This window comes from Parasteatoda tepidariorum, chromosome 4, assembly GCF_043381705.1.
Source record: "Parasteatoda tepidariorum isolate YZ-2023 chromosome 4, CAS_Ptep_4.0, whole genome shotgun sequence".
NCBI classification, from domain to species: domain Eukaryota; kingdom Metazoa; phylum Arthropoda; class Arachnida; order Araneae; family Theridiidae; genus Parasteatoda; species Parasteatoda tepidariorum.
Window position 1 is genome coordinate 69,816,798 of NC_092207.1, and position 72,089 is coordinate 69,888,886.

A 72,089-nucleotide genomic window follows, 5' to 3' on the forward strand; every position below is an offset into this window, starting at 1 on the left:
TTTCAATGAAATTCAATTGATATTTTAATTCCTTAATAATAGCAGGGCAAAACGAATAAACTGATCCTAAATTTACTAATTGAAAATATAAATGAATAAAAGTGATTTGTAGAAGTTTTTTAATTCTCTTTCGAAACAAGTATCAAGAGTCCAACAGAATTAAACAAACTGTAATTAATTACAAGCAATCGTAATTACCGATTACAATTTGAATCGTGAAGCATATAATATAATTTTAAAACAATTGATTACAAACAATCACAATTACCTATTTCAATTTAAATCGTGAAGCATGTAATACAATTTTAAAGAACAATTGATTACAAGCAATCATAATTACCGATTACAATTCGAATCGTGAAGCATATAATACAATTTCAAAGAAGAATTGATTACCATCAGCAATCATAATTACCTATTACAATTTGAATCGTGAAGCAAATAATACAATTTTAAAGAACAATTGATTACAAGTAATCACAATTACCGATTACTATTTAAATCGTTAAGCATGTAATATAATTTTAAAGAACAATTGATTACAAGCAATCGTAATTACCGATTACAATTTGAATCGTGAAGCTCGTAATATAATTTTAAAGGACAGCCACAGTTACGTATTTACAACTAATGTTGAAATACTTCATTAAAAGATAATAATTACAAGTACTTAAAATTAATCTAATCTTGATTAAAATTGTTAATTTTGGTTACAAGTAGTTATGATTACACGTAATCTTGTTTATTGAAATCAATACAATTTTTACCTCACTCCATGTAACAACTCCCGGTTTGCACTTACTATTGGGTTAAAACAAGACATCCATAATGTTATACATATTATAAAATAGAGTCACACTGTCCACAGGCTACGGGAGATATTTTCATAGTTTTCTACTCTATGTAACGTAAGTGTGAGAAAGAAATCTCGGAAGGCTAGTTTGTCCCCATAATTCTCCTATCATTTGAAATGCCTATAAACGAATAACATTAATTAGTAGTTTCTGAACGGTAATTGAGTTATTGTGATTAAAAAAATGGCTATTTGTTGGATGTTTTGTATAAAAGCGACAACTGTGTCACAGCTTTCATGCGTATATAGAAATACATTAGCATCATAAAACAAATATTGTTTATCTTTTTTTAAAAATTATTATAGAGTAGTATTGTTTACTTACTTATAGGAGATTGTCTTTTCCTTTATTGTTTACATTTAAGTAATATTAAACTTCTATTTTCAGGTTCAGAATCGACAACACAGATCACATCATTGATGTGAACAAGAACAATGGACCGTTCGAATATGATCAAGTGAACATCATTTGTCCTGTTTATTCACGTTCAAATCCGGGTACTTCAACGAGTACAGAAGGCAATGAAGATGAAGAGCAGTATATCATTTATAATGTAAGTATTTTACAAAATTCTAGCAACAGTTAAATCTAGAACTGAGATTCATGCAGGAGCAATCCAAATTACTATTGAGTAAAATAAAAAGCAGTATTTTCATCTCGATCCTCCTATTATTAAACATTTTTGAAAAGTTTTTATAGCAAGATAAAAATCTTTTTTTTTTTTCGGCTCTTAAACTTAGTCTCTTAGGAGAAAGGTTCCTAACGTGAAGCACTCTTAAAAATAAAGATTACAACATTACAGTTATAACGATTACAGTGGGAAACAAATTTGTTTTCTGTTGCATGAAATTTTTTAACGGATCTTAGAAATTTTGATTTCAAATCTACAATTTTTTTCGCTCTCCAAGTTATAGATTTAAAAAAAAAAAACACTTTTAGTTTACTTTTTGTCTAAAGGTACAAAAGCGTTTTATGTATCTGGGAGTCACATTAATATAGCAACAAACTTCTAGGAGCGTTGGGTCACACCAACAGGATTAAAATTGCGTAAGAACTCATGCCCAAAAATCACCTCATACGCCTCTAGGGGCACTTTCATGTTCTGAACTATTTCTTAGTGTACTTCTGAATAGGTCGTATTAGAGAAGTACCCCTAGCAGCGCACGACGATATTTCTGGGCATGCAATTTTAATCCTATAATGTTCTCTAACTCTCCTAGAAGTTATGTCGCTACATTAATGGGACCTCTTTTATATATAACGTTTTTAAACTTGTATAATTCATCAGAAAAGTAGACTAAAAATGTTATTCCAGATAGAAAAAAAAACTGTAGCTTTAGGAGCAAAACTAATATAAAATTTGAAATCCCCACACCCGAATTAGGCAACATCAAGTATTTGTACAAATGCGACAAAATAAAAATATTCCCCAGTATTATCTACTATTATATTTCATTTATTACATCTGTTGTAAATTTAACCGATATAAATCATTAAGTTTGAGCTGTGTGTAAATCATCATAAATATTTCTAAACTTAAAATTTTTTACTTTATTCCATGTTTCAAGTTTGCTGTGTGATGTTTAAATCATTTTAATAATTCTCAACAAAAAAAAACTTTAAAACCATATCCTATTTTGACATGTACTGAAATGTATTTTAATAATTAAGTATTAAAAACAGGTATTTTGCATTCTATATTTATCAAAGACGATCATTAGAATATATTTAAAATTATTGTTGTCGCGTTACTTACAAAATATCGATATTTCTATTTCGCCAGTTCTAGTAAATACTATTAGTAGGTGATTATGTATACTAAATGTTGTGTTTTCTGTCCTTAGGTATCGAAAGAAGAATATGATTCTTGCAGAATAACGAATCCTAATCCGCGTATCATAGCGGTCTGTGATAAACCTAATCAGCTTATGTACTTCACTATCACTTTCAGATCATTCACACCTCAACCTGGAGGTTTAGAATTTCTCCCTGGACATGACTACTACTTCGTCTGTAAGTCTAGTTTCTGTTCCTTTTGTCTCATTTACGAGTATTAAGGCGACAACTGCTATACAGTGAAACCTCTCGGGAACGACCACTCTCCGTTCCATAGTAAAATGGTCGTTCTTGGAGGTTACCTCCATTGACTTCATATTTGTTATCAAAGGTACATCATTTTTCGCGCACGATTTTATTTTTAGTCAGTGTCATCTTCTCAGTGCGGAAATGCCACTTATGTTGGCGTCTTGAAAAAACGGGTCTATGAATAAAATTTAGCGTCATTAAAGATGATGCCAACTGAAATAATTATGTGTAAAAACAAATTCGCCAGTTACAAATGATAAAGCTATTTTAAATAAATAAACAATTATGTTTTTTGTTCAAGTTTGCAGCTAATCAGGGGTCTGTTTAGAAGAAATTAGGGTCCGTCAACGGACCCTTCACAAAATATCTTTTCATAAAAACGGACCCTTCACTAAATATTTTAACTTAAAAATGGACCCTTCACGAAATGATTTTTCTTTTAATCGGACCCTTCACAAATTTGTTTATCTTCATTATTGTTTTGTTAATTGAATAAACCCTTGCCGGGGCAGAAAACAAGAAACATGGTTGTAAACGAATTAAGTTTTGTCTTCGGCAGACGATTCTTCCATTATTCGTCTGAAATGAATATTCTGCGTTCAGCAGTATAGGCTAAATACCAAATATTTGTATCTCTAATTTAGAAACAGCAATTGCTGTTTATTTTTGAAAATTTAATTTTTTTTATTACAATTTTACAGTGCTGAGCATAATCTTGTATCTATTTACAATTGAATGACTTATTGAAAAAGTTTTTTGCAATAACTGGACCCTATTTGCACAAGTTCATAAAAGCAGGACCGCTGTTGAAAGAATGGGAGTAATTTTTTCACAATTTCACAAAAAACCGGACCTTTCACAAAATGTCTGGACAGATCCCTGATTTAATTTTATATCATGAAAATTAGTTAGCTTTAAACGATGAAAAGAGGTTTGTTTGAGATACTTGTTTTTTACTAAAAGAACTTTTTTTTCTTCTAATTTAACTTCCAACTCTAAAAGTAAATCGTTAATAACATCGTCTTTAGTTCACTCTGATTGCAACATGAGGTGATTGCAATATTTTTCAGTGTTTCCTTATTTGACTTTTTCCGCTTTTGGTGCAAATGTTTGCCCGGTCTGTGGGAGAGGTTTTAATGGTCTCTCCTAAAGGTTTTCTTTAACACAAATTCCGTGCCTCCCAAAAATGATCGTAAATAGAAGTGGTCGCTACATAGAGATGGTTTTTCCTGGAGGTTTCACTGTACTTGATATATTGCCTAAAATTAAGAATGAGAAAGCAGAATAATTTTTTTTTAAAAATGTGCTCAATTTTTTTTAAAATTTAAGGTAGTATATTTGAGGTAACTATGTATTTTGTTAATAAGTCTGTTCTGTTTGATATAATTAACCGAAGTAAACTTAAGATTAGTGCATAACTGTTAGACATCACTTAAATTTCTAGAGAAAAAAAATGCTATTGAATGAATTATCCTAAGAAACTGAAGCGAAAAGATGACTGTAATAAAAAAATTAACTCATAATATAATTTAATAACTTATTGATAAGAACTGACTCAGAACATTAAAATACTTCCTTTGATTTAAAAACTTATAAAGATGGTACCTAAGTTTTAAAAATCAAACGAAGTTTACCCGTCATCACAATGCTTTTAGTTCTATTAGCTTTTAATTTATTAATAAATGACGTCTTCGTATTCACATGCATAAGATATATCTTAATTTTAGAGCTGTAATTTTTATTGTCTTCTTTATTTTTAATAAGTTTAAATTCTCTTACAGCGACATCTACTGGTGAGCCAGAAGGTCTTCATCAAAGAGTAGGAGGTCGTTGTGCTACCCACAATATGAAAGTAATCTTCAAAGTTTGCTGCGGTCCTTCAAAAGGTATGTTAAATTGTGTAATTGTTTCCATAGTTTAAAAACTCATATTTGTGAAAAACTATGAACTTTAAAAACATTTAAAAAAAGTGTTCAACTATAACAATCAACACTGTTAAAAGTACAAACTTCTAGCTGTTGAAAACCTAATGTCATGTAAATCTGAGTGTAAAAATTAACCGATGTAATAGTTTTGATTTAGACTTAGAACTCTTAATTATGTGATTAAACTTAACCATTATATAGCTAGGGCCGGGATAGCCTAGTTGGCAAGGCGTTGGACTCATATGTTCGTGAAAAGGGGCGTTTGAATCCAGCCAACCGAAGTAAATGGTGAATGGTGCACGTTAAATATGTCGGACCACAAAGTCCCCCATGTTCTCTTAACAAATTATACCTCTGGGGGTACTGAAATGGAGATAGATCGTTCTCTGGTTCAGGTCTAAATTACGATCGGTGGATAAATGTATGACTGGATGTAAGAATGAGTTCACTCTATAAACGGGCATGGCAGAAGCTGAATTCTCGGCCATAGATGGCGCCACTTGAAAACAAGAACAATCGCACCCCTTTCCCTAATGGCATAGGACAACAACATATAGGCTGAGATGAAGTGACCGACTTCGTATGTTTATATTTATCACCAAATGATGACCCTAAAAACTTTACCTTGTAGTTTTGTAGCAGCACTAGCCGATGGCTCTAAGAACAAAACCTAAACTTTATGACATTATAAAAACACGAACTGTCTTTTCTAAGGTAAAAGATCCTATATTCATACATAATCATAAGAAGTTCTAAAATAAATTGTATTCACTAATGATGATATTCTTCAGCTTCTTTTAAACGAAAGAGTAAATTATTTATTTCCAAATTTAGTACATTATTATAACGCTCATGGCGTAACTACGACTACAAAAATTAAATACCAATTCTCTAGTTTGTAAGACGTGTAAACTTAATTCTATAGATGTACCTTTTGATAGATGAAGTTTGATATAGTCTCTATTATGCTTCTCATAGGCTCATTGATTAAAACTGTTATTTTATTGTACAGGTGATGCTGCCACAGGAGGCTCTTCCAGCCACCAAACTTCTAAAGTGAATGTTTCGGTGCCGGTATCTGTTGCCCCGAATGTTCACAACACTTCATCTCGACCAATGGAAAACAATCCTTTCGATACAAACCAAATTTTCTATCCAGCCATTGTACCTTCATCTACTTACTCCACAGCAGTTCCAAGAGGAATACGCCCTGTACCAACTTCTAGGAGACCACGGCCACCATACTACCAGAGACCCTACGAAATACCCATTGAAGATGAGATGGACAGGTCGCCATCCTCTGACAAAAGTAAAGGTTTGTATACCTTACAGTGGTTAAAACAATTTTCACACCTAGGCATAATTTTTGACATTAGCATAGACTTGAGTCAATTATCTTCTCACAAATTTTTGCCTTGTTTATTACATTCGGGTCACAGCAAATGATGAGAGATAAAACACTGACATTACCAGAGATAACCCAGCCTCAAAAGACAAGGTTGCTATATGAAGCGTCTTCAAAAATTTTTTTTAAGTATTAGGTAACAACTTCGGTTGGGAACTAGTTTAGTTATATTACCGTGAATGACCGAAATCAAAAGAATGTCGACATTCACCGGTGAATGTCAGCAATCACCTAGTTGCTTTGGTAAATGTCAACAATCACCTAGTCGCTTTGGTGAGTGTCAACAATCACCTAATCGCTTTGGTGAATGTCAACAATCACCTAGTCGCTTTGGTGAATGTCAACAATCGCATAGTCTCTTTGGTGAATGTGCGAAATATTTGTTATATCCGACTTGATATTAATCTATTCGGTTGATATTATTATATTTATTCGATATTTTAATATCTGATGAGGATAAATTAGGAGAAACATCCGTACTCGGAGTACCGGTTAAATGCATACTTGGTAGTGGCACTTGACCTTAAAAAAACTTTAATTACTGATTTAAATAACTTGCTTAATAAATACTGGTCGGAAATACTTTGGCGATTCGTTATGCATTATTTTTTAGATATCAGTTATAAACTTATACAACTGATTATTGCTTCCAAGCAACCGGCCCTTTTTGTATCAGATACCTATCAATCTTAATTATTATATTAGTAGCTGACCGGCCTGTGTAGAGTTCAGGGAACTGGTCTTGAATCAGATATGTTCTGGATTCGAATCCCGGGCAAGGCATGGATGTTCTTTCATTCTCTGTACCATCTGTCCTTACTGTGGGAGCAACGTTGGCCCACCTGATTTGGTGCCCCTGAAAGAGTAGCTAACAAATCTGCCCTTCAGATGCGTGTATGATTTAGGTCATTCCCAGGTGGGCATTGGAAACAAATATTAATTAATAGAAGAGATGAAAAAGTATAAAAGCAATTAAATAAAACTTCCATTGTTTATAGATATTAGATCTAGTTTTGATGATGTTTTATGCGATTGAAATGCAGTTATGAGAATTTTAATCTTAAAATCAAACGGTTGGTAGTTTAAATCAATCACAAAACTACAAATATTCTACTTGCAATGAAATAATAAATATATTATTATTCAACGGAAAGAAAAGTTTTAGCATTGAATAGTTGATTAAGACCAACTCACATAGCAATTAATTGAATAGTACGTATCAATTAATTCGAGCCGTAGTTAAAACCACCGATTCAATTTTCCAATACTTTTTGAATTTTTTTTCTTTTTTTTTTTAAAGCCAAATATTGAATATTAATATCTAAAAAATTGTTCTCTTACAGAAGAGGTTGAAAAACCGAAAAGGGAACAAGCAAAGAATGAAGAGCTAGTGAATTCAGCCCCTGCTACTCTAAGGTGGCTCAGTCCCCTAGGAGCTTATTACTGTTTTGTTGCCTGCTTAATTTGTCAACTTTTAGTTGGACTACAGTATAGGTGAATGTACTCACGTGGACCATCCGCGATTCGTGGACCAGTCACTACTACATCCCCAGTCGCACTTTGTGGATCCAAATTTTCATGCAAGGAGACCTCGCGGAGATCTAGTTACTTGTGGACAATGAATGTGTTACTTGTGCGTGTGTCTTCTTGGCGATGCCATTCGTCGCTACATCCGGTGTGTTTACAAAAAAGGAAAACAAAAATAAAAAAGAGACTAATTTTATTTTGTGTCCTCGATGTGCATGGTTCAAGAGCTGAAAAATAAGTCTCTTTTTGAGTCTTTTTATTCTTGTAAAGAAAGACTATTCAACAATATTCGCGGACACCTTTGGACTATCCATCAAGATCCGCGAACATCTGTGTTTATTGTTTGTGTGTGTGTGTTGTGTAAAAAGTGCCATCGGGTGATGACTGCCTTCAACAAAGCTCGGATACTTAATTTGTTGTTATATGTTTCGTTTTTTGTTTTAATTTTTATCTGACCAGACCGCGGCCAGCCGAATTGATTAAGTTCCAAATGTACTTGCCGAGCTTCTCCTTGAACAACAACCTGATGTCATCTCGCATCACGATGGTATTAATTTGCTGAGCTTAAAAAAAATACCTTTAGGACTTTGACAGCACGCCTAGCGGAGTAGTTCCATTTGATTTCGTTTGTCTAGAATTCTCTCGTACTAGCTCGCACACATTTATTATTTATTAAAGCTTTTACCGTGATTAAAGTTCTAAATCTGAAAAGATAATTATTCTGAATTATTTTGGGAGCTTTTATGCTTAGTTGTTTAAATAAGATAATGCATTTTATAAAATTAATTATTCGGAAAATAAGTTTTTTTATGCTATCTTGAGCCCATTTGGAAAGTACTAATCAATGACTTAAGTTCACTTAAGTAATGTTAAGTAATGACTTCAGTTCATGATAGCAAATTAAAACAGAGAACTCAGTGCCGGACCTCTTATGATCAGGACCTCCCTGTGCATAACACAAAAAATCATAATAGCTGTTCTCGCTTATTTCCATTCTGGGTGTGATTCTCTGAGTTTCGTGAACGCCCGGTACACGTCCTTTTTTTATGGTGTGTTGTTTAGGAGAACTCCTCAGGACATCAGTCTCGCGTCGTGGCGGCTACTATGGTTACGAGGAAAAGCCACTTCAAATAGATGTTTGTGGTGAATAATTTTGTCTTAATCTTGGCATAGATCGGTGAGAGTAAACCTATCGACACCTTCATTCCTCCATTGCATCCCCATTAGAAATGTGCTCTCGCTTGTTACTATAGCAGCAGACAGTCCTAGACTTTTAGTCTGGGGGAGTTCTCCTTAAAGCCGCACAGTACAGCTTACTTGAGTGATACTTCTTCTGTTACTTGAGATTCTAGAAGAGTACCTAAATCCTTATTTTAAGGAAGCCAGGCAAAATTGCTCTGATTGAGAAAGGAGTTTATGTCCACGGCTCGTTTATACAAATTGCTCTATAATTACTGATCTTAATATTTATATTTTGAGTCCTCATCAAAAATACGGTTGGGAAAATGTGCACATTATGAGTCTCAAGTTAATATTCAAACCACAAAAAAATGTTGTTGAAGCATTTTAATAATCTTTCACTTTATTGATAATGATTCGTTACGTTTTGTTTTTTATCACTTAAATATTCATTTGTGATCCTTAATTTACATTACAAAGAGTTTTTACTTTATTTTTTACAAGAATATTAAAAATATATGTTAGAAATGGTGATTACGAAACGAATTGGTATTTATTTCAAATTTCAACAGTTAAAAAACTCACATTTTTTGATCAGTTAACAATTTTTTGATCCAGATTGAAAAAGGTATTCATTGAAGTGCCTAATGGAGAAATATGATTTAGGAACGAATTATAATAACGTTTATGAAACAATTATTCTGTCATATTTTAAATAAGGCATTTTTCGATGGGGAAAAAAATCTGATGTTTATAAACATTCTAACTTTTCAAAAGTCTCTTTAGTTTTTTATTGAAGAAATTACCTTCGTAAAACTTATCAAAATTAGTTCAAATTTTCTGCCATTGATATTAAAATATAAAAAATGAGCTAGCTAACGATGAATAGCCAACTGCATATGAGATATTGAATTCTTTTTTAATAGCAACAACTACGTCAAATGGATTATATTTACTAACTGCTCAAGATAGTGTCGGTTCTCGAATAGTATTTTTTTTCTTTATAATTATTTTTTTTTTGTCCAACGTACAGGATGTTTTATCATAAATATTAAAATATAATTTGGTGCAACTACAAGAGTTCACACTCTAATAGTGTCGTAGTTATTTTTGAATTTTAAGCTACATAAAATTCTTCGGTTATGACGCCATTTATCCAAGATAAGATATAAATTCCGCATAAACCTAATAAGATATCAATTCCTCATAAACCTAATAAGGTATCAATTCCACATAAACCTAATGAAATATACTAAATTTCACATAAACCTAATAAGATATAAATTCCACATAAACCTAATAAGATATCAATGCCACATAAAGATTGCCAATTTCCGATTTAAAAAAATCTAGGACTGATTTTCTTCATAACTAAAAGCAAAACTTTATTGTTATTTGACGCCAATAATACTAATTGTAAATTAGAAGATTGCATTATTTCCCTAGTTGTCAACTCAAGTCTTTATATATCCTATCAAACTCTAAAATTATTCACTACAAAATTACTAAAATTACTTTTGTTTGTTTGGTATAAAACGTTAGTTCTATAACACACTAAATCAGTTAGTTTTATAACATATTGCATTGATAACCAGTGTGTTCCATAATCACTGCCCTTAATACTAAAATCCCGACCTTAGAATCCTTATCAAAAAGATAGTAAAAAAATACATATGTTAGGATTCGCAAATTAATATTCAAACCCACAAAAAAATAAACCCGATTAAAATTTGACGAGTCATTTACAAGGAAGACGAGATTATAAGCGTCAAGACCTGTTTGATTGTCTGATAAACTATAAGGAGGAAGAAAAACGTATTATTTGAAAACACCATCAGGTTTCATTCAAAAATCAGACTGCTTTTGATGTTTTTAATCCTGATTTCCTCAATAGTTATTCGTTAAGTTTTTATTCCGTTTTTACAATTTACTAAGTTAAGTAATACAATGTGCATATTTATTTACTTCATTTTTGAGAAGGATTTTTAAAATATATGTTAAAGTCTGTGATTACAAGACACTTTGTATTAATGAGTGCTTAGAAAAGAAAAACGTTGATTGATATAAGAAAAAAAATAAGGAAGCCTAGGTTTACTACAGAAAATTCTTAAAGCTTTTGAGTTATATAATTTGCGGAACATCCTGTGTTATTAATCGTTTATTTATAATCAAGCTATACAGATTCTTGAAGACTATTCACTAACTTAATCAGATTCATGAGATTCGTATATCTTGTAGAAATTTTTTTGTGCGAGGCTGGCTACGGTTTTCCCAAAAACCTGTTTTGTGGAAATTTATTAGCTGTAATATTTGTGTCAATGCGATTCGGAATTAATTCGCATCTAAACAGTGAGATCTGCTGTATGATATTTGATGTTCTAAGTTTTTTTTCTTTTGTACAGTGTGCTATATATAAATAAATAAATAAATATATATATATATATAAGAAAAACTTTCTACGTAATTTATAACTTTTAAAAGATGTATGTTTTATTAGGAACATGAAGTGGCTTAAAAGCGCTAATAAAACTAAAGAATTTGTTTTCGGGAAAAACTATGTTTTTTTTTCCCAGAAAGACTTGCTAAACTATTTCCAACAGTGCCATGAACTACCAAGGGTTAAAAGGAATAAAATGGATAAAAGGCCTGATATTTATTTTATAAAAATGATACTGGATTGTATAATTTTTTTTTTATCTGATGAAATGTTGTGAAACAAGATTAGATGTTTAATGTGTCAATGTTTATAAGGTCTGTTTCAATCCATGCTTCACATAAATCAGTGAAAATGCCATTATTTATTTGTTTTGTGTTATTGCATCGCTTCATTATTTTGCTTAATTAATGGGAAAACAAATCACCTGAAGTTTTTGTATCCAACAGCTAACAACATGCTTATGACATCGCTGCATTTTTCACCTAATTATGTGGAGAGAAAAATCATTTGGAATTTTATATGCAATAACATCTTTATGACTTTGCAACGTTTATTAAAATATGTGAAAACAAATCTTCTACAGTTTTTATATGTAATGACATACAATAATTCTTATAATGCTGTGTATTATCTAAAAACAAATCATTTGAAGTTTTATATGCTGTAGCTTCTTTATGACACTGTAGCATTATTTTGTATCCACTGTAGCATTATTTTATATCCTTTAATATCCAGGACAGGTATTAAATACAAGTTTTTATTTGCTTAAAATTAAAATCCTGTTAAAAACTCTCTTCTTTTCTTCAAAAAAAGTTCCTTAAATATTTTGTAAAATAAATTTAATTATTATTTATTTTGCCTAAACAATATTTGCTGATTCATGTAAACGCTCTTTTTTATTTATAACGTTAGTCTTTTGAAACATTATATTTATTTCACTGTAATCAACAGGGTAAAATTATGATACTAGTTTTAAAACAGGGAACTAAAACACAAAAATAATTTTGAAGTGACTCTTTTAAAAAAATACTAATACACCTACTTTATTCCTAAATTTAAAATATAATAAAATTTGATTTTAAACCTATCATTTTATTTTATGAAATCAATTGTAATATTTTTTGAGACAAATTGTAAGTTTTAATCTTGATTATCATAAGTTAAGTTATGATTTATAAGTTAGATAAGTTATGATTTAATCAACATATAAATTTAACAAATTTTTAGTCAATTCCACTGCAATTTAATAGATATAACAAATTTAAATTCTTAATTTTTTTATTTGAACACATTATATTAATTTACCTAATTTTTAATTAATGTTAGCAATATAAATTAATTTTTGAATAATGCTAATAAGAAAACTTTTAAATTAAATTTAATTTATTAGTCTTTAAAAAAACGTTCTTTGTTAAAATCAGGTAAAATACTATTTTCTGTATCTATCAAAATTAAAGTATATATATTTTTCGTCAAATTTCGAGTCGTTGAAATTCATCGTGTAAATAAAAGAAAAATTATTCATGTATGTTTTTCTCTATAATTGATCAATTTAACCCTTTATGTGCACAAAACCCCGATATAAAAATCACAAAACACAAAAAAGTATTAGAAAAATCATTTGGAGAGCTTGGATCAATATAATGATAAGCCACATTTTGAGGCGTTTTAAAATGGCATGATATTTACTTATCATATGCTTTGATTTATTGCGGTGTTATCTTATAAAAATTCTATAAAATTGTAACATCTCATCTGGAATCAATACCCAAAAAAAGTTAGTGAGGAAAAAAAGTACATTTTTGAAAAAAGTGCAATTTAGCATTATATTGCCCTGAGATCTTCCTTTCTTTTTGTAACTTTATTATTGAAAAATTAATGTCACAAAAACCAATGTAAAAGCCGCGTTTTTGATATCCTTTTCCTGTTGTTTTTCTTAACCAGAGGAATAGCTAATGGAAGAAACTTTAAAACATATTCATAAATATGTTTTAACTTTTTCACAAATATATCAATGCAATGAAATAAATTTGATGCAAAAAAAGCATTAATGCAAAATCCCACAAGCTTTAATAAAGATGTTTTCAACAATTATCGTACAAAGTGTTTTAATTTACTGAACTTGGAGAAATTAGTATGAAATGCAGTTTATTAACATATTTTTCATTTTGTGCGATGTAAAATTCATACTGAAAGTTTGTTCTCATTATGAAAATTTTAGTTAGGCATTGTTAGCTAACCGAGCGCTCATCAAATTAAACAAAAACACCTGTGATTGCATATTATTATTTTCTTCATCATTTTCTGTTGTTGATTGCAAAGCTCTCGTTTCTATCATCTCTTATGTCATTAAAATTAATAAGTGAACTATTCAAAATACAGAGGTGTCTCCAAGTTTGACCCCTAAAAACTCATAACTAAGTTCTAATGCTTTAATGCCTTGACGATAAATTAAAAATTTTGTGGAATAAGAAACCTTCTTATTCTATTTGCTTGAAACCTTTGAAGTTAGTAATTTTGACATTACTTTTAGTTGACGTTTGGTGAATTTGCTTGCAGTTCTCATTTGTTGGACTGTTCTTGGATATAATTGAACAACAAATAACATAATATAATAACATAAACGCAAATCACACGAGAACTGCTTTAAATCGTTTGCTACGAAGACATATACAAGCAACAGAACTTAGCTATTTTATTAACTTTATGTACCACAGATCAAAAAATTGCTTTTAATCATCCTGTATTATCTATTGGAATTTTTTTTAATCATTTGGAAAAGCATTTATACTTTTCTTTTTATTAGTTCGTAAAAAATGGTGCACATGAAATGTCAATCTTCTTAAAAAGAGGAATCTGAAGTAAAACTAATAGTTTTCATTTAAACAATACAAACTTTTAAATCATTTTTCTAAAAAATAAAATTTCAAATGAAATGCACTAATTTAGGATCCAAAAAATTCTATTTTATTTAAAAATAAAAGTTAACACTCAATATTAAAAGAAGATTCCTAAAATACTTATTCGTCTGTTCGCAAAATTGCAAATCTGTTATTAAATTTTTTTAAAAATAAATAATAATAAAAATGTGCATCACATTTTTTGGGGATAATAAGTAATTTCTACAAAAATATTTTAAGGTATGTAAAGTTATTTTTATAAAAAAAACTTAAATTAATAATCTGAAAAATTTGAAAAATAGTTTTAACAATTGGGAATCTTCTATTACATAAATATGATAATTATTTGCTTTATGACGTAAAATCAAAATTATTAAATAATTTTCAGGCTATTGTTTAATTCCAATCTCATTACTTGTGGTTATTTTTCTGTTAAATAGAAAATAAATTTGCTAAATAAATGTTGCATCCCAATAATAGGAACTAGAACGCTTAGGTATAAGGTATGTACAGAAGTTCACCTTAAACAAGAACACCATATACAAAAGTTCTTATATCCGATAGAAAATTTCTATTAATTGTAATAAGATTAATTTGCATAAAAATAATTAGATTATTTTTTGAAGTTTAATGACTTAAGGCAATGAATTCCTCTTTATTTGAAAAGGTAATTCATTCATGGGTCTGATCGAGAGCTTTGCAATAGTGTTTTGTGAATTACTTTCATTGTGATGATATTGCGTCACTCGTGAATATTTATGTTTGTAATTTTTGTGTATACTAAAAACTTAAATTTCATTTGATGTACAGAAATAAGAAGGTACTAATTGCTTTGTGAGATTTGCTGCAGCATTGCTTTGATACATGCGGTGCTCGCAATGACATAAAAAGAATGAAAAAAACCATTCTATACATTTTTGTATCATCTCTTGCCATTGTAATTAAAAATTGTGTACAGTAATTTGCATCTGTTTTTATTTAACGGTATTCAATTTTATTCCATAATTTTTCTTCTTCATGCTAACGCTCAATCAGTGGTTGAAGGAAAAACTACATTATTTGTGTAGTTTACTAAAACTACTTTGGTACAAATATAGTTGACTACAACTACTTTTTTTAAATGCAGTGACTACAAACTATTTTGAAATTTATTAACTACTTTTCTTGGCCATAGATGTCGCCACAATGGCCAAGAAAGGTAGTTTTCTTGGACATAGATGACTACAAACTATTTTGAAATTTATTAACTACTTTTCTTGGCCATAGATGGCGCCACTGGAAAACAAGAACAATCGCACCCCCTCCGCCTAAACAGGCATACGTCAACAACAGCAGTAACTACTTTAAGGAGACGAACTTTACTGAAGAACGCTTATGTCCAAATTTCTTTTGAAAAAGAAATTCGCTTACATTAAATATAAGGGTAAAATTAAAAAACATTTATTCATGTTTACATGAGCCAGTTTGTTATTTCAAAACTTTTTTTCGAATTTGTTCATTTAACCTTCAGCTTTTTAATGTCTTTTTCAACAACAAATATTTAATTTAAGAAAGCGAAATTATCAAATACTTGCAATTTTTTAATTGTTTAATGCTCTTTTATTCATCTGAAAAATTAAGCACATCGAAAATACGTTCCTTTCCATTTAAATAACATCAATGTCTCACGAGTGTGCATTCGCATGTAAAAATGAGTCCTAAGTGATTAATTATCCATTTTTCATAATGGCTAGTTTAAATATTAGAATGGCTGTTAAATCTCAGATACAGTCACCGGGTCATTTTCATTGCATCCATTGACGGACCCGCGATGATTTGTGCCCATCAAATTTCAAAAATTAGTTGCGTTAGAACCGTGTTTCTTTTTTAAACTAACGGTAAAAGTAGTTGACAAGAATTGCTACACATTACTTTTTTATTACACTACTCACTACATTACTTTTTTAAAAGATAGCACATTACACTACAAAACCGAAAAAAGTAGCGACTACAGTAGTTTCACTACTTGTAGTGCGCTACTTCCGTCCACTGCTCTCAATTATCAGAAAAAGAAGAAAAATTAATTAGTCACTATCAATGAACAACCTATGTATGCATTTAACGTGATGCTATAATTAAATTGTCGCTGTTTCTAATAAAATTTGGACAATCCGAGCTCGTCAGCCATTGACCTTTTGCGAATAACTCAGAAAGGTGCGCCTTTCGTTTGACAAGAGAGCACCGCAAAGGTGAAAGTACGTCTTGGCGCAGAATCCCTCGAATAGATGGCAACACCATTCATTGGTGAAGCCACTTCTTCTGTTTAGACATAAATTTGAAGGAAAGTTTCTCCATATCCCTGTACCCTTGGTACTGTTCAGCGACTGACCACAGGACTTTCCATTCCACAAATTTCACGGACACGCATATCGCATGCAATCGATGGGTCTTAGCGGAGTCGAAAATGGAACCCCGACCGTTCGGGACCGGAGTTCGATTCTCTAATTACTGGGGTCCGCAGTGGACTGATCGTTAAGACCCGGTTCCAGGAGTACACCGAAGTCAAGCATAACTGGCTGTGGTCAGTGTGCAGGTGGGTGACCACTTGGATCAGTCTACGAAGGGACCGAGGGTGTGCGGTATTGATCCTCGTTAAACTTAGTCAGCCATATACGGGATTCGAACATGGAGCTTCCTGTCAAAGCAACTATACCCTGACCGAACCAAGCCTCCTACTCTAAAAGCTGCTAATCTCTTACTTCTTCCTATCAGAAATCAATAATCTTCATAATCACAAGCTTTTTGTTTTGCTTAGTGGTCAAGAGCCTTATTATTGTCCTTCTTGCCTATTGTCCCTTTATTATGTTGTAATTTTGAATTTTCTGATAAATAACAGTAATTAGTTTGGAGTTCGAGGTTTTTTTCCCATCAATTTCATTAAATCAACACATTATTTTTAATGATAAGTTGTAGCTTATTTTATTTTTGTTGCGTTTGTTAACGTTAAATCTCTTTTATATATCCAGCTGAGCTTCAAACTTAATCACTTCAAAGTAAAACTCGTTAAAATTTTCCGAATTTTTTCGAATTATTTTCTGGTATGTTCCAGATTTTATACAGAAGTCACATAAATTTTAAAAATATTTATTCCAGAAACTTAAAAATGTACAAATTTTTATTCATCATGGTACATCCTACGTATTGAAGGAAGAACGCTAATTTTAAAATTTCCGCATACAAATTAAAAAGGTTAATTATACGAAAAAAAGAACTAAATGAGTCATTTTCAAGATGCTGTTGTTGTTGTTAATTTACGTCGCACTAGAGTTGCACAATGGGCTATTGGCAACGGTCTGGGAAGCATCCCGGAGGATGATCCGAAGACATGAGACATGCCATCACAATTTTGATCCTCTGCGGAGGGGTGGCACCCCCGCTTCGGCCCGACGACCTGCACTCGAAGTCGAGCACTTTACGGTAGAACAATTTAACAAGGACCAATACCGCACACCCTCGGTCTCTACGCAGACTAATCCAAGTGGTCACCCACCCGCACACTGACCGCAGCCAGTGATGCTTGACTTCGGTGATCTGCTGAGAACCGTGTTTTTGTGATATGTCCACTGCGGGACTAAAAATAAAAATAAAATACAGAACTAGGAAAACCGCGGCAGGCGAAGACATGTTTTCTAAGGTTAGTTGCTAGATACACTTTTGACTTTCTTTAACACTTAGTATTCCTTTTCTATTGAAAAGAAGTTTGAAAGTTAAAAAAACGAAATGGATCAATATTATGACATTTTTCTACAAGAAATCTCAAGCCTTTATCCAATAAATTCTTCAATTCAGCTACCGTGTCTTATCAGTCCAGTGTATCAGTTTAGATAAATACACTGGAGTCCAAAATTGGCGATCGAAATGGGCGACAAGTGGCGTAGAGCAGAACTCTCTATCTATGGCAACACTTCGCATGCTTTCACCTTTAGCGTGTGGAGAGTCATAGAAGAAGGAAGTACGTTAGTTTTTGTCTTGATTTTTAAATAGATTAAAATCTTTCAAGTTAGGAAACTATATGGAACTGAAAACTACATTAAACATAGTTCTGAAAGAAAGCGTCATGGAAATTTAAAAAAATATTTTTAACAGTTTAATACAAAAAATATTAAGAAAAGGAAAATATCGTTACATTCCTATGGATGGTGTTTTCTACACTAGGGAACGCTGCAAGATCGGTACCGCCTAAATTTCCGGGTTACTGTTTCCGTTGTATTTTAAAGCCATTTGGCATCGTTGTGTTTTGAGATTCTTGCAAACAATGTATTTGATTACTTATTACTTGTGTTTACAATGCTAACAATACTTGTGTTTACAATACTAAAAGTGTTAACACTAACGTAAGATGGTGCACAGCTTGCAACACGAACAAACAGTAATAAACAAATGGAAAGAGGCCAAATCAAGACTGCCAAAAAAGCGAGTTATTCAAAATCTAGCAACCATGTCACCTTTTTTAATAATAAATAACAAAATAACTAAAACAAATTTTCACTCCAAACTCCCCAGAATTACGTAATAACAAATACAGCAGATTTGAGCTCCGAAATTATCTAATTTATTTCTTTTATTGAAAACAAAATTATCCGGTTGAAAACATCGCCTATCGGAATAACGTGTAATAAGCAGCTGCAAACTTTTTAACCGGAACTAGAGTAGGTGCCGAGCTCGAGATTATTATTGTTTACATTTCTACTGAAAACACCATCCATACAACTAAAAAGAGGAGGAGAGGGAAGTGGGAAGGGTCAAAGGCATGGAACTGGTCTTCTCCCTAGATGGAGTATTCGAGTGTTGCGATCGCCTATTAAAGTCACATGCATAAAATAGTTCAACAGAGTTGATGAACTGCTGTGAATAGCTCTTCCACAGCGAGGTGTAAAACTGGAATGCATTACAATGAGAGTAAGAATATAAAAAATAAGAATTAGAAAAAATATCTTAGTTGTGAATTAACTGACAGGTTGTATCGAAAAGTATTAAATCTTGAATTAGAGATAAAGACACATCTTTTGAAAATTCTGTCTAATATGGAATGTTACCATCTTGCACAACTATGCAACCTTACACCAATCTTTCATACTGTTAATTGAGGATGTCGAAAAAATTCTAGGGGCAACAAATCCCATTCTTCCTAGAGTGCAACTTATAACTTATGGAGATTCCTAGGAGGGGGTTATGTTGTGTATCGACTCTTCCTAAATTATCCCAAACATGTTAAATAGGATTGAGATCCGGGGACATCAGAGATTAATACGGCGAATATCCTCTTCTTTAAGAAAAGCGTCAATAGCGTGAGGTCACGCATTATCATACATTAAAATAATGCTGGGCCACTTTCCCTCAGTAACAACCTCACATACATGCCCAGGGCTTGGAGGAAAGAAAAAAAAAAGTAACAACCTCACACAAACCTTTACGCACTCACAGTCTTTACGTCCGGCATAGAGTCGATGAGTCGATCTTGTGTTTTATATAAAGAAGATAATTATTAAATGGAAACCTTGGAGCTTACAAATTTTGAGAAGAAAAAAAACTACATGTAAAATAAATGTGATGAAGTTAATAACTTTTATGAATAAGTTTTTGATATTAAATTCCATTTTTTCTTTTAAGTGGCTAAAAAATACTAGTTTCTAAGCTAAAAAGGAAGCTTTTTTTATCCTTAGCTTAAGCGCTATGATCATAGTTTCCCCAAATAATGTATGTAATAAGTTGTTTGATATAATTTAAATCTATTAAATATATTAATAATATAATTTTACACCATTTTTAATTTTCCCTTATAATGTGCTGATACATTAAATCATTCCTCGTGGTCGCACATATGGCATCACCAAACTGTAACTAAACACCTAACACCATATCTCAAGGTTGAGAATGTCTTTATCTTTTAACAGCCATAATAAAAATAAAACGCAACTTTGGCCTCAATCAAATGACGTGAACAGCTTCCTCTATTCACACTTCTACACGACAACCATCGAGAGGACTTTCAACTACGACAGATTTAACTTGCCTTCCTGTGTATACGTCTGAGTTATTTAAGTCAGTGTTCCCCGTTGATTGTTTATATTTTAGATTATTTTGATTTATTAACACTAGACTGCCTAATGAAGTCATTTTAATTGCTTTTAATTTCAATTAGAAAAACAATAATGTATATAATGACACAATTTCTTAGAATTTTGTGACTTTTTGTACAACATATAATTTTTTTTTATTGTTAATATTTATTAATAACTTGTTATATAACTGCAAACAATTTAAAAATTGTTAAAAATTAATTTTAAACAAATTTATTTACGCATTCACAATTCAGTCATTTTGACTGCTCTTGGGCAATATAGGCATATTCTAATTTTCAGTCTTTCTAGTGTTAACGATAAAGAGAAGACGAAGTTCTTCATTAGTTCTAATGTAAATTTCACGCCGCTCTTTCGTGTTTTATTTTTCATATTTACAGTTATGATGATTGATTTTTTTTAACTAAAACTAATTGAAAGAGAAAACAGTCGTGGTGGTTTTCTTTTTTTTATTTTACTTTTTAAGGCATTAAAACATTTATGTCACTACCTTCGGGGCCCCCTTTTTTAAATAAAAATTTAATGGAGCACAGATATTTTTAATTTGGGGTATAAACCTAGGAATTTAAATTCAGTTTCAATGAAATGGGCGACCCGATTCCATTTGATCCACGAACCGTTACCGATCCATGGACTGGGAGTTGAGGAGCACTGATTTAACTGACTGCCAAGATCGGAATCAGATACCCGGTTCTCCACCCGTGGTATAAATGATGCCTATTATATTCTCATCTTTATTTCGCAAACATCTCGTAACGTGTATTTTATTCCAAGGTGATGGGAATTACGGTTGCCCATAATGTGCCTGTTATACCATAATGGATCATTAAATAATTCAAATAAATTCCATCAATCAGGCTGTCAATCGCAACACCGAATTTTTCGCATGCAGTGCGTATCCGACTAGTTTTACGCACCAATAAAAGTGACCCTTTCTTAAAACGCAAATGCGTTGATACCAGCGCATATAACTCACACCATGCAATTCACTCATATGCGAGTGTTTCAAAACTGCAAGTAAGACACGCGAATGCACAGCCGTGAATCACATCGATTTGCGATCGCAAGTGAGAATCGAATGCAGTGAAAATGTTTCCTAGAAAAATATTCACAGACAGTGACTCTTGCAATTTTGCTGTTTCGAAACTGTTTCGAAAATGCAAACATTTATCGTAATCGAATCGAATCAAATTCAGACAGCTTTAGCGGATATTTGAAGACTGCATTGTCATCAGGAGTCAAGTAAAATTTTGTTATTAAATATTAGTTAGTATTGCTTTTGTATTCATTTAGCTCATGATATTTAACTATTTCATTTGTTGAAATGATTTTATAGTGATATATTTGTACACAGAGTTCTCATTTCTTTGAAAGATATAAAAATTAACATCGTAGGCTTAATCATTCCATAACTGTGATTTATTTATTATATCTATGATAGTATTTAATGATTAACAATTTAATTGATAAATTTCAAATATTTCATGATTAATTAATGTTTTTGTAATTTTAAATAAACCTCTTTATATATATATTTTCTATTATCTTAATTATTTATGCAATTATTTATAAATACTATTCACATTTAATTGTTTATTTTAAATCTTAATATACACACAATGTAAAGACTATCGTAATTATATATAAAGCAGTAAATATTTGCGAAAACACTAATTGTCATGATTGTTATCACTAAATATAAATTAATTCATGTTTCCCTATTAAGGCTTATAGAACTTGATTCTTAGAGGGGAAAAAATTGATTTTTCGAAAAACCTAATTCATAGGATTTCCCAGAAATTGTTCATTAAGAAAAATGCACTTTTGTGTTTTTATTTCATTAAGCTTATTATTTTATATATTAAAAAAGTAGTGAAACATTACAATTCAATTGTTATCTAAAAATAGCGTTTGAATTGGAGTTGCTTTATTTTGAGGGGTTTCATAGCTTTCTTCAAAGTTGACTTATTGCATAAGGAAACTTGTATACTGGTTTTAATTTCAGTGATTAGATTAGTTTTCAGAGAGATTTCCGTATTGTAATCTATTAAAGAATAATCGCCAAGCCTTGGCAGATTCCGTTGAGCTGCCCGTGAGATATGAAATGAAACATGATAGAAAGGGACCAACTCGAAAGGTATAACTCTTAGCCACCCTCAAGCAAACAACTAAGTTTTTTTTTTTTTTTTTTTTTTTTNTTTTTTTTTTTTTTTTTTTGTACAATTTGCAAGTTTAAAATGTATTTGGCACCTTGGCCATTGTAATTGGTGTGCCAGATTACGATCTGGAAATATTCCCAGTATTTCATCATTCAAGTTGTAAATTAGTTTAAAATTTGTAAGAATTAAAAATTTAAGGATCCTAATTCTTTATCAATATAAAAACTGGATGGTAATATTAAATTATAAGTGCATGGTCAAATTCAGCATCTGGTGCATTGCTAATTTTCAATAATATTGTGGTTCATAAACATATTTATATTTGATATTTTATAGGTATAGTTAGTCGTCATAAAGTAGTGTAGACTAAGATTTTCAACCATTTTCTGTTTTTTTATTTTTTTTAATTTCAAGTTCTAGTAGCATTCAAAATACCTAAGTACGGAAAAAGATCACATCTATGGAGATCTCACTGCTTTTTTTTAACATGAAAAATTAGTACTTTATGAAAGGTTTCTATTTCTGCAATTAATATTTAATTTGTGGTTGCAGGTTATATCTAAGTTAAATCTTTTAAATTTATTTTGTTAACCATGTATGAAAGAGTTAAAGTATATTGTAGCTTTTTTTTTAGTTTTTCATTTTAAGAAATAAAAATTCTTATCCATTTGTATTTCACGCACAAGGCATCAAATGTTGTATTATAATGTAATGACTATATGGTTACTTTTTATTTTTCAGTATAGTAATGGCAATTCAAGACGTCGATGTTGAAATGACTTCAGAAGATGCAGATAATGCAGCTGAGAAAGAAAAGGCTCCCAAAGTTGACCTCGAAGCTTTATCACTGGCTGGTAAATTCATTTTTTTCTTACGTTTTTTTAAACTGTTAATTTTGATATATCAATTTGAAAACACTTAAAGCAGTTTATTGTCAAATATTTAAAAACTTATGACATTTTGTATGTGTAACAATATTTTTTTGTATTTCTATTTGCATAATTTCATTATTACTGACAGTGTTTTGACTCTTACATGAAAATTTTCTCAGTGATTTTTTTCCCTTTCACTTCTGAGTAGGTATGAGTTTAAGCAGACAACTTTTAATATTAGGCAGGAGTCATTTAATTTATAGTGCACAGTTGCCAACTCTACTGGATTTACCAGTAGTCTACTGAATTTTGATAGTTTGCCCTGGTCTACTGGTATAGTAAAATCTCCTGGTTACTTGTACATTTTAGAAAATTTTCTAAAATTGAGTAAGTCTTCAAAAAAAGAAAAAAATATACTCATGAAATGGAAATTTTATACAATTTTTAAGTTTGCTTAAATATTTAAATGAGTATTACTAACATAGTGAAGTAATAATCATTTGCAGCTTTTTTATTTGCTTTTTTTTCTTCTTAAATTTTCAATAAATTTTTATTCTAAGAAATCTAAACTATCAATAATGAATTATTTGTTTATTATATATACTCTTGTCATATGCCACTTGTCAATACTGACAAGCCAATTTTAAGGAATGTCCAAGAATTCGACTTCTGCTATCCAGATATGTCACAACCCATTTTACAAGTAGGGCGCATTCATACACCATTCGTCCGCATATTGTAATTTTGACCTGAACCAGAGCAAGATTAATCTCTGGTGGAACTCGTGACCTTTTGGACATGGACCCAACGCCCTATCAACCAGGCTATCACAGCCTTATATACTATACGGTGATGCCATTGTAGGCATTATATATTTCTTAAATTTTAAGTTTCAATTTAACCACTTATTTAAATTTTAACACATTTTATTAAAAATGATTATAAATATTTTATTATTTTCTTAACAACCAAAGTAGTGGCTAACTTTTCAATTCAATACCAGTGTAAAACTCATTAATTCACTGTCACAACTATATTGAATATCATATTCTATTTTTAACTCTATATTCTTTAAGCTACTTTACAAATCTTTCAGTTACTGGGATTGTGATGCCACAACTGGCATTACATATTTATTTCCTATCCTTTTAAATATCTCTTATTACTTAAGCTGATTTAATAGAATTACATTTAAAATAAATCAAAGACTTAATCTTTTAAAAACAAACATGAACATATAATATTTATCCTTCTCTTATAGATCAATGCAACGGATACTTTTTATTTCATTACTAATCCAAAACAAAAATCTATTTATAACTTTTATTCTAATTTCTAACCGCAAAAATGTTTCAGTTGCATGGTTGTAATAATTCTCATAAATTTGTTGGCGACTCGTGATCGCCAAGGTATTATTTTAAACCCAATGTTGATATGCTGGTTAGCTTTGTTTTGGCTATGTTATAATTTATTAAATCGCCAATTTTGGATCTCCTACCAATGCTTCTGTGTCCGTTGGGAACAATTTACACATACTTTTTAATTTGGCTTTAGTTTAGGCAGGTCGTGGGGGAATTGTCTCCTATGGCCTGTCCTTATTAATATTGGTATGCAAAACTTATTCAACTGAAATTCCTTTGAATAATATTTATATCTTGTATCTCGAGCTCTGCAACTATATGAAATAAAAGCTTTTTATTAATTCTGATCGGGTTCAACTGTTAATTTTCACCATCTTATGTTTTTATCATCACAATCTTCTATTTGTCAGTATTCTTCAACTAGTCCACTATACCAATACACCCTCCAACCTCACCTGATATTCCATCATTTCAACATAAAATGGCACCCCTGACTTTTCTTCTCCATAGGGATATATTAATTCTATTAATAATTATAAAAAAATGTTTGGTGTGTGTGATTAAGATGCATCAAAATTATATTAATAATGAAGGGTTAGCTTTGTTTTTGGCTATTTTAGATATCGATAAATCACCAGCTATGGCTCTCTTTCCATGCTGCTAAGTGTCCGTTTGTTTCACTATTCATTTCACTGCTTATTTAAAATTCTTGGCATTGGAACTGAGCATTTTCATTCCTCAATCCTACACAAGAAACACAAATGTACAATGGAACATTACCACCACTACAACTGTCTTCCATAAAACTGGACTAAATATTTTCACAAAAGCTAATGGGAATAAAGTCTTCATATATAGTATTTAAAATTATGAATTGACATAATAAAGGAAAATTCCAATTCATACATAAATGGAAAATATTGCAGACCCTTTGGTTATTAGAGTAATAAATTTTTGTATTTTGATGACTATAAAAATCCTTAAAATTCCCTATATGTAAAATATTTAGTATATCTTAAAACAGTTTATCATAACATTTTTATTTCGTGAAATCAACTGGAGTTTTCCTTTGTGGGTTAATATTTTTATTGCAAGGAAATCTTTTTTTTCTTGTATAGTTAATTGCACTATATTTCGATACGTAATAATCCTTGATATATTTACTGCTTAATATTTTCTCTTTTTCTTTCAACATTTTTAACTTCTTAGGTTTCATTGTTTACTTAATTTAACAAATTTTGTTATTCAAATTTTCAAAATACATAACAAAAATATTTATTGTTAGTTAAATATCAAAATCTATTGAATGTTCAATGAATAAGATTAGAATATATTCTTAATAAATGGTTAATTTAGCTGCAACATTTATTTATGATATCTATTTATGCAATATTTATTAATAAAGTTAGATATATTGTGTAATGTCTACATGTGATTAATGTAATGTAATTTAAAACAAGCAACAAGCATTTTAAAAATTTAATATTTTTTTCATAATAAACAATAATGTATTTATATGAAAGTTTAACAGACATATAAATACATTATTCTTATATACCTATACTATTTCAAAATTTTAGAGTAAGTCAAAAGTTGGATAATTTGTTAATAAATATCTCCTTTTGTTTCAGATATAAAGGAGCACCTGGTTTTCATAGAAAAATCTGTCAACTCAAAAGAACCAAGATTCATTCTTAGAGTTGTAAGAGCTCTTGTGTCCATCAGGAAGCGCTTAACACCAAAAATTTTGCGTAAAGTTGTTACTCATTTTTATGTTCATTCTTCTCAACAAAAAGATGTATTGCTTGCTTTCATTGATGAGGTAAGTTTTTTATTTCATTGATACTGAATTTCTTTATATTTTAAGTTTAGTTTATAATTTTATTGGAAACCAGTTAATATTTTCTTCACTTGGTCGCTTCTTTATTACATTTTTATAAAAATAAAATATTTTTAAAAAGCAATTATATTTTGTAAAATTTTATTATTCTAAGTATTTAATTACATTTACTGTATTAAATTTTTCAAATGTTTATGCGATCTTGTTTATTATTATTGGAAATACACTTTATTATGGGCCAAAATAAGTTTTGCCATTGTAATAGTTAAAGTACAAAATGAATACTGTAGATTATTATATTTGTAGATTTTAATTAAAAAATGGTAAACAACTACATACTAAAATTTGCAAATATCTTACTAGTTTTGTTTACTTTCTAAACGGTGTCGCATAACTTAATTCTTAAAAGATTGGGAATTATATAAGCCTTTGAATTATTTAGAAATAGTGGGTTATAGAAACCTAATAAACGGAATTTATTAAACCATGATTCACACATTATTAAACTACCACTCAAAACTATTTATTTGCTGTCCTGAGCAAGTTGGCATATCTGCATTTATAATTAAATATACTAAAATATACCAAAATAAGATTTAATTCATTTTTTTCTTTGCTAAATAAAATTTTTTGAATCATGCTTTTTGGTTTAAAAATATTTATCTTTTTTTGTGGTTTATTTGTCACATAATTCCTTAAGCTCTAAATTAAAAGTATCTAAACCATTATTCAATAGTATTTTTATGACAAACTTTTTAACTATTGATTGTTTTCTATGGGTTATTAAAATTTTTTACTTATATTCCATAATGCTAAGGTGATAAAAGAAAATAAGAGTTTTTTCAATAAACATATATTATTTTACAACTCCAGTTAACATGTAAGTATGCCCCCAATTTTTTTTTTTTTTTAAATCGATTGAATCAATGCAAATCTTAATATGAAGTGACAAATAGGCATAAAAATCTAAAATGGTAAACGGTTATGGATTTATTAATAAAGAATAGAACACTTAAGTTATTTTAACATAGTGGCTGTTTAAGTTTAACAATAAGCTTTTTAACGTAGTGCAGCATTATATAAAATGATATGGAGTGAAAGTATTTTTAACCAATTTAAAAAATTTTTTGCTAAAATAATGAAAGTTTTTTTTTTTGCAAAAAAAAGTTTGAAAATATATTAATATTAATGAATAAAAAGCATGTATACAATATAAATTTGTTTATGCTGATAACAGTAAATAAATTGAAAAATGAAGTATAATGTCAATAACAGCACTTCTTTCCTGTTTCTTCTTTTGATTGTCACAAGCATAATATGCCATTAACAAGTATAAATAAAGGTTTCTATAATTTTTTTTTTTATATCTCAGTCAATAATTACTTAAAGGACCATCAGCTCTATTTTATTTTAAGCCTTTTTAGAAAGATCATATCTTAGCCTAATTTGCATTCATAATGAGTTTCAGGGTTGGGATTTTGAATGTCCTAAACTTGTTATGGACAAGACGTGTGAGTTTTACCATCTTAAACTGTCCTAAAGTGTCCAAAACCTTGAACATTGGTAAAAGGTAAAAATTCTATGTGTGTAACCATTGTACATGTAATAATTACATATATTAATAAATATCCTATACTTTTTATACATTTTGCTTTTACTTATTAAGGGAAAACAATAAAGTAAAAGATTTATAACTTTAGAAGCTTCACAATTCAATGAACAACAAAAGTGAATACCTTATCCTTTAAATACAAATAAATATGTTTTTAATACTGATAAATTATGTTTTTGGACTGCATTATATTTGGATAAATAATGCAATATTAAAAATAATGATTAACTTTTTTAGTAGAACAAATACTTGTCCTCATTTTTCCTGTTCAAAAATTAATCTTTTATTTTTCACAATATTTTTTTTAAATTGTGACATAATTTGAATAAAGGAGTTTTGGACAGTTAAAGACAAACAGGTTTTAGACAGGATGGTTTAAACTCTGGTTTAAACTGTGAATTAATCCATTCTGTCCTAAACCTTGACAACAATGAGTTTATTAAGATTTATTTTTAGTTTACTTAATTTTTTAGAAATATTTTATTCATTCAGTATAATCTATATTAATCTTGTAAGTGTTTTTGTTAATTTACATTTATAAATGATTTTTATTTAAATTTAAAAAATTCCAATAACTTTACTTATCCTCTATGACCATTAAGTTTTACTAATTGTAATTTTGAATTAAAATCATTCTTTCACATAATTGAATAAAGTAATTGTTTTATAAAGTTGAAGGAACAACTCTAAATTAAATGTATTTAAAATTGTGTGTAACATGTTCTTATAGTGAGTTATATAATTAATTTTATGGTGACTTATATAATATTGTTTTGTTTTTCCTTCCAGAAACTAGTTATTTAGAACATATTTTTGTGTTTTGTTAATTTTATGTATATGAAAAACTTTTAACAATTGGAAGAAATTTTTTTTTGTTATTAGTTATTGTTATCAATATAGTTGATGATAATAAATAATATTTATAAATGTTAAATTCCATGATTTTTTTTCTTCCTGAATTTAAAGATTTTTTAACTTTTAGCCTATGGATATGGATACAAATGGTAACAAAGCACCAACCAGAATAAAGAATGCTAAATCCAGTCTGCAGCCATTATTGCCTGAACAAGATATTTATATACATCTCCTTGTTCTACTTCATCTCATTGATGCAGATCAAGCTCAGTCTGTAAGTATAAATAATCTTGTTTATTTTGTTTTTATTATTTCATTTGTTTTGATTTCCTACTGTTAATTTAACAGGGTGGGCACCACCCACCTGGAATTATCAATGAATTTTTTATACTGAAAAAAAACCTGAAAAAAATAAATGAATTTTAAAGAAAAGCTGGAATTTTTTTCTTAATTTAAATTATTTTACCATCCAGGGTTGCAAAAAACCCGGGTTTTTCTAGAATTGGACTTTTCTGGGTTTTTCATGTTTTTTTTTGGGGGGGGGGTTTCAAAAGAGAGGGCAGGGATAAGTATCTTATTTTAAAAAAAGCCTATTTAATATTAATAATTAAGTTTAATTTTATAAATTGACTTAACATATAGGTAATTAATAATTAATACAAATAAATTGATGCAAAAGTCTGAAAAAATTTTCTCTTGACATCACGATACAAAATGTTATGTGTACTCGCATACATCACACATTTGAAACTTATTTTAGCACAGAATTACTTTTTATTTATGTTTTAGTCTTAAAAAATATTTGAGGAAATTTTTTTATTTGCATAAAAAGCGAATCAAAGGCACTGACTAATCAATACCCATACAGTGAAATCTAGCCAGTAAGGTGACTCTCCAGTCTCCAACATAGTTAGTTTTGACACCATAGGTTAATTTTTTTTAGGCTAGACTAATTTTTTTTAGGCTATATTTCAATAGAATAGCTCTTTAATATAAAAGAGGTTAAAAAAGAAATCTATCTTAGAAAAATCCAGTAAAACCCACTTTAGGGTGGGTTTTACCCAGTAAAACCCGCCCGGGTTTTATTGGGTAGGTGGGTTTTTTGCAACCTTGGTTGTATTCACTTTGTTTAAACTGAAAGTTATCGTGAAATATCTTCAACTTAGCAATACTTTGCTGGCATAAAAACTTGATGGTGGTAAGCAACTCAATTTTAATCTTTTGAAATGCGATTTTTAGAACATTTTAGAGCAATCATTTTGCTTTGAGCTTGAAAAATGTGTGTATTTAGAGAAAATTTTTTTTTTTAAATAATAAACCTACTTGCGTAGCAAACTACAACAATAACACACATTCAATTATTAGGTAAATGAGATAAAAATTGGTAGTAATTATTGGGCCTATAATTGACAAATGAAACTGGAGAGGGATAATTCCTGGAAATAATTCCTGAACACATAAATTTTTTTTTTGTAATTTTCATCATTTCACTGCTAGCTACGCTGCAATATAGTAGTAAAAGGTATATTGGTTAATATCTTCTACTTTTAAACATCAAATGCAATGGATTGTATGATTCAGGGGGTAGTGATGATGATCCAATGAGGTGAATCCTCCGATATCTGGTCAATACGAATTCTGCATCCTTAAAATTTCTTTTTTTTTTTGGATCAATTTTACTGAATCTCACTAGTTTTTCCTGACTTATGTGCATTATAAAAATTTCTTGAAACCTAGAGTTTTTAAAAAAACTTCTTAAAATGATTTTTACTCAGTTTTTTTATTCATTGCTTGAGTATTTAAATACTAGTGTTAAATTATGCCATTGGCCACATTCATAGTATCAGTTTACTGTTTTTGTGTTAAAAAATATTTTAGAATTGTAAGTTTTTTTAAAAAAAATAATTAAAAACTTTATTTTTAAATTAAAGATCATTACATTTTGTATTCTGGAACATTTAACAAAGAAAAAATAGAATAGAAATTTAAATTCATAGTTATTACTGTGATATAGCTTTTGTATATCTTTTTTTTATATATATAATTCCATACCATACATAATCAAAATTATTTCAGATTCTACTCTATAGTTAGTTATTAGGAAACTTATATTTTTCTGAAATTATGTCAGAGTTTTATCTTTCTTGCTTTACAGCTATGCATCCTTTTAACTTCCCTCTGTATTTCTTCTCAATAATTTTCTCATTCTCCTAATTCGTTAGAAACTTACTAGGCCAATTATTATTTATTCAAAGTAGTTACGTTTAAATTTTTGAATCATTGTTTGAAATTTGTGAATATTCATTACAACCAAAATTGATTCATTACACTTATATTTTAGAATTAGTCTTTTATATTTATAATTTAGTGCTGAGTTGCAAATTGTTAATTGATAATGTTTTCCGTTCTGTAACTTATTTCGAGGAGACTTGAGGTAAAAATGTCTTATTTGATGTAAAGGTACATACAATAATTTTCCTTTTTGTCAATGCAATGAGCTCGTTTCATAGCCTTCTAAAATAGATTGGAACTGTAAAGCATTTTGACTAAATTTAGGCATTTCTAGAAAGATAGAAAAGTCGGTTTTTTTTCTCTTTTTTTTTCCGTACACAATCACATTCAATTTATGTTACTTTTGATGAGTATTTGAGTTAGAAATTCTACGCCATTGGAAAAATTAAAAACGCCTGCTGAAATTTGTCAATTAATGTAACACTGTGTCACACCTCTATGTTATCAACATTTTTAATTAAGTCATGTATTTGGTTGAAGTTTTCATCCACACTTGTAAAGGTGTTTTGATATTATTATGAATATTGAGAAGTCAGCGATTTAATCTTTTAAAAAGATTACTATTGGAGATTATATTCCATGGTTTTACTTAGTCATTGTTCATTGAAAGCTGTTATTGAATGACTTTATAATGATTAGTATTGAAAACTTTAATATTTAGGAACTAGTTGAAGAAGCTTTGCTTTTTACGAGAGCATACATCAAGCTATTTTACAAGCATCATTTATTTATTTACATATCATCATCATCATTTATTTATTTACTTCAAATTAATTCTAATTTTTAAAAATCATTTCTTTGGTTGTAATTCAAATAACAGCTAGTATATAAACAGCATTTGAATCTAGTTTTTTTTTTTTTTAATTTGCTGAATTCAAAATTAAAAAATCCAAAAAAAGAAAAATATTTCTATTTGTTGATTTGTTTTAATAAAACTTGAATTTAAAATTCTGTTGCATATGAAAATAACTGTCTATTGCTTACAATCTTAATTAATTAACATATTACTTTTTAAAAACATGCAATTATTATTTAAAAGATTATTTAATTTTACTGCCTAAGTAAAAAGACCTTACCTTGCTATGTATTATTAATAAATAGAATTCTATTGGTTTTGGCTACATGTTTGTTTTATGTATTGATGTTTGTATTATAGAAATATGAGTTATTATCAAATACTTACAAGTTTGATAAAAAACATTATCTTTTTATCCCTTTTTCAGGCTGTTAATTGTGCCGATCTATTAATGAAAAAAGTGTGTGCTCAACCTCAACGAACAGTAGATCTGATTGCAGCAAAATGTTATTTCTTCTTATCCAGGAGTTATGAACTCTCAGGCAGATTAGCCGATATAAGAAGGTAATTTTTTTAATCTAATTTTTTAATATAGAATTTGAAGTAAAGTAAATTTTAGAGAAAACTGAAGTTGAAGTAAATTTTAGAGAAAAATCTCTATTAAAGACTATTTGAAAATTACTACTAGAAAAAATTAACTGATACAACTGAAATATGGAATGCTTGTAAAATATTGTCTCAATTTCAATATACAGTGGAACCATGATTTTACTCCTTCCGCCAAACTAGCAATAAAAAATGCAATTTCTGCTACAATTATGTAAAATAAGTTGTAAAATCTGGTGGACATGTACTTTAGCATATAACAATAATACCGAATAGGTCCTTGAAAAATTTGATTTTAGGTCCTTGAAAGTCATTGAAGTCCTTGAATTTTTTAAAAAAAAATTAAGTGGGGATCCTGTTCATAGTGAAAATTATCTAATTTTAGTAAATTTATTCTGTTTTTTTTTTCTTTTCTTTTGTGTTTGCTTTAAAAAATGTTTTCTAATTACAACATTAGATTGAATGCTCTGAATAATTGAAAAATAAATGCTTTATAAGTGTTATATAATAGCAAAATAAATGTAAAATTTATAGTGTCAAAATAATTCTGGTTTTTGCTAGTTTTGTGTAATTTTTCTTCTATTAGTGATTACCAGAAACCAATATTATTAGTGGTTATTTAGAAACCAATATTATTCTTTGTATATTTAATATTTATTATCTTCAAAAATAAATCTGATGTTGCCTGCTTTAACAGAATTGTAAATGTTTGAAAAAATATTTTGCTCCTTTTTATTTAATATTAAAAATGTCATTGAAATATTTTCTTCTTTCTGTAGCTTTCTTCACAGCCGCCTTAGAAGTGCTGTTTTACGAAATGACTATGAAGGCCAGGCTGTTCTTCTGAATTGTTTATTACGCAATTATTTACACTATAATTTATATGAGCAAGCCTCTAAACTAGCATCAAAATCTGTATTTCCAGAAATGGCTTCTGATAATGAGTGGGCTAGGTTCTTATACTACCTTGGTAAGTTTCTATTATTAAAATTTTATTTGTGAATGTAAACAGTATTACCTGATAGTGAAACAGTATTACCTAAAGTATATATTTTCTTTTTTAATGTGGTCAAAAATATTTTAATCTTGTTATAAAGTTTTTTTTAAAAAACAAATTATTGAATAACATATTACTTCTATATAAAAATGAATTTATTATATTACATGATTAAAAATCTAGAAATATAATGAGCATAATAAAAAGTTTTCATATTCAAGTCTGAGACTAATCGGAAAATATTGTGCTGTAGTGTAAAATACTTTTTCTATTTTATTTCTCTTTATTGATGCTTGATTACCAGTTCTTTGCAAGTTGAATAATTTATTTTTCATAATTATTTTTAAAAATTGTTTTAATGATTTTACAAAATCTTCTACATTTTTTTTTCTGTGTTGGCAACTCTGGAGTTTCAAATATATAACTGATTATTTTTACAATTTACATGGCTCATTATCTATTTTTGTAAACCTGAAAGTGTATTAATCCAAATAAATATGGCATGTGTGCACTTGCTTGCCCTCATCCTTTCCTTATTCTTTTCAGGTCTCAAAGTTGTCCTTAATTTCCTTAAAAAAATTTAAAAAAAAGAAAGAAAGTGTTCTTAATTATTAAACATTTCAATAAATGTCCTGAAATTTTTGTGTTTTTCTAAATTTTTTAAAAGTTAACAGGAAGAATAAATATTATTTATCTAAATAAGAATTGAAGAACTTTCAAATTCAAAAATTATGTCATATGAAACAAAGTAAATAACAAAATGAGCTATAAAGTTTTCATAGCGCATAAAGGATAATATTAATCTACTTCCAGTGTTGGAGCCTTAATTTGAGGGTATAAAAGCTTGTCTTTCTACACCCCCTTCATCACTATTTCGCGAGAGAATCCTCGTATTTTGCTATTAATTAACGATTTTCCGTAGATAGACTGTTTCCACTACCCATTTTTTTAAAAAAGAAATATTTAATAATAAAAAAAAATTATTACCAATTGTATATCTGTGAACCCATATTGGTATTGTACAAATTGCTCCCATTAGAGCAGCATCCTTAAATTTTGGAGNATAAGACGTTTAAGAGCAAACGATGTTTTGCCTGTGTTTTGCTCATTCCCTTATTTTTATCAGATTTGTTTTTATTTATAAGGCATAGTGTTTTTATTTATAAGGCATTTCATTTTTCCTTGTTATTTTCTCTTACAGGTCGCATAAAAGCTATTCAATTAGATTATTCTGAAGCCCATAAAAATTTACTACAAGCAATCAGAAAAGCTCCAGAGACATCTGCTGTTGGATTCAGGCAAACAGTATGCATCCGATATTTATCAGTTTATTTTTGTAAATTAATTTATCCTCCTAATAATAGCATAAATTCTGCATTATTAGATTAGCCTCAAATCTTTTTAATCAAAATCAAACTAGTTAAATTATCTTTTCTATTTTATTTGACAGGAAATTTTAAATATCTTTTTATCAAGAGTTTTGTTTTGTTAAATGTTTTTATGCACAAATTAATTGCTACAATGCAAATGAACAGATTTAATTATATTTGCTGTTTTGATCACTCAGATCTTATGCTAAAATATCTTACCATCTGAATATTTGTAGTTTAAAAATTGAAGACATTAAAAAAAGTTGCAAAAATTGACTTTTTTTTTAATATTATTTATTTCTTTTTATTTATATATTGATTTATTTTCCTAAATTGCACTATTGGTAAATTAATGGATTTTTATATATGTTGAAATAAAATAATGACAGCTAAAAGTTTTTAAATTATTAGAAAAATATGAGTTTTTATAAGATTTATTCATAGTAAAAGTAATTTGTTAAAAATGTATTTAAAGTGTACTGAAGAAACCGTTTCTTTTTTATTGTTTTCTGTTACTTTATAAAATAAGTGTTAACTGTCACAAATTCAAGATCTTTTTCATACGATAATATATTGGATATAACTCAAGCTAACTAAAATAAATAAAACATAATGAAAAGCATATTCTGTTTCCCAATCCTAGAAGGAACCTTTTTCTTTCTTAAATGACTTTTTTAACAAGAGTCTGGCAAGAAATTCTGCTCTATCCCCTGGTCTGTAATATTGAATGCAATGTGTCGAAATTTTATGTGCATTAATATGATTATCTAATTCCATCCAGTCATAAAACTTATTCACTCATAAAAACAAGACATGGGCGGCAGTGACGCAACATCACATTTTTTGTTAGGTATGAAACACTTCTGTTCTGCATTTTCTTTGTTTCATTATTTACAGTTAGGGGAAATAATTTTAGTTACAAAAGTTGTTTTTTAATATCTACTGTATTTTATGTTAATAATTTTTTTTCATTACATTTTGTAGGTTTACAAATTGGCAATAACTGTAGAATTATTGCTTGGTGATATACCTGACAGGTCTTTGTTTCGCCAACCTCAATTAAGAAAATCCTTGGCACCTTATTATAAATTAACTCAGGGTATGTAAATATTGAAATTATAGTGTTGCTACAACTTGATTGTTACAGCCTGTTCTTTTATTCAAATTTTACTACAATTATTAGATTTATTTTTACTGGCTGCATTGCTGTACTGTATCAAAACCAATTTGTGTAGTTTCGTTTCTTATATATTATATATATAATATACTATGAGAAACGTATTTTTGACAGGAAAATAATTGCCTCTAAATTTTAGATCTGAAGTTGTTGATACCTGAAAATAGTTCTTTTTCTGTTAGATCACAAAAGGAATTCAAGTTTTAAAAAAACATTAACTTAACTAACATTTGCACAAGCAAATTGAGATAAGGAATAAAATCACTTTTACCTTCCTTCAATGAAAAACAATGTATCTGGAAATGACGGCACATCTGTTGCACAACAAACTCTGTAATGAATATGAGCAACAGCAGATAATATAAAGCCCAAGTTACCTGAATTTCAGTTTTACTACTCTTATTCGGAGAATTAAAAATGAAGGCTATAGCAAAGCCAATGGGGTAAAACAACCAGTTAAAAGTTTCACAAGTTGAACTCACCTGGTTGACAAATAATCTTCAGGCAATATTAGAAAAAAACAGTTCCAACTATATAATAGAATACTCTGGGGTGATTACTTTAGATATTTGTCGGAGACATCATTGCTCACACCATTGTACTTAAAAACAATAGTTATAGGCACCAATTGACACATGGTTTCCCACTGAGAATTCTATTTTAGCTCTTTTTTGGATGGGGCTCAGTGTATATATTGTACAGACTAACAGGTTATGACATAGCAAAAGTTCCTCCATTTACGAAAAGTTCGATAATCTGTCCACTGCAAGACCAGTACATTTCCAATATTTTTACACTTTAAAATAAGTAATTAAGAAAGTGGTAATTAGACCATTTGAGATGTATCCTAACCTCATGGATGCTCTCCAGTGTTGTATTTCTCCCAATGTGAGAATATGAAACATGCTCCATAATGAAGAAAACTACAGCGAAACTCACCACAGCCAAATAAAGAACATGTGTTTTGGCAAAAACAGGGCTGCCCAACTGTTCTAATAGACCAGATGAATTTGTAGGACCACATGCTATACCCTCTAATGTGTGGGCAAGGGAATGATTATCCAAGCCCACTTTGGAATTGGTGGATACGAAGAAAATGAATCACCGGAAGCTCAGAAACGATATGACGGCCGAGATAGTCGCAGAATGACGTATCTGTATGTCAACCAGAGATGGGCATTTGTCATTCAGAATAATGAATAAAGAATGATGAATAATTATTCAAAATCTGAATAATGAATGATGAATAAAGATTTATTCATTAGTCAGAAATATTTTGAATAAAGAATAAATCATTCATTATTCCTTATTCAGTATCCTTTATTCATTAGTCAAGAATAACTGAATAATTTCACTGGTCAACAAAAATGGGCACGGAATACTCTAATTGACTACGATTATGACAACTATAAATAAAACGTTAATCCTTTTCAAGTATATTTATATAATGTTTGAGAAAATGTACTTTTGTCTAACATAATGCATACTTTTGAGAAATGGTTACATGGCAAAAAAGCGTTTAATTTTTTAAGTTAAAATTTTATTTAAAAATTTAAAGTATATTATCGTTTGCTTTCAAAAACTATAAAAAATTGCGTTTTATAGATTTTAGAACAAAATTTTAAAATGAACTTAAGTAACTAAACTGTTATAAACCTACTTTTTAGCACAACTAAGTATGTTACGCTGGAGTACGTTAAAATAACATAAAAATAAATAGTCCTACTTGTCTGAGTTTTATAGTTTAATTCCTAAAATAAGACGTTTAAGAGCAAACAGTGTTTTGCATCTCGTTGTAGACAAAGACATATCGATTGCATTTATTGCTGGTTATTCNACGCTGGAGTAAGTTAAAATAACATAAAAATAAATAGTCATACTTGTCTTAGTTTTATAGTTTAATTCCTAAAATAAGACGTTTAAGAGCAAACGATGTTTTGCATCTCGTTATAGACAAAGACATATCAATTGCATTTTTTGCTGGTTATTCAAAATTTTATTCAGAAAAATTAGTCAGGACTAATGAGTTTATTCATCAATCATTATTCAAAAATTTTTATACATTTGCATAATGAATGATGAATAATGACTAAATTTTCATATGAATAATCATTCAGAATAAATTTATTCTGAATAAATTTTGTCATGAATAAAATTTTCGTGAATAATGCCCTGCTCTGATGTCAACAAAACAAATAAAAAACAAAGGTTCTATAGCAATAAATTTATTTTAAAAACATTAAAATGGTAAACATACTCTCACAAACTAAGTGACAAAAAGAAAGAATGCTAAATAATTGGCCTCATCAAAAGCTTGAATTCTCTTTAAACCGATAAGGGATGGTGTCATGATCCACGCGAAAACGACCATCAGCAAATGAACATTAACTGGCCGAACCCTCAGACCATGACGTTACCGACATAAGGTGAATGTGTGACATCGTCATCTTAAGCGACTGCCGCTGATCGAATCTATACCCTTTTTTATGTTATTTAATCAATCAAAATTGAAATAACCCTTTTAGCATTTGTTTATCTAACACAATAGTCATTTACTGAAAGTAAGACAACATTCAAGCGGTTAAAAAGAATCCCTGTGAATGTCCTTAAATAGGTGCGAGCCTTGGCGGTACTGGCTTCACTGCTTGATTCCAAAATGAATGAATAACATGATTGTTTAAAGGGCTTGTGGCTAATGCACTATACTCATAATTTTCACGTCTTTTAATTTTTTCAGGGGGAAAATACTGTTAAAATATGTTCACTTAAGTATTTTTTTGTGTTCTGTTCGCTCTGTATATTTTTTTTAATGTGAAGAAAAAATACATGTGACGATTTGGGTGGTATAGTGGAGTATTAAATTAGGAAATATGTTGTGTAATTATCAAAGGTAGGGTAGCTAGTTAAAAGTGGCTACAAATTGAATTTTAAAATATTTAACAAATACAGCCTAATCCAAATTCATCACACACACACATTCAACAGAAAGATAAGTTTGTTTAGAAATAAGAATCAAAAGAGTTAATTTATTTTATTAAATATGTTAATGTTAATTAATTTATCTATTATCAAACACTATCACTGCATGAATTTGACCATGTGGCAGAACATCACCAGTGTTCTCCCTAAGTGTTTTGACAAGGGCAGCCCACCCTGCCTGCTCTTAGATTCCTATTAATGCCTTCTTGCCCTTTTAGTAAAAATAAGCTGCCATCCCTTAAAAACATGCCTTTTATTCATAATGCATTAATAAAAAATTCCCCGTTTAATTAATTACGCATTGGTAAAACTATCTGTGTTCATGGATTTAATTCTGATTATTATTACAATAATTTTTTGTTTAAATTCTTCTCTCTTTGAAATATGCGCCTTTTGATGTTCATTTTTAAATAATTTCCAGTTTAAATTATAGAAAAAAGCTTTTAAGTTTATCAATTAATCTTTTTTTTTAGTTTTTTTGAAAAATTATACTCAGATATTGTCTTTTAGCATGCCTTTAATTATATTTTTTTAACTACAAATTTTTCTCTTATTTTGATAATGAGTGAGAGTTACTTTTTTAAATACACACATTAAATAGTATAAGAGGGTCATTTCAAAATTGTTTAGGATCAAATGCAGTTGCTACATAATGTTTCAAATTTTGATAAGGTGTTAAATGAGTGCCTTTTCAAAACTCAAAGTGCCCCTTTCAGAGACGAAGCACCCTACTCTTTTTTATTCCTCTGTGATCACTAAAGATTTCAATTATAAACATTTTTGCTGTATTTTAGAGAAAATAATAAAAAAAAAGAAAAAAAAACTAAAATATTATCTATGTGGGCCCACTTTTCTCCCTTCCTCTGCCTTCTCATTGACTAAAAATCGGCAGACAAGTAATGCTTATCTTTTCTAATGGAGCCCATTTCAAACTGTATTATCTAGTGTTGTATTTGAATTGTCCAAGACAGAAAGAGACATGGTTTTGATACAGCAGTGCAGCCAAGAGAAATAAATCGTAAAACTGTAGAAAAATTTGAATATAAGAACAGGCTATAACAAGCAAGTTGTAGCAACACTACAAAATTTTATACAATAATTTTCCTTTTAGTTATTATAATTTTTCTTTTCAGTATTTTATGGATAATGTAATTTCTCAGATTATTTTAATTTGCTAGCTGTTGTGCTACTTGATTTATTTTATTTTTCTTGCATTTGTTCTTTAAGTAAAAGATAGCTCTTTATTATACTCTATAATTGCTTCATATTATAAATTTTTTAAAATTAGTTTTAAAGTTCATTTTACTATATTTTATGTTAATGGATAAAATAGTATTGAAGTGTTAAAATTTTATATTAATTAAAACTCAATTCTTTTATTGTAGCTTACTGCAAAATTTTTTAATTTATTAAAGTAATCAAATTTTGAAAATGACTAATTGATCTTGAACACTGCTTAATAGCTTATGAAAAGTGTTTTTTGTTTACTGTTATATGTTTATAATAAATACTGTCAAAAGTATATTAGAATCTTTTGTGAAACTTACATTTTTTTGTTTTAGCTGTTAAAGCTGGGAACCTAAACATGTTTAATGAAGTTCTGGAGAGCTTAGGCCCTCAATTCCAGAAGGATCACACTTATACTCTCATTCTGAGGTTAAGACATAATGTAATAAAAACGGGTATTCGCATGATCAGCCTGTCATATTCTCGCATCTCTTTGTCAGAGATTGCACAAAAGTTGACGTTAGGAAGCTCTGAAGATGTTGAATTCATTGTAGCTAAGGTTTGTCTTTTTATTTTTGTTATACCCTTATGAGTGTTATCATTTCTACTTGAAATTTAAAAAAATATTGTCTAGAACTACTTATAAATAATTTCAACAAGTCAAAAAGACTAATAGTCATGTTCTTCAGTTCTGATATAAGTTTCATAAAAATTTCATGAAACTACTTGTACATTTTTCTGCGCACTTTTGTATTTTCAAGTTTGTAAGTCTTGTAGTTTTTACATAGCAAGACAAAATATAGCCAGGATGGCCACCCACCTGAAATTATCAGGGAATTTTTTTTTATACTTCTGGAAAGTTTGGGTGAAAACCTGGGAAAATCAGCAAAATTATAAAAAAAAGCTGGAATTTGTTTAATTTTATTAATTTAAATTATTTTACCATCCGTTATGTGCCTCCTTTTTTTAGACGGAAGTTTATTGCTATACTGTTGAAATATCAACTTAGCAATACTTTGTTTGCATCAATATTTGTTCCATTATAATCCTGTTAAATTAGAATGCAATGCTACATGAAACTCTCCCATGGTTGATAAATGGATGAATAAACCTTTGACCTCTTTGGAGACTATGGGACTGTGCAGTTTTAAAAAAGCAAAGATTGTTATAGAGGTGGAAGAAGGGGTTAGGATATCTGCTTTTGTTTACGACAGGTTTTTTTTAAGTCTGTGGGCTGATTCCATTTATTATTGTTCAAGTTTGTTCCGATGCTTTTGGGATAGTTTTTTTTTCTTATGATAAAATTATTCAAAATGTTTTAGTACTTAATAAAATTCTCCAAAATTTATTAATTGGTTATAACTTAATAACAATAGATCTTATATTGCACTAGCTTTTGTACTCCCGTCCTATGAAATCAGCGAATTAGTTTTTCTGAGCAAAGCCATTCGATCACAATTTTTCTTGTCACTAACAGCGATGTTTATCGACAAATTGTTTCAATTGTTGCATTAGTTCTAATTTTCTCAATTTCATTATAGCCTTTTATAACATTTTAATTAAAAAAAAGTCCTTTTAAAAACTAACTACATGTTAACATTTAATTTTATTATATTTTATGTTAACATTTAAAAATTTGATTTTTGGTATGTTCCTTGCATTCCAGAGATATTTCTGAAACTGTTTCTCTTTTTACCTTAGAAAGCTAGCAAAGACTAAGGAATGTATAATAAAAACATATTAATTCATGTATTAACACGTAACCTAAAAATTCTTTATTCATGTGCAGAGCCGGCACTAAACACTTCAAACTACCAGCCAATTAATTAGCCAACGGAAAGAGTTCCATCATGCGATGTTCCATGATCAAGCAACGAACATGTTGATCAATATTTTTGCTAACATTATCCGGATTAGTTGTGACATATCTAAAGAAAATTACTGTAATCTAATAAAATAACAAGATTTGTTCAGAAAAATTCATATTAATGTAATTATCAAGATCTTGCAGTGTTTATTTCCCCCCTTCTTATCGATAGAAAAAATTGTTTGCCTAAACACGATTTCTTTCACTGAATTAAATGGGTGTACATTTAATTTCCCACCATTCGTCACAAGATGGCACTACCAGGTTGTGTAGAAATTGACTGGTGTTAAAAGCCTTATTGTAAGTTAGTTCATTTGGTAACAAAAATTTTTACTGATTCCGTATTTGCGTTACGTAATTATTTTCGTGCAAAAATAGCAAGTTTTGTGCCAAGTAAGTGCCATTTGCAGGAACTTTTGATCTACTTTAATTTAAAGAAATTTGAAGCTGAGTCATATCGATTGCTTGGAGAAGCATGTGGTGAGGCTGCTTTAAGTGAGAGAAGTTGTCAGGAGTGGTTTCAGAAGTTTAAAAACGGTGAGTTCGACGTGAAAGACGAAGAATGTAGTGGAAAAACCGAAATTGTATGAAGATGAGGACTTGGAAGAAGATTCCTCCCAAACGAATAAAATACTTGCTCTTACATTACAAGTGACTCACTCTTACATTACAAGTGACTCAGTAAGCAATTCCACATCATTTAAAATCGTTGGAAATGATTAAAAAACAAAGAAGTTTTGTTCCATACGAACTGTAGCCAAGAGACATTGAACGTTGATTTTGCTATTAAAAATTTTCTAATTGATATATCAACAAATGAATGCACAAAATTGTTAAGATGAATATTGCAAGCACAAAGAAAAGAAAAATTTGGAAAATGTGTAAAATAAAAAAGCCTTAGGAATTTAAAAATTTTGAATTTGTTCAATATTTTTTACAATGTAAAAAAAAAATTAAGCAGATTGACTATTTTTTGAAGATAAATTATTGATTATAAGTTAAATGAGTATGTAAAGCATCCACAAAGTGAATGATTATACTTTTATTTAAAAAAATGTTACAAGGGTACTGTGACCCCTTAAAGTCAAATACAATTTCAAGTGTTTTTCTTCTTTTTAATATAAATTAACCTCATTAGAGTAACACAGTTCTCCCTAGAAATAAAAAAGGGCAGGGTGCTTCCTAACAAAAAAGGACACTTGGAGTTTTGAAAGGCACCATAAAAATTTATCAAATGTGTAATATTATTTTATAACTGGTTTTGATCCTCAATAATTTTAAAATTATCCTCTTATGCTATTTTCTGTGTGTATTTCAAAAAATAATACTCACTGATTATCAAAATAAGAGAAAAATTTGTAGTTTATAAATAATAATTAAAAGCATACTAAGAGATAATCTCTGTGCATAATTGTTTTTCTTCAAAAAAAGTATAAACTAAAAAAAATTATGTTTTGCTAAGCAATTTTAAAGATTTTTTCTATAATTTGAACATTTAAACTAAAAATTATGAAACAATAAATATTTAAGGGTGATTTTTTAAAGGTATTTATATAAAATAAAATTTAACGATTAAAATTGCTTAAAAAGTCATTAATATGAAAAAGAAACTTCTAAAAATTTAACCAGTTGAGAATAATACTAATAAAATAAATATTTGTAATAGCAATCCAAATAAACCTATAACCACAGGTAATATTAAATAGTGAATTAGATTTTTTTAATGAAATATGAATGAAAAGTTAGTATTTTTAAGGGATGGTGGGTTATTTTTATAAAAAGGGCAAAGAGAGCTCATCAAAGGGCAGGGAGACAGGCCACCCTTCTAAAAACATGTTGGGAGAACACTAGAGTAATGCTATGAAGTTTTCCTCGATAGTTTCAAATTTTCCACAAGCGGCTTTCCTGTATGGTATGTACTGGCTGAGAAATTAGATGATTTTTTAAAAGCATGTTTATGTAATAAATGCCTCTTATTTTTTCACTTAGTATTATTGTTCTTGTTTTGCTAGAAAGTTTTAAAAATTCTTTGTTTCTATCTTTTAGTGTGTTAAAAAAAAGTATATAGGATTTTAAAACTCATTTTATCTCTTCTAGGCCATCCGTGATGGTGTGATTGAAGCTACCATAAATCATGCGCAAGGCTATATGCAATCTAAACAAACTGTGGATGTTTACAGTACTGGTGAACCTTTAGCTGCCTTTCATAAAAGGATAAGTTTCTGCCTGGATATTCACAATAAATCTGTCAAGGTATTCTTATTGTATTTATAATTTTTATTCCTTTAATTGTTTTTTCTATAGTAAAATGATGCTGTGACAATGCATATAACTCTACTGTAGACAATAACAATTGTAACAATTTTTGTAAATTTTATTCTTTTGTTTTTTCTATAACAAAATGAATCTGTAACAATATAAACAATTCTACTTGAACCCATTGTGGTAGTGGTCAGGTGTAAGACATCTCTAGTTTTATTATATTTTATACTGTGGTGTCTTTAAAACAAAATCTGTTACTGTGTGCAGAAAAATTTGTTATTTAGAAAGTTTTGTTTCATTTAGTTTCGAGGCTCTTGCAGTTATTAAAGGAAGTTTTTAGTCTGTGTGACAAGTTCAAACATCTATAATTATGACTTTGAATTAAAGTTAATATATATATTATAAGTGTATTAAAATCATTTATATTCTTTCTAAAACAATATGTTTTAGTTTGCTTTGAAAATTCTGAGATTTTACGATGCTAAATTTTCACATGTTAAAAGTGAACTAAAAATTGTCAGGCATGTTATCTTTGAGTTGGAAACCTCTTTTAATCGATTTGAATTAATGTATCATTTTAGTCCAATGTGGTTTCTGGATTTCTTGGTTTAAATGCTTAAATTAGTTATAAATGCTTATTCACCCGCTTTCAAAATGTCAAGGACTTACATCATGTAACATTCTTTCATTCCTTTCTGATGTTCGAACTATTGCTCAAATTCCAACTTTCATTTGTAACTGTATCCGAAAATTGAAGATTTGATTAAGAAAACATAAAATTTAAGCATTAAATATTTACAAATTGAAAGTCATCTATTGCTTTACATTTAATAAACTAACACAAATCATTAATTACTATTGCTTTTCAACAGATTCTTAGCAAATAAATTCATTTAGTTTTGAATTAACAGATACTTAATCTCAAAGTAGGCAACCTGGAATAAAATTAAAGATAAATTTTAAGAAAGCATGAAAAAAAGAAACCTTTATTTATTATTATTATTTTTTTTTTTACTTTAAAGCTTGACATTGGTGAATAGGTCTCCAAATATATGCATTCAATATCAATAAAAAATATAATTTTTAAATAAATTGATTAGTGCTAAAATGACTGCTGTGTTGAATTAAATAGCGAATTGAAATTTTTAATTTTTTAAGCGACTTGAAAAATTTTTGCACACAGTTATAGAATTCATTTATTCAAATATGATTCCGTGCAAATAGTAAATTTTAATTACTTTTTTTTATTAAATATTAATTGAAAAATTTAGAATTATAAGGTATAAAAATTTTTACATCATTTTAAAATGTATAATTTTACATCACAAAATGCAAAATTTGAGCAAAACCGGTTGAATAGTTCCTGAGAAATCTAAGTTTAAAAAAGCTGTATATTTAAAATTTGATTTTTGAGGAACTATTCACCCAATTTTGCCCAAATATTTTGTATTTTGACATGATGTTAAATACTTTAAAATGATATAAGAAAATGTATACCTTACAATTCAAATTTTTTTCTCGCCTATTATTAAAAAATAAATAAATATATACTATTTATTTTTTGCAAAAATTATTCAATCCACTTAAAAAGTTCTCAATGTGGCGAAGTACGTAAAAAGTAATATTAATAGTAAAGGGACTAAACCCTAAACCAGTGGTTACCAACTGGCAGACCGCATTCGGCCCGCAAACTAAAATATATTAGTTGTCATTTTTTGCAGATAATTTTCGTACAAAAATCTAATATCTATCTTCGAGCTAAAATTGAGGATCAGCCAACTTATCTTCAACTGGAACTGTGTGAACTTCAAGCAGATGTATTTTTGCAAATGAGGGAGGAGAAAGGAGCTGATTTCTTTAAATTGTTAGATAAAGAGAGATTCCCCATTCTGTGAGAATTTGGCCAAAAATTCACACCAATATTTGGAAGTACATACTTGTGCGAAAGTGTATTTTCATCAATGAAATTTATAAAGAATAACAATAGAAACCGTCTTACTGACTCTTCTCTTGAGACTCTTAACAACTGAACTTGAGGTGGATATCCATTCTTTGGTAGTTGCAGCAGACAAACCTCAATTCTCTCATTGAACATTTTGTGTGCTACTATGCAAGTTTTAATATCAAGTTTTATATCTTAACAATTTGATATTTGTTGCACATTAATTGTTTAATACATAGGTGCACATTAAAATTACTGTAGCCAGAATTTCTTAATATGCAATTAAGTATTTTTAAAAATCTACTTCTTATTTTAATTTCTAATTCAATGCTTTTGTTTTATGCATCTTGATAAAAATCTGACAGTATGTTCCTTCACACATAAAATAGTCATATAAAAAATTTTGTAAAAGTTGCGGCTTGCTATTTGATTGGTGTTTTTAATTGCGGTCCCTGGCCTCATGTAAGTTGGAAACCCCTGGTCTAAACTGAGGGCTGCTCTTCGACCAATCTATGGGAACCCTATTACCCAGATTGCAGCTACCCCCTATATTTTGGGGGTCGGAAATCTCAATTCATTGAAAAAAAAGTGCTTAGTCTGAGAAAGTACGTTTTTGTGTCTGATTTCATAACTGAAAATATTGTCTGCACTTTTTAATTAGCATATTTGAGGTCACCCCCTCGAGCCATTAAGATTGAGTCCTAGCATGTGAAGATACAGTTATTAGATCAAAGGTTATTCAGGATGGTTCATTTTTTTATTTTGAGCACTGTAGATCCCAAAAATTTAACGAAATCAATATATAATATATAAAATTTACTTAATGCTCTTTTGTGTAAAGTAAGTCTGAAAATTATGGGGAGAAAAAATTTATTTCCAAAGATAAGACTTCAATTAAGAATTTTTAACGCAGTTAAATATAAATTACATAATTTATAAACATATAGTGTGTGTGGTGTAACATTGACCATGCATATGAAAGCAAAGCCTTTGTGTGAAATTGACATAAATGTTTAAATCTCAAGTAAAAGAAAGAGTGAATTATTAACACTTCTTAAGGCATAGGTAATGATGTNATCTGAATTCATTGAAAAAAAAGTGCTTAGTCCGAGAAAGTACGTTTTTGTGTCTGATTTCATAACTGAAAATATTGTCTGCACTTATTAATTAGCATATTTGAGGTCACCCCCTCGAGCCATTAAGATTGAGTCCTAGCATGTGAAGATACAGTTATTAGATCAAAGGTTATTCAGGATGGTTCATTTTTTTATTTTGAGCACTGTAGATCCCAAAAATTTAACGAAATCAATATATAATATATAAAATTTACTTAATGCTCTTTTGTGTAAAGTAAGTCTGAAAATTATGGGGAGAAAAAATTTATTTCCAAAGATAAGACTTCAATTAAGAATTTTTAGCGCAGTTAAATATGAATTACATAATTTATAAACATATGGTGTGTGTGGTGTTACATTGACCATGCATATGAAAGCAAAGCCTTTGTGTGAAATCGACATAAATGTTTAAATCTCAACTAAAAGAAAGAGTGAATTAATAACACTTCTTAAGGCATAGGTAATGATGTCAGGAATATACAATTAACGCTTTACTTTTGATTTAATGAAAATTTAAAAAAATATGATTGGTCACTATAGTTACATGGCTAAAATGTGTGAAGACTATTTAAAGTCGGCAGAATTTATTTTAAATGTAAAAGCAGAAGTTAAAATTAAATAATAGATTTCTTCCACATAGATTCATTTTTCAAAAAGATGAAAAGTATTGAAATTAAATAAGTGACAGGAATAATTAATTCTCACAATAAACTCTTTAATTACCTATAAAATGAAATTCATTGTTATTAAAAATAGGCAGAAAAACTGGTGTTTTAGATTTTTCTGTTTTATTTAAATTCACACATAAATAAAATATTTATCTTTATAAAAAGAAAATTAATGAAAATAATTATTTTACTAAGCTTTTTTATTAGAAATTTTATGTATTTATAATTTTTTTTTTCTTCTCTAGACTATGAGATTTCCTCCTAAATCATTTCATAAAGATCTTGAAACTGCAGAAGTAAGTATTTGTTTGGAATCATTTTATTATAGCTCTAATACTGATTTTGTTTAAGGTCATAGTATATATTTAATCAATTTAACTAAGAATTTTAAATTCTGATTAGTAAATTGTTTTATACATATATATTAGTTTATATGTATTGCGTGATATAAAAATTGTGGTTATAACCCCTAATCTAATTTGTCAAGCCTCAACTCTTATGTAAGTCAGTTGTATCTATTTTTGTCTTTTGGAAAACTTTCAAAAATGTGTATGTAAACTATGTTCTCTAAAAAGAAAAATATTTTTTTTAGTTAAAAACTTTCATGTACTTAGGAAATAACTTTTTCTTTTTTAAATAAATTTGGGGAAAAATTTTATCTGAACTTTTTTTTTGAAGTCAAATAGGGAGTTAAAAATCTAGTAACAACGCTAAGTTGTATAAACAGTAACACCTCGAAAATCTTTCGGTTATCTAAATCGATTATGAATCTTCAAATTCTGATTGTTCGATTAGTAAATTGTTTTATGCATATGTTTTAATTTATTCATATGTATGTAAATTGTTTTATACATATGTATTATTTTACATTACTTTTGTATTTTCTTAAGTAATTTTCGGAAAAAATTTTTATTTGAAGAATTTTTTTTTAAAAATCAAATCGGTAGGTTAAAAACTCATTTATCATGTCATGTAAAAGACAGTTTGCCAAAGAGAGAGCTATAAGCTAAACAGAATTCAGCTGAGGTATGAATTTAAAGCCTGGTTTTTTACCAACTGGTGATGTTTTTTCCAATACTGACTCATTTAAGTCAAAATCATTATGTCAAGTGCTCTTTTTTTTGTTCATTTTATTTTTAAATGTTTTGTTTAAAAGTTAAAGATAAACATTTGCTGATTTAATTGATAATGATATTTTGAACATTCAAAACTTTTGAACATATTTTTTTTATGAAATTTGAAAATGTAAAATTTTAACAATGACTTAATATGACTGATTCTAATGAGCGTATTGTGTCTGATTGGAGTATTCTATATGAAAGTAGAGTTTGGTTAGTTCTCCCGCCCAAGGATATGGGCACTCGACTGTTACAATGCAATACAATACAATTTGACAACCACAATAAATACAGTTACAAAAAAAATAACAACAACATTAGAGTACAGATGATTTCGTTACAATAAAGACAACTGAAGTCCAAAAGCATGAAAAGAACTCTTTGAAAGATGATGGTTTAATGGTTAAAAATAATTAGAAAATGTATTGATAGCCAAAATACAATAAAATTAATTTGAAAAGTAATAAATTGAAAAATAGGTATATAAAGCAACAATTAAAATCAAAATATCCAGGGCAATTCAGGATCCAATAAATATAAAAGAGCACCAAAAATATAAAATAAATTCTATATGGAAGTAATTTGACCTTTCTGGTGTGCAATATGATCCCTGTCAATATTTAAAAAAGTTTTTTTAGTTATAAAAGTTTGTTTTAATGTTATAAAAAGGCATTCTGAATCTGAAGAGCATAAGTCAAATTTTACAGCTAAGGAAAACTCCACCAGATTTCATATCAGATAACAAAAGCTAGATCGGCTTATCAGATTGGTTCACAAAAAAAATTATCTTTGGTAGCTGCTCATTATAAATCCTAACTATATATTTCATTCGCCAATATTGTAAAAAGTAGTTTTCAGTTTGCTTTTCCATGACAGAATATTTGGTATTATTAATATTTACATTTTCTTATGATCTAATTATTTTACTTATTTTTTTTTTCTTCTATAGAACAATATTTGCTGTTAAAAAGATCAAATTTTTTAAAACTAATGTTTTAATTATTATTTCTTAACTTATTTTTTCAGTTTTTTTCTGTACAGCAATAATTGCTAATCTTCTGTTAAAAAGTTTTTTTTTTAAGTCATTCAGTTAATAAAAAGAATCTCTAATTTTAAGAGCTTTGTTTCCAAGGTTCGTATTTGTCATATTTCTGATTTTTATATGCATATGCGTTTAACACACTTCATTTTCTACAAATACATATTTTAAAATATTGATTTGAATATTGGTTGAAATATTTGAATTTTTCTTTCATCTTCTTATTTTAATGAATAATGCTTGTTAAAAAACCTGCCAGAATCATTGTCCTAAACTTTTTGTGAATTGTCATTTTTTAAAAAAGAAACTTAGCAATTTTACATCATAAAATTTTTATGATAAATTCAGTGTTATACACATACTTATTATTTTTAGAAAATGCAGTGTCGAATCTTAGGGGTTGAGTTTTGTAGTTTCACAATTATTGACTTTTCTCCTGATTTTAAAAATAATCAATTAAAATGAACAATACAGTATTGGGTGATGAATTGGGGGAATCATCCAACAGATTAGCTTTCAACAAAAATGTTAATCTAGATATTTCAAGATAATTAAAGCTCTACTTTAAAATGAATTGAATAATGAGTTTTTGATCTTGTTACACAGTTTATATAAATATTGGGATAATTAACTGAATAGGTTTTCGATTGTAACAGTACTAAAAAAAATTTCTACATGTTTATCTCAAATTATTATCAGTTCTTCAGTGTTCCATTAAGGTAAATTTGTTGGAAACTTCAAAGTTTGTGTTTTGAAAAAGTAATTCTAAAATAAAAAACATTGTAGTTTATTATTCTTTGTGATAAAATTTGCATTTGTTATACTTAAACAGGGCAAATTATACTTTTTTTCCCTTTCTTTTTTAGTTTGTCATTTGCCTCTTTTTAAAGTAGTCTGCTAATTGTATATTATTCCAAAATGTCCTTATTTTTTTAAAACTTGCTAGGGTTAACAAGTTTATCGTGAGTTTATGTAAAAAATTGTATCATCAAAATAAAAAGCATTTAATATATCTAGTATATTTCAATAATAATCATAGTATTCTTTATTCATGCAATTAAATTGAGGGTACAAAGTAACCTTTTACCATTCAGTTTATGTTTATGTGCAAATAAAAATTTGCTTATAAATAAACTGAAAAAGATATAAAAATGTATCTTATTTTATTACTTTGTGACTGCAGAAAAAATTAAAAGATCTAGTCCTGGATTATAAAAAAGTTTCTTATGAAATGTGCATTTAATTTTGTGCTTTATTTATGTATTTTGATAGGATTTATTTCAGCTTATTTTTATTATGTTCCATTTCAATTGCTTTTTAAATTGAATCCTTTTTAGAAAAAACCAACTATTATAAGGTGGAGAAAAAGATTTTTTTACTGAAAGTGATGGACTTTGTTTTTCAAGCTTGCAATTGTTTTAATTAGTTTCCTGTTTACTTGCAATTTGTTTTTTAAATTAAATGTTCCATATTTTGTAAATAAAGCTTTGTTAAATAGCATAGTCACAGTTTTGTTACTTTACTTGGCTTTGTTATTTTTTCCCCTGTTCTTTTTATGGAAACAAATTTTTATGCATTAGTTATGAATTCGTATTGTTTTAGAATTCTCTTTAAAAAAAAACAACCTGTTTTTTAACCATTAATTTCTTTACTCATTAGTGGTTAATAAGTTATTGTAACCTGCTAATTGTTTGGTATGGAATTAAAGTATTTTGAAATATTGTTTCCATAATTTCTCTAACGATTTTTCATTGACATCTATAGAATAGTGAAGAAATTTTACGTCCAGGCATCTAGGAAAGTATAGAAAAAAATATATTTGTGCTACTATAGTACACAAAATAAAATGTCATTTTATAAGGGCATCATTAATGTAGGTAACTACATTGCTTATGCTCTTAATTTTTTAAAATTTAATTGAGGGACATAGTCTGAACAAACTTTCGATGATTTTCTGGCATCTTAATTGGAGTTTCAATATTGTTACTCTATCTTCTGGCAATCACATGGCGTTTTGTTTTGAATTATTCAGTCAGTAATGTTTTTTAATCTATGATCACATTGATTTTCGAATATTATTCAAATTTAGCACTTAATGGTGCATGTTAAACAATTGAACATATATACCATAATGTGCCTCAACTAAACAGTTAATACAGCAATCAGAGTATTAAGAGTAATAGTTGATCTTTCATTGATGTTTAATTTCACAAGAATTTCAAACAGATGCTTTGTCAATATCTGAACAGTTAAATTGGAGGCACTGGAATTTTGACAAGATATTAATAGTGCTTTTTTTTTTATACCACTTCTATGAACTTATCTGTGAGTAAAATAAGTGATCTAAATGTTAAGGAAATAAAACAATTTCGCCCTATCTCATGTCTGTACAGCTTTTTTGACAAATCTACCCCAGTCGATTTTGCAAAAAAAAAATATATATATATAATAATAATAATGACTGTTTAAAATTAATAGTCACAGAATTTTATTTTGCTTTTCGAATTCTGGTGATAAATTTGTATTTCTGTAAATATCTGATAAAGTTTATTAACAGTTAAACATATTTCTAGATTATTTTTTGAAATCATTTTTAATTACGCTTTCCTTTTTTAGCTGATTTCTTGAGCATTAGAACAAAATGGCTCATTTGAAAGATGGGAAAAATATATAAATTCTTAATTAAGAGCATTGAAAACTCTAGATGTTTTCTAGCAGCTTTTTGTTAAAAATAAGTACACTCCTGTTTACTATCATTTTCCTCAGAAACTATAAACCTCTTTATTTCAAAGGAAATGCCATTACTTTTTCCAAAAAGTGACATAATTTAAAAGCTCACTTATCTGTGCAAGTTTTTTAAATAATAAAAAACATGTTAACACTTTTTAGGCAAAACTTTAGTTTTGTTCTATTTTGAGATTTTTTTCATTTCAAGAATATAAGCTTGATATTAGTTCTGATAAATATATTCTAAATTCAATTATAATATTAAAGTAAAGCTATCAGAAAACAGCCCATTGTGAGCCAGGGAAGCCATGTAAGCTAAGGCTGTATATTTCTTGGCCATTCACATGATAATAGCAATGTGGTCAATATTGTACACAAACTGCCTTTACTTTGAGACAAGTTAGTACCAATCTATCAGAGGCTAGCTGCGCTACAAACCACAATCATCTGTAAATTTTAGAGGGTCATATACAAATTTTAACCCGCCTGTTTCCACACCTCTAACTATCTAAACAAATCTTAGTTAATTCAAAATTTTGCAAAAAATAGTGGGATGACAGAAAATGCTACTTGTTACATTTGCTTCCATTGATAAAGTTATAGGAACAACAAATACAGCGCCAAATATGATTTTTACTAACTTCTCATTTTACAGGAGCGCAGAGAAAGAGAGAAACAAGACATAGAATATGCTAAAGAAATGACAGATGAAGAAGACGATGGATTTCCTTAACTTTATAACAAATCTGTATAATTTTTATTCATGAGAAACATATTATCATCATGTTTGAACTTTATTCACCTACTGAATGTCCTAACATATATATATATTTAACATTAGTAGAGGCTATTAGCTGACTAGCTTGAAAATAAAATTTTCTATAAAACTTCTTATTTATTATTTCCTTCCTCTATTCATTTTTCAATGTGTATTATTTGCTTATTATAATCATTTTTAATAAATTGAGTTGCATATTTTTCTTTTTTGATTTGTGTAGGATTTATTAATAGTTGCGGGGTTGTATCCCGTGTGATGTAATTTCAGTACAGTACGCTGAAGTAGATATGGCTTTTAGATGCAGGGGTCTGTCCAGACATTTTGTGAAAGGTCCGTTTTTGTAAAATTGTGAAGAAATTACTCGTAGTTTGTGAATATAAAATAAGCGTTAGGTCACATTCTTTCAGCCAGGGTCCTGCTTTGTGCAAATTGTCCTGTTATTGCAAAAAACCTTTTCAAGGAGTTTTTAAATTGTAAAGAGATACAAGATTATGTTCAACACTGTAAAATTATAATTTTAAAAAAAATTTACATTTTAAAAGGTAAACAGCAATTACTGTTACTAAATTAGAGATGCAACATACAAATATTTGGTATTTAGCTTATACTGCTGAACGCAGAATATTCATTTCGAACGAATAAAGGAAGAAGCGTCTGCCGAAGACGAAACTTAGTTCGTTTACATCTGTCTTTCTCCCCCCTCCATGGGAAGGAGTTATTCGATTATCAAAGCAGTACTGAAGATACACGAATTTGTGAAGGATCCGATTCAAAGAGAAATTATTTTCTGAAGGGTCCGTTTTTAGTTTAAAATATTTTGTGAAGGGTCCGTCAACGGACCCAAATTTCTTCTAAACAGACCCTTGATATGGAGATCTACTGAGATTATTCACACTAACCTTGCTAAAGACATGAGGTCAAATTCCAAATCTACTTCAGAAGAACCTTGATGGCTCAGGGGATTGAGCACTCGTCTCCTCATGAGGAATCTAAGCGATGCCTGGTTGATACGAATTCCGCACCCACCACAGTGCGAAAAATAACCTCAGTGGTAGGCGGATCATGGGTTAGAGTCCCCTTGCTATCTGGCTAAATGTGGGAATTTTTTGTGGTTTTCCTCGCCATGCAATGCAGGTTAATTCCGTCAATAAGTTCTCCGCGAAGGTAAATTTTTCCTATTACTTGATCCAGGAGTTCAAAATGACAAGGCTGAGTTGAATTTTGGCAGTCATAAACTCAAAATTGAATTGACTGTTTAACGACAGTTATAAAATAAAATCTACTTCAGAGTACCGTACACAATGATGAATATGTGAAACATACACAGTATATGATTATGTACAGTACAAAAACGAAATAATAGAAACTTATAATGTAATGGTTGGGATCTTTAAGTACTAGGACTCAATCTTAATGGTTCGAGGGGGTGACCTTTTTTTTTTTTTACAGATTATGAATCCTGATACCATAAATATAGGAGTAATCGTTTCATTAGTTCTTACCGGTGAACAAAGGGATTTTAAAAATTTTACCCTCTCTGAAGGATAATTCCACATAAAAAAAAAAATCATTTTTTGTTTCATAATATTCGGAAAAATTTTATATGGCAAAATACAAAATTGGTGAAATAGTTCCTGAGAAATCGAATTTTAGTGACCTTTTTAAAATTCGATTTCTCACTATTGACCGCATTTGTACAAATTTTGTCTTACCGTGTAAAATCACATTCTTTAAAATAGGTTTAAGTTTGTAACTCTTACTATTATTAAATGTGAACAATAATAAATAATTATCTTAGGATAAACGAATTTTTGTGTAAAAGTCCAAATATTATAAATGGATCCAAACTTTCGACAGCTTTCCTGACCAAACTATTAGGACCCTATATTCCAGATTGCCTATATCAAGGAGATCAGGATTCATAATCAGCCAAGAAAGGGTAATTTTATAAGAAAGTATTTTTTTGTGTCTGATTACGTTTCTTAAAATATCGTTTGCACTAACAACATTTTACCAATTTGAGGTCACCTCCTTCACTCCATTTTGTTCACTACGCAAAAAAAAGATTATCAAGTTATATTACTATTAGTTATGTTACTATTAACCTATTCATGGTGGGGTAATGGGAGCCTGCAGACTTTAGCTGGGCATATTGGAGTGGCCTTCACGCCTTTGGTGGCTCTACGTAAAACTCCCGACGTACTTCACCCACTCCGACCAGGGTCACTCCCTCGCCACGTTGAGGCAGCCTGCTCGGACTTTGAGGGAGTTACAAAAGTTTATTAACAAATAAAGTGCCAATTCTAATGATTCAAAAGGAAAACATAAAATGTACTAATTAATTAGGGCTAACCATTAAGTTTTGATGACCTATTTGGATTTTTGGTCATCAAAGACGTGTGTGGTAGCCAAAATCTGGAGAAAATGGTCCAAATAGTTCCTCTTAATAAATAGTACAAAATTACTAGCATATTTGACGTCGCCCTGTTGAGCCATTATAATCGGCGCTTTTTGTTCATGAATATCCAATCATGTTTGAAGAAGTTATTCAGGGTGTTCTTTTTCTTATTTTGCGCTCAGGCATAGTTCGACTGGCCAATTAAAGGAGGTGATAAAAAAAGAAAATAAAAAACATCAAGAGATGGAAAGCTTATCATAGAAGATGATGGCACAAATCACGTTTAGAGGGTGAAAAACTCGTAGGTTATGAATCTATAGGATACGAAAGTTGTAAGTCTGTAGAGGATCTTAGGTGCGGATTGTCGTCATTTTATCACTTGCACACCTAGCATTTTCAAGTTCTTCCAGGAATCAATTTCACGTTATTGTAGACTGCAATGACGTCAGCGGATGGAGCTTGAAACAACTCGTATTAACCAAATCTTTTTGTTTAACAAGTTTTTTATTTTCTAGTGTTTTGTCAAAACCTGCTAGGGTTTTCACCATGTTCGAACCTATGGTTTGCGACCTCATGTTTTATGATAAATTTTCATCCTCTTGAGGACTATTATCACCAGTCTGAATTTGTCAGTGAAAATGTTAAAGTATAAGGATTGGTAATCGCAAATTAGCATTTAAGCAAGGAAAAAAAATCAAAAATGTTCTAAAAATCTAACAAATCACTTTTGAGAAAAGCAGATTTATTATGTATCTAAACCTGTTTTAATATATGAGGGGAAAAAGTAGTTTAAAGACTATTAAAAACACTTTCAAATTCTATGACTCGGATTCTCCTGCCTCTGATTTCGTTGTATCATCGTATAAGGATTTTTTTTTAAAAATTCAATTCTTCTAGCTTCACTCAATGCAACGTGGTGAGTGGACTTAATTTCAATTAGTTATGCATAATTTACGAATGTGGGACAATTCCGCTTTTTAGGAGTATGGGAGCCATTGCAATTTCGGCAACATGGGTCACTAGTGCATAGGACCAAGCGTTCGGAGAGAGGGCGTCCACAGTTTCCGCATCTAGATGGTTGTTAACAGAATTTGTTGGGTGCATAAAACCTCAACAATTATTGAATATAGTAATACTGTCCTGAACAGTTTTTATTTGATACTATTGGTTGTGCGGAGTTGGCGTTAAATGAATGGAACAAATGGACTGTATAAAGCATTTATTTTTGTGTATTGTTTTTTAGAAGTAGCCTTTAAGCATAGACTGAATGAAATGGTTAAGGTTGCCATGTTGGAAAAATTACAGAGTGTCCAAGGAAGATTCTGCGTCGCCAAGAGCGTAATTTACAAATACGGTGTTGAAATATGTATAAAGTTAAATCTTAAATCACTATTTTAAAATGCAAGAGTAAAGAAGAACTATTATATTTCAGAAGAATAATTGGCATATTGAATACAAACAACATAATAATTAAACAGTTATAAATGAACAATTCACTTAAACTCAAAATTATCTACGATAATCAAAATTCAAATTTTAGAAATAGGTCTAAAATTTCCTTTCGCCGTGCGTATGTATCTGCTACTCTGATATTACCGTTTGGGATTGAAATTATTTTAATAATTCGTCCTAAAGGCCACTGGTAATCTGGAAGTTGAATATCCTGCACTAGAGCTAGCATACCAGGGCTTAATTTTTGTAATTTTTTTTAGCGCTGCTGTAAGTAGCTTAAATAACTGTTTTGCCAATGTCTTTAAATAGTTGGCAATAATTTTTGAGTCCTTTACCATCTATTAAGGAGCTTGTCGATGAAGTTAGGTTCTGGAATAGAATTTATAGGTTTTTCTACCAGGAAATTGCCCGGAGTTATAACTAATCTTTTTTTTTTTTTATTGGTTTTTATTGAAATTACATACATTTGCTGACTTGTCTGCTCAATATAGGCTTATAAGTCATTGTCAAGTAGAAAATACAGATAGAACAATTCAGAGAAAGACATCACGAAGAATACATCCAAGGTTACGGCGGGATTCGAACCCGCTACCTCCACGCTTATCATCTGTATCAGACGGTAGGGGTGAAAGTGGTCTCGAATTGAGGATGCCATCAATCTGTAATAAGTATTACATTTTATTTATTTGAATATATGTAAGTTGTATGGGAATAGCGAATTGCGCTTATAGTTTTCTAAAACCTGGTGGACAGCACAGCTAACATCTTATCCCCCATTGACAATATCCCTCCTACTTCAATTATGCATCAAAACCTTTTCTAATAAAACCGTGATTTCGCCAATAATGTTCGCCCGAAGCAAGTCTGCAGCGGGGCTGTGTTCAATCTCCGTTTGTGTTTAGTGTTCCTCCATTTTGGTCAATTAGGCAATTTTCATTTAAATGAATACTTGTAAATCTTTTTACTTCTGTAATTTTAAAATACGAACTATATTGAAACAATAGAGAAAAAAAAACGTTTTGTTTAAGATGACAAGGGGCTTCAAAGTTTAAAAATTCAGTCTAAATTTTAATTAGACTGATGTGATTTTTTTCTATAATATTGGTTAAAAAAATATTAGATACCCTCTTGTCATTCTAAGTTGATTAAAAAGAAAATGTTCTGGGTGCAATACCAAATTTTAATAATTAAATTGGAAAAGCCTTATTTTAAAGTGGTTAAATTATAGTGGGTTTTAAACCAATCTATATTAACCAAACTTCTGCATATTATTAAAAAAAAATATGTACATAAAATGTTTGAATTTTTACCGTTCATCAACTGAAAAGTTAATAACTACAATGCTGACCAGTAGCCCACGGTTTGCTAAAGAATNACGATATCGTTTTTGTGAATTGTGCTACTTGGGTACAACACTGATCAGAAGCCGCAGTTGGCAAAAATCATGATTTTTTTAAACTTAAATCAGATTTTTTTAAATTTATCATCCAAAGCATCTGATAAAAGATTTTAATAATACTTAATATTGTTTAAAAATTATGTAACAAAAATAGCTATAAAATGGATAAAAATTATTATATTATTACATACTAATCACTGGGTTAAAAAAAGATCAGTTATATTTTTCAAGTTCAACTTGCTGATGATTGTTAAAAATTGCCAAACAATTAGTCAAACAGATACTTAATGAAGAATAAATTAATTTAGATAAGTAAACATTGCTTTAAATTTTTTTTATATATATTACTCTGGATTGAGCAGGTCTTGATACACGCTAACTACATATTAAATAAGATATAAAAGCACTGCATTTCAATTAGCAAAAAACTAAATGATAAGTATTTTAAATGTATTTGATGAAAAATTACAATTTAAAGGTTGCATATCAATCTTATTCATGTTGACCCTATTTTAAAATATAATAATTTACCCTTTCAATAAATCTTAGTAAAAAATCTTTATTATCGATAATATCAGACTTAAAAAAATAGCTCCCAAAATAGTACATTTATTAATTCTATTGCATAAAATATTTTATGTTTAAAAAAACTATTGATTGAAAAAAATGTAATTTAATCAATTTGTTTAAATTATTGATCTTTTTTTTTTAAAAAAAATCACTATTGATTTAATGCAATACATTTTTAATGATATAATGTAAGGGGTAATATAGCAGTTTCAATGCATGTGTTTCTTATTAATGCGGAATAAAAAGTCGCTCCCTTAAAAAAAATCATTCATTATCAATAAAATAACACCTTTAAGAATTATTATTAATTATATTATATGAAAATATATTAAACTTAAACTAAGATCGTTCATATTGAATTCCATCAAAATTACACTGCAAACATGTTTTCCCCTGTCATTTTCAGTACCTGAAAACGAAATGTTTAAAAAAAAATTAATGCACTCTCTAATACGCAGTGGGGGTGTCCCGAACCTATCACCTCATTCAGATTGTAAATGCTACAATCAGAAATGCGTTAAGAGTATGGCAGCCCAACCCTCTTCTCTGCCCCAATTCACATCTCCGAGTAGTTGAAACAATCTACAACTCTAGCCTCCGAACAGTAACGGGCCTCCCACGCTGAACCCCAATTCATATCCTTCACAAAGAAGCTGACTCCACCTCAATATCGCACAGACATTTTTTAGTAGCAAAAAAATTCTACCTCCGCCACTGTTCCCTTGGATCTCACTCTCCAATGAAGCACCTTTTGCATAAATTCCATTTTACTAGACATAAAAAGAAATCTCACCTTTTTCTCAAGTTTCAGGACATCTTCAACCAAAAATGCATGAGTGAATACAACATCTTCCCCTTCTACATTGCGGTTTCTCTCACAGATTTTCCGAACCTCTGTCTTTATGTACATGAACTTTCATATCAAACTGCGAAAAATCCCCACGAAATCCTCCCTCTCTATCAGGAAACCCTTCACACCATTTGGAAAGATTTTACCATTCTCGCGACCAATGCCTCGAAATCCAATAATAACACAGAAATTGCGGCTATTAGTTCAAGGAACAACCTGCGTGATATCTCTCAAATCCATTCTATTAACTCAGTTTTTACTGGAGAAGTTTTAGCGATTTGGTTAGCAATCACAAAATTCACCACCGAGTATCTTGATTACGTTATTTTATCGGACAGTAAATCCGCAATCACGGCCCTCATCTCGGCTACCCATAAATCCTCCTCTTACAAAAAAGATCATTTCAGCAAGTGCAACAGTGAAATCTCTTACGATCGTCTGGTTTCCAGCACACGTTGACACCCCCCCCCAATGAAACTGCGGATAAACTGGACAAACACGCCACCAATGCCCCTCGAGCCATCCCCTTTATCTTACCTGAAGACTTGTATATTCAGCAGTTTTAGACTCAAACCGCGAACTCAATAACCTCCGGACTAACTCAAAATACCACAAGCGTTTCCCCTTTGATCACCCTGTTAATAAAACTTCCCTCAATTAACTCCCAAACCGAAAATACGATATCTTAATCTCGCGTCTCCGAAGCAACACAATCCAACTTAACGCAATATGTGCAGAAATAGGGCTCGTAGACTCCCCTTTGTGCGACCACTGTCAACATCCAGAATCTGCTATCCACCTCCTCTTTGAATGCAAAAAGTTTGAACATCAGAGACAAACACTGCGCGCCTCAATCGGAGTTTTCCCACTCTCCCGTCACCGTCCTCTTAGTTATGACCAATATGATAATCTTCTTAAAAACTTAGTGGATTTTTTAATTTCAACTAAGCGTTTCTAAACTCCAGTTTTCAAATCCCTTATTAAATGCAGTTACAAATTTTTAAGTTTTTGGTTTAAGCCTCTCTGAGAGCCTGGGAAAAAGAGTTTTTCATTTATTAAGAATTTTGTTTTGATGAACGTGTTTCTCCAAAAGTGTTGGAACCACCAAATGTTAGATTTTAATTTTATCAAATCAACCTCTCCAAAAATGTTTTGAAAAAATATTTAATTTTGATCTCCACAGTAAATTTGCTTCGCTTCTTCAAGAACAGCGTACACTCTCACCATCTCTTGGCCACCATCATCACCACCAACAACGCAACTCACAAAGATACACCTTACAGCAAGGGGGAAAAAGCGAGTAGCAGAGATCCTCCCCACATCATCACCAACAGTCTTCCCCACATCATCACCAACAGTCCCCCCCACATCATCAACAGTCAACCCAATCCTCATGCTCTTAAAGAGACTCGGCGATTTTTCACTGAAAACTGGAATTTTCCATCCCTATCACTGTGGATTCCTACCATTCAAAGGTGTAGACTCGGTTCTCACCATTCTTCACCATGAAGTGCTCCAGGCTCGGTTCGAAAAAAAGTATGTAATTTGCTGCTCCCTAGACATTCACGCTGCGTATGACAGTATAAACCAGGAATATTTAATCCTCAAACTCTTAAAGTCCGGAATTACTGGTCGAGCCTCCAAATTCATCCACAACTTTGCCAACCAAAGAAAAATAGCTGTGCGATGGAGGAAAGCGCTTTCAGCCAACTTTCCTATGAACAGAGGCGTTCCGCAAGGATCTGTGCTCTCCCCATTCCTCTTCATGATTTACATGTCAGACCTGCATCCCGTCCTCCCAGGTGACATATCTTGCCTCATTTTTGGAGATGACATCTACCTTATAGCAACCGCTTAAACCACCCACGAAGTAAGACATAAGATGCAATTTTCACTCCACCTTATTCAGGAATGGTGCAAGGACTGGAGTCTCGAAATCGTTCCGGAAAAAAGCGCCGTCATCAATTTTTCTAGAAGACGTTCAGGTGATAACTTCAGTCTCAACATCTTTAATAAACCCATTCCGTGGACTCAAAATCTCCGAATTCTCGGGCTTCTCTTCTCCAGTAACCTGAGCTTCTACCACCACTTCAGAATATTAAAACAAAAAATTTTAAAGAAACTCTCCGCTCTTCACTGTATTGCCACCACCCGCTAGGGAGCCCAGTCAGAACATCTTCTTCAAATCGCAAACTCATGCATCAGAAGTGTTTTAGACTTCGGTAGCCACATATTTACCTCCTCAAGTGTAACAGGTTTACGAACCCTAGAAATCCTGTACAACGCGGCGCTTAGGGTAGCAACAGGACTACCTCGATGGACACCCGTTCCACTACTTCTCAAAGAAGCGGGAGTGAGTAAATTAGCTTCACGTCACAAATGGATAGCAGCTAAATTCTTCTTCCGCTACACCTCCCTACAGTCATATTCTCCAGTCTTCCATCACCTTAATCTCCCACTATCCAACCTTCCACAAGGTAAATTGGCCCCGCTAATACCATACATGCGTAAATGGATGATTAGCAAGAACCTCTCCCAAAATAACATCATCAAATACCATACCCCTACTCCAAGTCCTCCAAATGTCGTCATTCATTTAGACAACTTTGCATTCCAAACCAAGAATCTAGCCCCACCTCAGATAAGAGCCTTATTTGAAGAGTTACGCTATCGAAACCTTACCAACAGCATTGTTCTGGCAACAGACGGATCAAAACAATCGGACAAGACCAGCGTGGATATATATTCCTCTAAAGGTTATACGGTCTCTGGCCGAATTCCGTCACAAACATCAGTCTTTACCGCAGAAGGATTGGTGATCTTCCTCGCCCTTAAACATTGCGTTACCAGCCACGAACATTATACCTTGCTAACAGACAGCCACTCAATACTTCAGTCCCTCTCCAAAGGCACTAGAAAATCTCCAAGAATCTCACTACTTCTCCTAGAACAAATAACAAAATCTAGCCAAATTGTGAAGTCACTCTCATTTATCTGAATCCCATCCCATACTGGTATTATAGAAAACGAACATGCTGTCCAACTCACTAAACAGGCACTAAATCAAGATTTTATTTCGCACCTTTTATCCCCCCAAGATCTTAGTCAAGTGTTTTTGAAAGAAGAGCTCAACAAAGAACACAGAGAATGGAAAGAGTGCAAATACTTCCAATTCTTTCCGACGAACCTCGAGATTACCGCCCACTTATCAAGTCCCGAAAATTAGATGTGTTAATAGCCAGACTCCGGACGAAAATGCTTCCAACTAACGTGATTCTACATAAGTGCAAGTTAGTAGAAAGTCCTAAGTGCCCCAACTGCGGACATATAGACTCGAACGAACACTATCTCCTGAAGTGCTCCTTTTATCAAAATGCTCGTAAAGACCTCTATCAATCCTTATCCCTGCAGAGCCCAGTTTTCACTGATCTAGTTAACTTGTTTCTCAACTCCCGGACCAAAATCCAATCCCTCTTAAAATTCTTCCAAGCAACTAACAGATTCTAGCAGTTCGCTCCAACCTTGTGCTATCTACCCAGCTCCAACCTTAAACCTTACCTATTGAAATTAAGCTGCTAAATTAAGTCTTACCTATTGAAACGCAGAGCTATAAGCGATAAGCAGAGAGCTCGCCGCACTTTACTACACTCAATACCCAATCCTCTTCTTCACTAAACTCAAGAACCGAAGAGTCCTTCTCTTTTCTAGGAGGTGAATTTTTATCTCCAGTGTAATAAATAGGATGTCTGGTAAGAAAAAATTTTTTTTAGTTCAAATTATTATTCCTAATTTCCTCGCCCTTCAAGAATGTAGTATTGAAGCTTAACAAGACAAACTTCCGAGATTTTTCTAAATTGAAAAATTAACTGTTTAAATATTATCAAACATTTTATTATATCAGATGACTAAAGGAATTAAAAACATTTTTTGATTAGCTTTGAATAATGTTGCATAATTATATAGATATGAAGACACACCTTTTTTAAGAAACCTAATTCGTATTTTTTCTCCACCTCCCGAATATAATCTTAAACGATAGTTATTTCAAGAGTTTCATAACTGTATTAAATTTGGAATACGCGATTGGTTTACATATTTTATTTATTTCAAATTGATGAATTTGTCCGGTTTCTTGATTTGACTAGCAACTCTGATTATTCTTTTCCCACCCCCCCTTAAGCAATATAAAAATTAAAATTGTCAATATTCGATCACTTGTTAATAATCTAGTATATCTGAAACTTTAAAATTTCTCGATTCTGTTCCTTTCTGGGGATCTTTTGTTACCCTAGTCACTTTAAAATTTATGATCTAGATTTTCAAAATTTGTAAAAGGTGGCGAGGCCCTATATAATTTTTCTTTAGTTGTTTCTTTCTTTACATTATGCAATTATCTTCGAAAAACCTTTTTCAGTTTTTTGGTTTCTAATATTTTGATTTATATTGTTCTGAATAAATTTTATTAGTAATATTACCTTCAAAATTAATGAAATATCACATTTCTTACTCTAAAGTTTTAAAACAAAATGAAAATTTACAAGAGTTTTGTAAATTGGGTAAAAATCAGAATTCTGGAATCATTACCAAATGGCAGTTTCCAAATTAGTACTATCTCAGGAAAATAGGTTTTTTCTTATCAATGTAGATTTCATGACCTCAAGTTTTTCCAGTGATTTTTTACATCGGTATTAGTATTGAAAACTGTAATATATTTTTGTAAACCTAAAAAAAGTAATGCCATTTTTAATTTTGTCAGTGTAGGCGATTCTGTTTTTATGCAATTTACCTCTAAAACTCAATCTAACCTAACTAATGTCAATAAATAATTCTTTTAGAATTTTCCTTGGCTACTTCTGAAGGAAAATATAAATTAAATCGAAGATAAGCTTATTTTTTACAGGTTTGTTTTTTAATGTAAATGCCGTGATGTCATTTATTTCCAAAAAATCTTCATAGTAAAAAATGTTTTAAATTTTCGTTAGAATTGGTTTAAATTTGTAAACGTTATCGTGTATTAGAGTATGAAAATCTTTGTTTGAAAAAAAAAAAGTCTACAACTAATGAGTGTTAATCTTAATTTATTTATTTTTTTTTTCGAATTTTCTTTTGTAAGTTTACAGTAAGGTTATCGAAATACATTTTTAAATTTTCTCTTAAATTATTGACTCTCTTATTTTATTTTTACTTCGGATGCTAACCTCGAATCTAGGAGTCTGTTTAAAAATGACTAGAGTCCTTCACAAATTATTTTTTCCTTAAAACTTATCCTTTACAAAATATTTGATCTCTACGATTTGATATTACTTGTGGAAATCCTGCTACAAGTATTCTTCAAATTTCTTTTGCCGAAAGGAAGTTTTAACTAACTTACACTTGAATTAAAAGCTTCGAATTTACACAATAAGAGACTAGTGTTACTGGTTTCATAATGAATCCAACTGAAAAGTAATATTGACAGAAACAGAAATATTTATTAACATTTAAAAACAATACTAAGGATTTGTAAACAAAATGAATGGCCCTCAGCGGCTGAAATACAAAATATTAAGATATCTATCTTAACAGAGAAAAACCACTCTTCATTTACTCATTTACATTTAGTTGGGTCGTACTTATTTTAATTGGATCGTAATAAACTCAAACTTAGCAGTGATCCCTTCACGATAAACTATTAAGAATTGCTCGGAATCTGAAACTAACTAATATTTCAAATATTTCTACAAAACATCAAACTTTTCTGAAATCCCAAATTTTTCTACTTATTTCCATATAAATTGAAAGAATTAAAATCGGTGAATAATTCTCTAACTTTATAATAAAAAAAAAAAAAATAGTGTGTGAAGTCCCTCCGCGCGGAAGAAGTTAAACTTCGCAACCTGCGACTTTAATTGTAGAAGAATCAGCAGTCGTAGAAGGATCACTAGTTCTATTCAACGACTCTTTTTCCTGCTCCGCTCACTTCCGTGCTCTGTAATCACCGTAATATTGCGCAGTTTTCCCTCGTGGACCTCTTGAACCAGTGCTTGTGGTTGCCTCATCGTCTTGCCCAGGAAAATGTATTTGTATTAATAATGTATGTGAATGCGTCATAATGTAATTTCAGAATAAAAAACCTAACAATCATGTGATATTCACAAGAGACGTACATTGACATAACCTTAAATCCGTCGCATTGTTCGTGGGATTGTTTTCACTCATTTTTTGCAATTGTTATCCACTAAGTTTGAAAATAAAAAATACTACCCTATTAAATTATATGTGTATCAAAACAAACTAAAAAAATATTTATGGAAAAACAATACTTTTATGACTTTTATTATTTTTATGCTAGTGAGAACCAAAACAATATGGAAATGAATGATGGAAAACTGGATCCTACCACGTGATTTCTCGGCCAATAAAAATGTAGCGTTAAACATTTAACGCAACCTTGTTGGAAGTCGCATAAGAAGTATAACTTCAAAAATAAATATCATTCGCAAAACTGAGGCTATTTTCCGATTGACCACTTGCGTTGTTTAACAAGGTGAATTTTCGACTTAAATGGGCAAAACGTAACATTTTTCATGAATAGCTGTTAAAAACTCTCAAGTTGTTTTGTAATTTCATAAAAAAGCATTGTTTAATTTAATGACAAAGACTTAGTAAAACACTGTAATGAAGGTTTATTATAAGAAATACTTATTCCTCGTGCATGAAATGAAAGCTTAATTCTTTTTGTTTTGGATTTGAGACATTCAATTACGAAAATAAACGTTTTGTAAAACTAATTTTTGAATACGAAGAAGATAATGTAATATGTTTGCTTGAATATGAAGTACTGTTTTGTAGATGAAAAAAAGTTTTTCAAACAATTGTAATTCTTGCCCTTTAAAGCCAAATTTTTATGGAACTTATTTTTCATACTTTTTTTTCACTATTTTGTATTTATTTTGGTTATTAAGTGAAAAGATTATATTTAGCCATTTAATAATAGAGTATGAAACACCAGTCTTTTTTTTCTGAGTTAAAGGTAAAATCTTCCAAGCACGATTCACTTCCAAACAGAAACTTTTCAAATTTGCGCTTATTTAGATCTTAGAGAAACAATTATTCATCATTGAAATTTCTTTAATCTAAAAAATCAGTTCTTAATAAATGTTTGAATTTTTTTTTCCATTCTTATTCAAACTACTTTATTTTTATTTCATTTTTTAGTACAAATGTAATCCCGGTAATCTAATAGAATTTTTTTAGTATGTAACTATTAGACTGTCTTTTTCAATAAATAAAAATACCGAAAAATACCAAAAACAGATATAATCCTAAAGATGAGGATAATATGTACACAGATAAATTATTAAAATGTAATATATTTTTCAAATTAATCTATATTTTTCTCTATGTTGAACCCAGCTATTTTCATATCCTCCATCTTTTTTATAATCATTATGTATTTTTGCTTGTAAATAAAGCTTCCCATTTTATGTTTTTTTTTTCTGACAACTGTGTCCCATTTGAGTAGAAAGATAAAAATTATGAATTAAATGGCCTCACTAACTGCGCTTTTCAAAAGTAAAATTTCGCCCGGAATCTGTTTTTCTTGTCCGTAAAAAGACTTTGAAATCTTTTAAAATAATCTCTTCATAAATCAATAAATTTGGCGTCACGTCTTCACAAATTATGTTGTACTGCGTAAAGTATAAATGAAAATATATATAATTCTATTTGATAGATATTGAATCTGAGTTCTAAATTAACAAGAGCATATTTTTAAAATCTTGTTTAGATAACGTTAAAAATAATTTTTATTAACTCCGTATCTTGTTTTTTTTCTCATTTCGGCCCTTATAGGTAGGATGCTCTTATTTTTTTTTCTTTCCCGCAAAATCCTAAAAATGAGGATTCATTGTACACAGATAAATTATTAATATATATTTTTCAAATTAATTCTTATTTTTCTCTGTTGAACCCAGCTGTTTTCATATTCTCCATCTTCTTTATCCTACATTTCAAACTCCACTGTGTGGAGGACTAATAGATTTGTTCTTTAAGCTTAAGCTTTATATTAATTTGATTAGGGACTTATATACTCAGTCACTAGTTATTGTATCACTGATCACAGTTGGTTCTCTGAGCCATTTTCTTAGTGTTTCTAAGTAAATGATGTTCCTAAATGTATTTTAGAATGATTACTGCAGAAAACTTTTAAAATGTTGTGGAAACGCTAGTTCGTTATTTCACTATAGTTATTTTTACTTCACTTTTATTGTTACTTTTTTATTTCAATAAACAGTATGGTCATTTGCATGATCTTTCGTAACAGTATGGTACATGAAATATTTTCCTTCTAATCTTAGATTAATAGCAATGGCCAAACAAAATAAAGGATAAAAAATTTTATTTTCCTAATAATAACATGTATAAAGATATGAAAGTTTTTATTGAGTTCAGTTATTTTCAAAGGTTTAAGATCAAATTTTCTGGAAATTTCATTTATGCCAACCATGACCTCATATGCAAAGTTTCATTTATTATCAGATGCTGGTTTTTTTTCCAAATTAACAAAAAAGGACTAACTAAATGCAAAAGATATAAATTAATATCTGAATAAGGAAGAAAATATTTTTCATAATGTGATTTAGGATTTCACCTATATTTGTGTAAATTGCAGTAAAGGTAGAATTGAAAGCATCAAAGCCAACATCAGGTAAAACTCTGAAAAGAAGAATAAAATTATTGTTTAAAATCCCAACAAACTACTAGTTATGATTTAAATCAATATTTCACTGCAATTTATCTCGAAAATGATATATGTAAAAGTTTTTCTTCGCATTAATGATATGCTGTTCTTATGTGTATTTTTAAAATCCAGTTTTGGCAATATTTCAAAATGTATACAGGTGGGTTCAGTTCGGCGATTACAAACTTAAGCGTAAGACACATCATAGGAAACAAAATCTCATCTCGTGACCGGGTACGCCGGTAGGAGCGCTTCCTCATTGTGAGTTGACTGTTCATGCCCATTTGAAGTGGTACTCTTATCTGAATTGTCTTAGTTTCATGCTTAATAATTATAGTCAAAATGAGCCCAAAATAGATGTTTTTAAGTTATTTGCTCATTTTGCGAACAAATTGGTGAGCTTTGCAAGTTAGTTTCCAAATTAATAACTATGAAGATGAACCTATTTGAGTACAGATTTTGATAATTATTACTAAACAAAGCTTAAGTTAGTTTAAAAAAGCAATGTTTTGAATGCGCACGAACAGCTTGTCTGTAATGGGTAAGTGCCCCTAGTTGCGTAGGATGACATTAGTATACCCATGATCTTCACTCTTTTTAGCCATCCAATCTCGCTTTTACATCGGAATGGGCGAAAGAACAGGGAAAGACACAGTAAAGTAACAAGTCCGTATCTTCCTTAGAATTACATAGGGTCAAAGGAATTCTGAACCATCTTTACTGTGTGTCTTTGACATATATTCCCTTTTTTCATTACTTTTTATTGCTTTTTTGCTGCAATTGCAATAAGCCTTTTTTTTTACCTGATAAAAATTTAATTAGTAGTATTTGTTTGCTTACTATTTGCGCATTAAAAAAGCTTGGGAAAGATAGAACTTAAAATATATATTTGAATTCATTATGCGCAATTTATTTGTATTAATTTTAGACGCTTATGTTTCTTCTATTTTTTTTGTTTATTTGGTATATTAATAGAAATATAAGGGAATACTAGCAGTTTTTAAAGAGTGTCTGGAATATGTATGAGGAGTTAAGAGTTCAATTTTGGGGGTCTATAATTTTTGTGGCAGAATTAGATTCTTAAAAAAAATTTTAAACTTAAAGCTTATTTTAATTTGAAACTACATATATATGAACTATAGGTCGAAAATTTCCTGCTTTTTTCACTCTTATTTGATTGTTACAGTATTAGGAAGAATAAGTTATTGCGATAACGACCGGAACAGGTTTGTTCCTCAAGCTGCATCCGTTCAGAAAATTATTACGGCTCCTTCGAATTTAGAAAAAAATTTCAACTTAGATAAAGTCCACCTAATGCCTCGGCGCCAAAAATTCATTGATTTCGGACTTAATTAAAATGTTTCCCAGGAATTATTAAACTTTTAGGAGCTACACTAATATTTATGTTGTTAGAATTCCGACGAATTTGTATTCAGATAAAATTTATAATGAAATTATATAATAAAATTTAAATTATTTATAATTCTTATTTTGAAACATCGATACACTAAACAACTTTAGTGTTTCTCAACATCAAAAATAATGGCGACTACTTAACAACCAANGCCTTCCAATTTCTTTTACATCAGAATGGATGAGAGAACAGGGAAAGACACAGTAAAGTAACAAGTCCGTATCTTCCTTAGAATTACATAGGATCAAAGGAAGGCTGAACCATCTTTACTGTGTGTCTTTGACATATATTCCCTTTTTTCATTACTTTTTATTGCTTTTTTGCTGCAATTGCAATAAGGCTTTTTTTTTACCTGATAAAAATTTAATTAGTAGTATTTGTTTGCTTACTATTTGCGCATTAAAAAAACTTGGGAAAGATAGGACTTAAAATATATATTCGAATTCATTATGCGCAATTTATTTGTATTAATTTTAGACGTTTATGTTTCTTCTATTTTTTTTGTTTATTTGGTATATTAATAGAAATATAAGGGAATACTAGCAGTTTTTAAAGAGTGTCTGGAATATGTATAAGGAGTTACGAGTTCAATTTTGGAGGTCTATAGTTTTTGTGGCAGAATTAGATTCTTAAAAAAAAAAAAATTTAAGCTGAAAACTTATTTTACTTTGAAACTACATATATATGAACTATAGGTCGAAAATTTCCTACTTTTTTCACTCTTATTTGATTGTTACAGTATTAGGAAGAATAATTTGTTGCGATAACGACCGGAACAGGTCTGTTCCTCAAGCTGCATCCGTTCAGAAAATTATTACGGCTCCTTCGAATTTAGAAAAAAATTTCAACTTAGATAAAGTCCACCTAATGCCTCGGCGCCAAAAATTCATTGATTTCGGACTTAATTAAAATGTTTCCCAGGAATTATTAAACTTTTAGGAGCTACATTAATATTTATGTTGATAGAATTCCGACGAATTTGTATTCAGATAAAATTTATAATGAAATTATATAATAAAATTTAAATTATTTATAATTCTTATTTTGAAACATCGATACACTAAACAACTTTAGTGTTTCTCAACATCAAAAATAATGGCGACTACTTAACAACCAAGAGGCGTAGTGAAACGTCATATGTAACTTTTGGATTTAGATGTTGCTCTATACCAAGAATCAAGGATGTTCAGTTAT

The 72,089-nt window shown here is 29.7% G+C and overlaps 3 protein-coding genes and 1 pseudogene across 16 annotated transcripts in view; 3 read left to right on the plus strand and 1 right to left on the minus strand.

Moving 5' to 3' along the window:
* The window catches only part of LOC107437062 (ephrin-B3), a 544,282-nt gene extending 529,009 nt beyond the window's left edge, over positions 1–15,273 (plus strand). The window contains exons 2-6 of the mRNA XM_021148830.3: positions 1,242–1,407; positions 2,699–2,867; positions 4,721–4,825; positions 5,877–6,179; positions 7,613–15,273. Of these exons, the coding sequence (XP_021004489.1) occupies positions 1,242–1,407; positions 2,699–2,867; positions 4,721–4,825; positions 5,877–6,179; positions 7,613–7,767 (898 nt within the window). The 3' untranslated portion in view covers positions 7,768–15,273. The remainder of the gene's footprint in view (positions 1–1,241; positions 1,408–2,698; positions 2,868–4,720; positions 4,826–5,876; positions 6,180–7,612) is intronic.
* A 6,141-nt stretch (positions 15,274–21,414) lies between these two features.
* LOC107437061 (regulatory particle non-ATPase 3) lies at positions 21,415–54,199 on the plus strand. Of its 10 annotated transcripts, none has more exons than XM_016048940.3 (12): positions 21,415–21,697; positions 23,332–23,444; positions 26,455–26,645; positions 29,258–29,404; positions 32,646–32,782; positions 33,604–33,794; positions 35,023–35,126; positions 36,176–36,290; positions 40,910–41,133; positions 44,539–44,694; positions 48,674–48,724; positions 53,968–54,199. In XM_016048940.3, the coding sequence occupies exons 2-12, from the start codon at positions 23,339–23,341 to the stop codon at positions 54,043–54,045; spliced, it is 1,500 nt and encodes a 499-aa protein (XP_015904426.2). In that variant the 5' UTR covers positions 21,415–21,697; positions 23,332–23,338; the 3' UTR covers positions 54,046–54,199. The 10 variants fall into 10 exon arrangements, with proteins under 10 accessions (XP_015904426.2, XP_015904430.2, XP_071036106.1 ...); XM_016048944.4 differs by having other exon boundaries at positions 21,427–21,673; XM_071180005.1 differs by having other exon boundaries at positions 21,439–21,697; positions 23,337–23,444.
* Positions 36,572–38,815, minus strand: LOC139425517 (ethanolaminephosphotransferase 1-like; annotated as a pseudogene).
* A 10,077-nt stretch (positions 54,200–64,276) lies between the features above and the next one.
* LOC122270758 (dynamin-1) overlaps positions 64,277–72,089 on the plus strand; it is a 22,178-nt gene continuing 14,365 nt past the window's right edge. The window contains exon 1 of one of the 5 annotated variants that reach the window (XM_043049387.2): positions 64,277–64,508. In XM_043049387.2, coding sequence (XP_042905321.1) covers positions 64,502–64,508 — 7 coding nt within the window. In that variant the 5' untranslated portion in view covers positions 64,277–64,501. Of the gene's footprint in view, positions 64,509–67,211; positions 67,286–67,575; positions 67,616–71,644 lie in introns of those variants that run through there. The other 4 variants (XM_043049378.2, XM_043049381.2, XM_043049377.2 and 1 more) reach the window with 4 other exon arrangements.

Coding starts and splice junctions, on each gene's coding strand:
- LOC107437061 (XM_016048940.3), top strand. CDS start 23,339: ATGGCAATTCAAGACGTCGATGTTGAAATGACTTCAGAAGATGCAGAT. Junction 32,783..33,603: donor AGATTAGCCGATATAAGAAG/GTAATTTTTTTA, acceptor TTCTTTCTGTAG/CTTTCTTCACAGCCGCCTTA. Junction 35,127..36,175: donor CTGTTGGATTCAGGCAAACA/GTATGCATCCGA, acceptor TACATTTTGTAG/GTTTACAAATTGGCAATAAC.